Below are 71,474 nucleotides of genomic sequence, written 5' to 3' on the forward strand. Positions count from 1 at the left end.
TCTCTCTCTCTCTCTGTGTGTGTGTGTGTGTGTGTGTGTGTGTGTGTGTGTACATAAACACGCCCATAGTGGTGTTCGTGTGGAGCTCAGAGAACAACTTCAAGCTTCAGTCTTTGTCTTCTTGTTTACGACAGGGTCAGGCTACCTGGTCCATGAGCTTCCAGAGGTCTCATTTCTTCACCTTTTGTCATAGAAGCACTACGATTGCACGTGCACCCCACCCCACATGGGTTCTGAAGATCAAACGCATGACCTCTTATTGTGCAGTGAGCACTTGACCATCTGTTTTAGTTACTTTTCTGTTGCCATGATAAAAAATACTATGACTGAGGCAACCTATAAAAGAAACGATTTAATCTGGGGCTTTTGGTACCACAGGGTTAGGGTATATGGGGAGCATGGCAGGTGGCAGACAGGCACGGTGCTGGAGCAGTAGTTGAGTAGCATGTAGTTCCTACTACCCCACTTTAAGCTCCAGGTGGACAGAGCCCTGACCAGGCTCCCTCTAATCAATGGCTGAAAGACACACAATCCTTAACTTATTTTTAATGTGCTTTAGCTCAGTGGCCAGGCTCTTCCAAGCCTCTCTATGTCAACGACGGGGTACTGGGTGTACCTGGAAGAGAATGGGGGACAAGAGACACGAAGAAGGACGCCAAGACAAGAGTCTGTTCAAGGCGACAATTTTATTTTTCTCCAAGGCTGAATTTATACCATAAGAGGGGCAAGGGGGGAAGTAAGAAACACTTAGCAGGCCAAGGACACAATATTCGTGTGGTCAGGGAATAGGCTGATGTTGACAGGATGTCAGAAAGGTCACAGGTTTGTCATATCTATTAGTCAGCAGGATGTTGGTTTTTCAGAAAGGTTATAGATCATCACATTGGGTGTCTTGACGTCAGATGTATTTCTCAGCAAGAGAACTTTATCATATTATTATGCATCTTGACCACCAGATTTGAATTAGTCTTCTGCAGCTGGCTGGGGATTTTCCATGAGACCAGTCATACTTAATTCTAACCATAATAATAACATCAATAATGGAGGGCTTCAAGGGCATCGCTCCCAACATCTCTAGGCTAGCCTGCCCTTCTTCTCACTCCCAGCTCAACACCTCTAACTCTGCTGACAGCTCAGTTGTTTAGTTACCTTTAGTCCTAGCTCAGCACCCTAAGTCTGTTCTCAGCTCAGTTGGGCCTCTAAGCTCTTGTCTGCCACCCCAGAGCCAGTTGAGGAAGTGGCCAATGACCACTCCACCCTAGATCTCAACCCCTTACAGCTGAGGGCTCATGTCTTGATCCATAAACATGAGCGAGGCCAAGGGAAAGCTGTTGTGGGCATTGGAAACCTCCAAGCCTGCCCCCAGTGACACGCCTCCTCCAGCAAGGTCACACCTTCTAATCCTTTCCAAACAGTTCCACCAAGCACTCAAACACAGGAGCCTTGGGGGCCATTCTCATTCTTGTTTTGAGACTGGACTCAAACTTTCTACCCTCCTTCCTCTGGGGAGAAAGTGCTGGTATTACAGTATGTACCATTGTGTCCTGCTCACAAGTGTCATAGTTTTATATTTTATATGGTTTCCTCCAGAATGCAGGTCTAAAATAATTAAGAATAACATGTAGCATTTCTTGCCATTTTCAAAATTCGCTTGTGTATTGTATTGCCTCTGCCATAATTTGTTTTTATATTTCAATCCTTTAAAATGTGCAGTATAGGGGCTGAAGAGATAGATGGCTCAGTTGTTAAGAGCGTTGACTGCTCTTTCAATGGATCCAAGTTTGATTCCCAGCACCCACATGGCAGCTTAAAAAGTCTGTAACTCCAGTTCCAAGGGATATGATGTTCTCCTCTGACGTCTGTGGGTACCAGGCACATACATGGTGCAGAGACGTGCAGGTAGGTAAAACTTCCATATACATTAGATGAAAAAATAAAAATAAAAAATGAATGTAGTATTCATTGGTGTCAATGTGCCATTATGTTGTCAAATGTTGGATGGGTGTCATAAAAGAAGACAATGTGCACCACTGTCCTGCTTCCTGGATAATCTTCTCCCTAGATGTTTCCTTGTCAACGCTGAATCATGTCTGATGTGCCCACGATGTCATTTCTCATTCCCACATCTATTATGTTTGTCCCTATCTATGAATATTATGTCATATTTCAACCTTGATTTCTTTACATGCCATTGGGATGCTCCTTGCCTGCTGTTTATCTACTGTGTGATAAATACTGCCAGGCCTTACTGTTGTTTTCAGTCTTTAGTTGATAGATTTTTCTATCCTTAGAGACTTTAGAATATAGAGAACATATAGAGTAATTATTAAGGTCAGATGATAATGGGAGAAGTGTTTCACAGTGGTAAGAATTATGAATGCCTTGTTTCTGAGAACCTCCTACCTGTACTCATAGTAGTTAAATTTGAAGAATATAAGTTTGATGAAAAGTTAAGTCTGCCTGCCTGCCTGCCTCTCTCTCTCTCTCTCTCTCTCTCTCTCTCTCTCTCTCTCTCTCTCTCTCTCTCTCTGACAAGATCTTATTTAGCCCAGGGTGGCCTTCAACTCCATACATTGCTGAAGATGACCTCCAACTTTTGATCCCCCTGCCTCCACCCTGAATAACAGGCATGCAATTTTCAGTTAGCAGGCTACTGCATCTGATTTATTTGATGGCAAGGATCAAATCTAGGGCTTCATGCATTCCAGGCAAACATTTTACTAACTGAACCACAGCCCCAGCCTCAAAGGCTTACATTTCAGAGACAATGTTTTATAGATAAACTCCATTGTTAACTACTTGTGCAGAAAGAAATCCAGTCGGCTGCTTGCTTTCCTGCTTTTCTTGTTATACTTGACACAAACACTAGCAGCCAATCCATCTCCTAGCTCAGTACTCTTTGCCTCCCGTCCCACCCATTTTCTGAAAAATTGTAGCCAACTGTTTAGTTTGTTATTTTTTCATTTATTCCTCTCTTATCTGATTCTGAAATTAATTTAAAAAGATCTGAGTCTCAGAACAGCAAAACAGAGTAGGTAGCATTTTATCTGAGAACCTACATGTACATAATATACAAAATGTTTAATTTAATAACATGGTAATGATTACACAATTAATTAATAAACAGTGGATATTGTTAATAGCAGGACAATAATAATAATGAGCATTTTGTATTATACAGGTATATCATTAATTGCTAATTTCTTATTTGTGATTACATAATTTGTTCTGTGAATTGCTTGATAATGATTCATAATAAAATTTTTGTAGATTTCAATTGAACATTTGGTAATACCTTTTGCATACAGCACACAGAGCATTCTATCAAAGGTGTAGGAAATACTAAATTACCAAGTGCATGACTAACAGTAGGCCTTTGATTTTTATTTTAATTATATATTTGCCAGCTAGTAGGATGGTTTGGCAGGTAAAGAAGTTTTCCATGCAAGCCGGACAACATGAGATTGATACCAGAACCCAGGCATAGATAGAAAGAGAGACTAGACTGGATTCTACAAAGTTCCCCTCTGACCCCCACACATGCACCATGGCACACACCATGCCCTATCATGCACACACACACACACACACACACACACACACACAGAGTTTTGAAATACATACTTACCTGTCAATATAAGTAAGGACTAGAAAAGCAGTTTCTTAGCTGGGCATAGTGGCATGCGTTTTTAATTCCAGAACTCAGGAGGCAGAGGCAAGTGGATCTCTGTGAGTTTGAGGTCAGCCTTATCTACATATTAAATTCTAGGTCAGCCCAGGCTACATAGTTAGATCCTGTCACTAAAAATAAAAACAAACTTCTTGTCCAGAATTCATTTTTTAGGTGCTATTATATCTTCTGTTGGTTTTGACTATGGATGGTTTTCCTTTGCATAGAAGCACAACAAAATACACGAAACTACATGCTTTTAATCCTAGCACTCAGAAGGCAGAGGCAGGTGAATCTCTGTGAGTTCAAGAGTGCTTGCTCTACATAGCAAGTTCAAACCATCCAGGAATGCATAGTGATACCCAGTCTCAAAATAACCAAAAGCTGGAGCTGGAGAGATGGCTCAGTGGTTAAAAGCTCTGGCTGCTCTTCCAGAGGTAATGAGTTTGATTCCCAGCAACCACATGGTGGCTCACAACCATCTACAATGGAGTCTGATGCCCTCTTGTGGCATGTGGGTGTCCATGTAGACAGCATACTCACATTAAACAAACAAACAAATCTTTTAAAAACCAAGCAAAAACAAAACGAAAATCACTAACTCTCTTAAGAACAAGCCTCTTCGGGCTGGAGAGATGGCTCAGCCGTTAAAGGCTAGGCTCACAACCAAAAATATAAGAACAAGCCACTTCATTGCCTTCTGCCAGGAAGTTATAAAAAAAACACACAGAACTCATATTTCCAATAAGCAAAGTATAATAATAGACAAAAATTCTCAGAATGATAGTGAGTTATGTCCTATTACATGAGAAACACTAAGGCATTGTCCAACTAGACTGACACACCTGGCTTCCCCAGACCCAGTTACACCTAGATTTAACTTTAATTAATTAATTGTGTGTGTGTGTGTGTGTGTGTGTGTGTGTGTGTGTGTGTGTGCAGGTGCCCATGCATGCGTGTGTTGTGACTGTCTGTCTATGCATCACATACATGCAGTACCCTCAGAGGCCAGAAGAGGTCATTGGATGTTGTAGCAAATATTTATTAAAATGGAGCAAGGGCCCCAAGCGCCACACCAGGCTACCTCCTGTTACTCTCCATCTCTGGTGGTCTCTCCAGCTAGCATCCGTCTAGTTCCCAAGGTGGGTTGCTGTCACACCAGTCACATACGGAAACCACCTGTCTCGTGGCTCTCTTGTTGAGAACTCTGCTCACGTTCCCAGCATCTGCCCCCTGTGGTTATTGTCACAATTCCCGGTATCCCAGTAAAATCAAAACTCTAGAAGCTTGTAATTTATCAATCATGTTTATATCAATAAATTCTCACCCCACAAAACGTCCATACAATAAACTCAGAGCCAATTGATAATGATGTAAACTGCCCACCTAGATAAGACAAATTGTCCTGTAAGAATCCTTCCCTTATGAAATATTCATTTTTACCTGTGGCCATTTAAAGCCACGTAGATCTGGGTCATCCTCTGCCTCCATCTTGATCCTTCCTCCTCCTCCTCTCTCTCCTCTCTCTCCTCTCTCTCCTCTCTCCAAAACTCTGTGCCCACCTTACCTTTTCACTGCCCAGTCACAGGCCTCGCCTTACCTTGTGCCTGCCCCCACCTGCATATAGACAACAATCCACCATTGGAGCCCCTGGAACTGGAGTTTCAGATGGTGCGAGCCAGCATGTGGGTGCTGAGAATCAAGTCCTGGTCCTCTGAAGAACAGCCTGTGCTCTTAACCCCTCAGCCACCTCTCCAGCCCAACAGATACACCTTTGCTTCCCATCTTCCCTCGCAGGAAGAAACTTCCATTATGACCTTTGTGGAACTGAATCTGGTGTGATTCACTCGTACTGTGGGAAGAAAGATAGGAGGGAGGTACGATATGCAATTCTCCTTCTGCAGAAAGGCTGCCTGTGTTAGCAAGTAAGAGAAGGATTTGAGATTTTCTCACTTGAGCCATGTAGGAGGAAAGGGATACACGAGACATCTCTTCAATGTTAAAAGGCATTGACCTTGTACAGAGTGTGGAAGAGAATGGAGCCCAGGCAAAATCCTAAAAGAAACTAAAAAGGCTTCCTAAAATGAGTAAGATAGTGGATGAGCCAGCAGGATTCCTAAATAAACTTGAAGTTGGTGGGAAGAGGGAGTGTCTCACACTGCTATGTGATGTATACTTGGGAAAATGTGAACAACTCTCTATTCACCCCAACAGGGAATCAATGACAAAGCAAGGTAAGAGTACTACCAAAGTCCAACTTGAACCAATGAGTTTCACTGGGGTTATAGGATATGGGGGTGGGGGGAGATCCTACAGGAGCAGAAATGACTCAAAGGTAGATGCATTATCAAAAGTGCATTCCAACAGCTCCTGGAATTCATTGCTCAACTTGCAGGCAGCTAGAGAGGTTGGAGAGTTTTTTTTCTGGTAGCTCGGCTTGATTTAGCCTCTTCTGGGAAGCTGGTCTGAGAGTGTCTTTTAATAATTACCCACTGTTTATATAAGGTTTAGGAGGGAAGGGCCTAGTGAATCTGTTCAGTTTCAGGGACTTCCTGAAGCTACTGATTTGTTTATTTCCTGAGTCTTAAGGGGCTTCCCACTGGTTAAAAAATCCTGAGGGTCTCAAAGTGTGCACTCTCAGTACCTGCTCCTCCTACTGGCTTATTTAACTAGAACCCTTGTCCCTATGGCAAGAAGTCCACAGCCAGGAACAGTTTTGGTCTGGTCAGATAATTCCTCACATCCTCCCAAGAATAGGTAGACACTCAAGAGTTGCATCCTGAATAGGCCCAGTATCAGAGTTGATATTAACTGGGTTTAGCAATATCTATGTGTGTGCTTTGGCGTTTCCTCCAGATGATGGCAGGGGTTAGGGAGGCTAGAATTAGGCGGGCAGGTGTTCTGAGAAAGGGACAGGGTGCCCAGGTGACAGGAGGATATGTCTCTCCTTCCTTTGCTTCCCTGCCACCATGGTGGTGTCCCCTCCCTGTCAGTGTCTTTCTTGGATCCTAGAACTTGAAGTTTCCTAGTAAACCTAGTTGCACTGGTATTAAAAAGAGAAGGGGAGGCCTTCCTTTGATCTCAGCGTTCTGTGGTAGAACTCACAGACATGAATAGAACGGATGAGAAACCAGTATCCACGTCATCTGATTCATTGTCTGAGCTTTGTTTCAGCCCAGCAGACAGCACCCCAGGAGTGGGTGTCCCCGGAAGCTATGGGACCTGCTTTGGGTCTAGTTGGCCTTGAAGGTGAGTCCGCTCCACCTGCAAATCTTCCAACCTTGGAGTTTCCTGCCGAGAGTCCCTTTCCGAGGAACTGCTGAATTAACCTAACTTTGGACGCACGGACACCAGGAATCCCAGGAAGCATCTGCACTGGTCTAAACTGCTGCTGATATTGCTGCCGCGCAGCACGCGTCCCCGTGCGCCCAGCGCCACCTTCCGGACATCGCTGGTTACTTCGTCCCTGGCAAAGGTGAGAAACAAAAAAGGAACCGTTGGCAGCCTGGCTTGATCCCTGGGAGACACCTCTAAAGAGGGTAGGGTATTAGATGATGACCTGAGGAGCCAAGCCCCAGCTAGGAGTCCAGGCTGGATTCCCAAGGCGCCTTTCTAGTACCTCACCTGGTCACAGGGCGCAGGTTTTCCCGGGAGCCTGCTTTAGGAGACTCCAAGCAAAGTGCCCTCCTACATCCAGTCAACCTGCCTTGCAGTGGAACGTGTGCTTCCAGCTGGACTGCATAGACCGGTTCTCTGCAAGTAGAGAGACTATAAGCTTGGTATTTGAAACAAATGTAATACTTGCCGGCACAAAGAGGAAACACAGTTTTATGCGTCCACATTTACCCCTTTTCCCACGAGAGAATAGTGTGCCAATATTCTGTCGGTGACACTTTTTTTTTAAAGATAAAGAGAACGCTTTACTAATATTATTCAACCAAGCTATGCTGCCTCATTGCCCATGCGAGCTATTGGGAGAGATGGGCTAGTTACGGGATAGACGTCTCTGAAAGTCTAGAGTGACTTATATGCAGGGATGGGACCTGAACAGAGGCAGTGGGGAAGGTCAGCTGGTAGAGGCGAGGAAAGAGGAGATAGACCCAGGGAACCAGGCAGCACTCCATGGCTTGAACCATGGTGCTCCTCACTGGGAAAAGACAGGTTCCTTGTTTCTTGGCTTTTTTGGTTTTGGTTTTGAGATGACCTCACCCTATAGTCGAGGCTGACTTGGCATCATGTAGCTTAGGCTGGCCTTGAATCTGTGGTGATCCTCCTTGTTGGCATTTAGTCTAGGCTCCACCCACAGTTACCTGGCGATAGCCAGGTGTACCTGGTTCACTATAAAAGGGGCTGCTTGTTCCCTCCTCTCTTTCTTGCTCTGTCCTCTTGGCCCTTACCCCCTGCATCCCATTCCCTTTTCCCTCTCTCCCGTGCTCATGGCTGGCTTCCACTCTTCTCTCTCTCTCTCTCTCTCTCTCTCTCTCTCTCTCTCTCTCTCTCTCTCTCTCTCTCTCTCTCTCTCTCTCTCCTCCCAACTCTCTCTGCCTTTCTCTGTCTCTACTCCCTCAACTCTCCTTCCCATGCCCTAAATAAACTCTATTCTATACTATACCGCTGCTGTATGGCTAGTCCCTCTGGGGGAGGGGATACCTCAGCATGGACCCGCAGAGGCACCCCCTTCCCCCACACCATACCAAGCCACCACCAAACATATCTCTGGTTTCTTATCTTTTTATAAAACACAACACTCCTGCCTCGGTCTCCCAAATGCTTTACCAAGCAATCTTTTCACTACATCTTTTTCCACAGGATGTAGCAGCTTCAGTAGAGGGGAAGAACTGATAGGAAGTAGAGGTTTGGCAGGCTACATACAAAGGAGAGAACTGAAGGAAGTTCTCAGGAGTGCACAGAGGTAGGCCTGCAGGAAAGGTTGGATACCCTTGTGGGCTACGTAGAGGGTCTTGGCCAGAACTGTCTGGAAGCCTAAGGAGGCACCTTGTGGGGTGTGTATCCTGAGTGACTTTAAGATCAGCCTTTGCTGACTTTTGACTAGAGAAGCGGAAAAGTATCCACCTGAGTGTCTGGAAGCAGCAACCCCCCATCCCCCATCCCCTTCAAGCTCAGCCAGAAAGCATTTGCCTATTTGCCTACAAGAAAATCCAGAGCAGTCATGAGACACCTAGGTAAGGGGGTGACTCCAAGGGGCTTTGTGGGAGCAGAAGTCTACGACTACAAGTACGTAGCCTTTAGATTGGTGTTACCTGGGGATACACACTGGCCAACATAGGTACACAAGAACCATGGGAAGGTTAGTGTTTGTTATCAATATGGTAAGATCTAGACTCACCTGGGGGATGGGCCCCCGAGCGTGCCTGGAGAGGGGGCATTTTGATGGTTGAGTAAGGTGGAAAGACCTATGAAGTGTGGATAGTACCCTTATGTGGCAAGGAACCTCCCCACAACTGTCAGAAGTGAAGAGAGGCTGCTGACCACTAGGAAGCATGAACTGGGCACTCTCTGCTTCTTAACTACTGATGCAAAGTGACCAGCTCCCTCAAGCTTGGCCTTGATGAGCTCCCTACCATGATGGACTGTAACCTGAAATGGTGAGCCAAATAAATAAATAAATAAATAAATAAATAAATAAATAAATAAACAAACAAACAAATGTATGTGCTGGCTGTTATATTTGTTTTTGTTTTTTATTTTTTGTATTGTTTCGTTTTGTATTTTCAACTTGACATAGGCTGGAGTCGTTTGGGAAGAGAAAGGCTCAGCTGAGGAATTGTCTTCATCAGTTAAGTCTGTGGGCAAGTCCGTGGGGCATTTTGTTGATTGATGATTGATGATTGGTGTGGGAGAGCTCAGCCACTGCTGGCAGTGCCATCCCTGGGCAGGAGGCTCTGGGTGGGATAAAAACCTAAACCGAGCAAGGCAGTAAGCAGAGCTCCTCTGGCCCTTGCTTCATTCAGTTCCTGCTCCAGTTTCCCTCAGTGACAGACTGTAGCATGTAAGTCAAATAGTCCCTTACTCCCCAGATGCACTTGGTCATGATTATCACAGCAACAGAGCAGCCAACCAGAACACAGGCGTGGTAGACTGTCTTTCCTTGGACTATAAGCCAGGCCACACCCTTCATTTCTTGGCTCTCTTTTCGCCAAATATATGGACATAGTAACAACAGAAGCAACAAATACAGCACCAGACACTTTTTTAATAACCCAAGTCTCAGAGTTGACTCTGCCAAGTTGAATGTCTGCAAAGACTGAGGCCTGGGTGTCCACAGTCCACATAGTCCAAGAATGGAGTCATATGAGAATTCTGAGTACTTGTGAGGAAATTCCAACACAAGTCTTGTGACCTCAGTTTCTTCAAAAACATGAAATTGTTCTTGGAATGTGCTTGTGTTCCTTCCGGATATAGTGGGTAGGAGCGAGTTTACTTCCGATTACTTGTTACAGCTGGCTATTGGACTTATTTGCCTCTAGGGGAAAACGTGGTTTTTGCCTCACGTGACTTCCTCGTGTAGCTTGTCCACCACATGTGTGGTCTTCTGCAGGCTGCTTACTCACCACTTGAAGCTTGTTCTTCTGATTGTATGATCTACTCATGGGACCCTACTTACCCCTCAGAGTATAAATTGTCTGATGCTCTGAATAAACCTGGCTACCGTGTGAGACTTTAGTCCACCTCATTTATTGGCTCTCTAGGTCCTATTGCCTCTAAGTAGAAAACAACTCGGAGTGACGATATCTTGTTTCTTAGGCCTGGGAAGACCCAAGTAGGAATGAATTCTGTGTAAAATCTACAAGAAATCAAAGCTGGACAAATGGCAGGCATTCATGAAGTGCCCCCAGGGGATGGTCTGTGAGAATAAATTTGGAGTTGCCATCCTTGTAGCAGGGAGATCAGGCTGAGCATCTTGCTGGAGGTCAGCCTGATGCACTCCCTGGTCCCTCAACACTTGGTAGCTCAAGGAAAAGTCAAGTGTGCAGCTTCTGTGCCACTGGAAGGTTCTGGCATGAGAGGTGTTGGAACTGGGTTGGCGAAGGGAAGATAGAGGACCTGAGCACAGGAGCCTAGGTCTTAAATGTTTCTGAGAACTCAGAAGCACGGTACTGGGTAAAACCCAGAGTCACTGGGGAGGAGACCAGGAAAGAAAGGGTCAGAGAGCGCAGAGAGAGACAGCGTCAGAGCACCAAGACTCCTGTCTGCAATGTCTCAGGAGCAGTCACTGTTGGGTAATGAACCCCATTGGAGGGATGCTGGGATTATCTCAGAATCAGGCAGAGTTGCAAAGTTGAGCTGGGCCTTAGGATTGAATCAAAATGTGGCTGTGATATCAGGAGCCAAGATAGTGGAGTACAGGACCAAGGAGGGGGGTACAGGAACTGTCCAGATGGATAAACAGATGTGCAGATGGGATTTAACTGTACTGTGTCCACAGCTGTGGCTGAGCGGAGTCCAAGGGGCGGTTGAGAGTTCTGTTTCTCCTTCTGTTGATGCACAAGCCAGTTGGTCAGTTGGTTGTAGCCTTTGCCGTTACAGCACTCGGTGTCCTCCTCTTTATGAGGTCTGGCAAGAGCACTGCGTCCTTCTTTGGTTTGGCATATGCAGTAAGTTCACTGGCCTGGTCTTTCGAATTTGATTTCAAGATGCACGTGAGTTAATATTTTTCCCTCCACAGCACAGAGGTCAGAAGGGAACTTGCGGAAGCAGCTCTCAACTTTTACCACATGGATTCCAGGGATCAAACTCAGGTGATCAGGCTTAGTGACAAAAACCTACTTAGTCATCTATTGGAGAAATATTTGCCCTTTGGGGAGGGCTGGACGATGTCCAGCTCAAATAAGACCACAATGACAAACCAAAGTTCAGTTTCACCAGAGCTCATGAGTTTATTACAGAGCACTGGGTGAGGGATTATGGGCAGGGGTATAGGTGCCCTTAAAACAGTCACCCTAGAAAGTCTGCACTAGCAGGTGCAATGGCTTCCCTGTGGCTGCACAGATGGAGCCCCCTCCTCTAGCCCTTCCCTGAGATTCTCCCAAGGCCAAGTACAATTAGGGCAGAATTGTATATAACTGCTTTGAAAGTTGGCTAAATACCCAGGTGACCCTTCCACCTACTCCATAATCTTTTTGAGTCTTTCTTAAACTTAAAAAAGCCATTCCCTTACAGACACTGCACCTAATGAGATTAGCTAGACACATCTACTCAGCTCTGTGGAATAGGCACACAGAAGTTCCTCCATGATGCTGCTTCTCCAACTAAAAGCCCAGACCACCAACCCCAGCTGTCTGTCTGTCTGTCTGTATTTTATTCTCTCACATCCCTTAGCCAGCTTAGTCCTTGAAGCCATCTAAGACTTGGCAAACTGGTACAAATGGGAAACTAGCTGGGAAAGAAAGATGGTTGTGAGGCGAGTGACGAGTACTTGCCTGTGACTTTATTCCTGACGTTTCCAGGCCATGTTTGCCCTTGGTCAGTGGGATGTGGTACCCGTGGGACTGCTCTCTAGCTGCAGACCAGTGGAGGGAGCAGACTGTGCTGCATCTGTTTAACGTAGCTATCTTTTATAAGGTCAATTTTTAAAAGCCTAGAAAGTTTGTTTACTTATTGTTGTGTATATTAATGTTTTGCCTGCATGTACTTCTGTGTACCATGTTAGTGCTGCCCAAGGAGGCCAGGAGAGGCCATCTTAGCCTTGGGGACTAGAGTTACAGACAGTTGTGAGTCATTATGTGTGTGCTGAAAGCTGAACCCAGGTCCTCTGGAAGAGCAGCAAGGGCTCTTACCTACAGAGCCTCTGCTCCAGCCCTTAAGAATCATGGAGTGATACCTTAAGACTCAAACACATTGTACATTTGTACAACATTGCTTACATCTTTATTCTATAATCTATTATGTCTTCCTTAAACTTAAAAACTCAATACATACAGGAACACTCAAGCACACGCACACACAGAGGCCTAGGCCTGTACAGGGTCAGGATTGTCAGGTCCCTTGTCTACCACCTCTGCACCTCAACCTACTGGAAGATATCCCCGGATTCAGGGACAGCAACATTTACGGAGGTGTCTTGTCCTAGCAGGACAAAATGTTCTTCTAAGATCTTTGATGGAGGATGAACCTGAGGGCTATTTTAGACGTTTTTAAAAAAAGTTTTGTCCCAGTACTGAAGAGCAAACGATGATTCCATGGGTGCTCAGTAAGAACTTTACCACCAGTTCTTTCCCCAGCACCCTGCCCCGTTTAATTGGGATGGAGTTTCTTGCAATCTAGCTCAGCTGGCCTTGAATTTGATATCCTCCTGCCTCAGCCTTTTGAGTGCTGGCATTACAGCCTAGCTGAGTTTGTTTTATAAGTAGGAGTACATTCTAATCCAGTGATAGGAAGTACAGTGCCTACACAGTCCCATTACAAAGCCACATTGCTAAGTATTAGGTACTCTATACACTGATGTAAGCATGTTTCTATATGATCCACAGCCCATAGGTTTGTTTACACAGCATCAGTGCAAACACATGAAGACTGTGTCACGATACAAGCTTGCAACTGGTGTGATGTCACTGGGTCAATGGAATTTTTCAACTCCATTACCTTGCAGGACCCCCAGTGCATATGCACTCAATCTTTGACTAAAGCCTCATCTTTCCTCAGAAGCTTATGTTTTGAGACAGGTTCTGTCGTTGGGACCTGGAGCTTCACAATTAGCCAAGGCAGGCTGGTTAGCAAGCCCAGGGACCTGCAGGTATGCTCCATGCACTCTGGTGCCTCTCTCTCTCTCTCTCTCTCTCTCTCTCTCTCTCTCTCTCTCTCTCTCTCTCTCGTCATCTGGTCATATCACATCTGCAATTAGGAAGCATAGGATGATGCTTCTGCAGAACTAGGTTTCTTATGTGGTCCACTCATCCTATCTCCAGAAAATGTCTTTCCTACAGTCAGGATGGATCTTTCCACATCAGTTGACTGCATCATGATAATCCCTCACAAGCAGGCCCAGGACTAAACCTAAAATACATAACCCCACAGGTGTGCCCAGAGTCTAGCCCCTTAGGTGACTTTCTACCCTGTCACTAACTAGCCACTGGTGTTGGTTACACTAACAACCACACTAAGCAAACACTATGGTGCAGCCTCTCATGGAGGATTTTGCTTTTAATTTGTGACTGAACCCAAGACTTTATTTTTTTTATTAAAAACAAAAACCTTAATTTTTATTTCATACGTGCATACAGTATATTGGACCTATTCACCCTCCCCTTCTCCCCCTCACTCCTCGAAGATGTATCCCATCACCCCATATCCGTTGACTCCTGACTTTTTTGCTTGCTTGTCTGTCGATAGGTAGCTTTGCTGGACTTGGAAAGTAGACCAGGCTGGCTTCAAGTTCACAGAGTTCCATATGCCTCTGTCTCGTAAGTGCCGAGATTAAAGCCCTGTACCACCATACCTAACCCTGCCCTTCTGAAAAGTCATCCGCCAGTTGGGCTTAGTGGCACAGGCCTTAAATCTCAGGACTCAGGATATAGAGGCAGGCTGATAGGTCTCTGAGTTTGAGACCAGCCTGGCTTACATAGTGAGTTCTAGGACAGCTAGAGCTACATAGTGAGACCCTGTCTCAAATAAATAGATATAGATAGATAGATAGACAGACAGACAATCACCCATATCCATCTTGTGCTGCCCATATACTCACGAGTGTGGGGTCAGGCAGTGAAGTATAGTCATCCAGGGCCATATCCTTAAAGAGAAGTGAATTTCCTCACCTCAGAAAACATAAATTGTCCTCTGTAGCCAGGGTGGGAGCTTGTGAACCCCTCTTCCCTTTGTGTGGGAAGCCGACTGGCTTGGTCTTGCACAGGTTTTGTGCAGGCAACCACAGCTGCAGGCTTTGAGAGTGCGGCAATCCTGCTAGGTCCAGAGAACACAGCTTCATCCCTGATCTCAATTTCTGCAGCTTAGAGTCTTCCTTTCTTGACAGCCTGAGCCTAGTAGGATTGCAGGTTTTCACCCAGTAACTCAAAATCTAAATGGTACGAATTGAACATAATTCAAACAATTCAGAAAGCAAATGTATACAAATATTTATTGCAGTGTTGCTTATCATAAAACTTTGAAAATTTCAAACTATCACAAGCAATTGATTAAATAAAATATGATAAATTTAAATATTAAGGAATAACCATGGAATCACTCTTAAGATGCAGATATTTCCTAAGAAAGAAGTGTCCTCAATTTTTTTGTTAAGAAAAAATGCTCATGAAATAAGTGTACCACTCTTTAAAAAGAAGACATTTTAAATTTCCTAAATCTGTTTATATGAAGAAAATGCTCAACTAAGGTATGATGGGATTTGAAGGAGACACTTTGCAACATTTGGGAGGCCGAGACGGGAGGCAGAGACGGGAGGCAGAGATGGGAGGCAGAGACGGGAGGCAGAGACGGGAGGCCTATGATATCATTATTGGGACCCAGCCTCAATAATGATGATGAAGATGAGGAGGAGGACAACGGTGGTGGCGGTGGCGATGATAATTTGGTTTGTGTGTGTGCTATGTGGATGTGGATGGGGTGTCCATAGGCCATGGCAAGGGTTAGGAAGACAGAGGACAAGTCTGTGTGTTGGTCTCTCCTTCCACATTTACATGGGTCTGGGGCGTCCATGCTTGTTCGGCAGGTGTTCTACCTGCTGAGCCATCTTGACGGCTGTTTTCTTTAGACGAGCCCATGGATTACTAGTGAACTAAACACGTTTTTAAAATATATCAAAGTTTCTAGAAGACCTAAATTGCCAAGTTAAAAGACTGATAGTGTATGATTAACAAAACATTCTAACAGATTTTTTTTTTTCTTTCAGAGCTGGGGACCGAACCCAGGGCCTTGCGCTCCCTAGGCAAGCGCTCTACCGCTGAGCTAAATCCCCAACCCCTCTAACAGATTTTTAAAAAATGATTTGAGATAGGTCTCACTATGTAACTCTGGCTAACTCACTAAGGTAACAGATTTTTTTTTGAAGCAAAGAACATAATTTAAAACATTGTATTAGAAAGAATTATATGCTAGGAATATACATAGTTTTTAAAATAAAATATAAGCCTATAATTGAGAGAGTAATGAAAGCTATTCTGGTGTGAATGAATATAAATAAATGGAGAGAAGCAGAAAGATTCAAGGTGCAGTGTTTACCGCTGTCGTTGGCGGTGTGAAACAGCAAGAGTGGGCTCTAAAAATGAGGCCAACTAAAATCTCATGCAATAGGAAACTTTATTCAGAGCATCAGACAATTTATACTCTGAGGGTTAAGAATTCTGACTTGAGTACTTTGTATAATCCCGAGGACACACGTGGCCACACATGTTTCCATAGGGGGACATGAGTAACAAATGAGTAAGCTCACTCCTATCCTCTAACCCTGGGAGGAACACGAAAGCACATTCCAGACCAATCCACGTGGGCAAGAAACTGGGGTCGCAAGACTGTTGTTTTCTTGGAGTTTTCTCACAAGTGCTCAGAATTCTCACATTTTTGGACTGTGTTCTGACAGTGAGGTAAAAAGGAAGCCTTGATGTTCCTGCAGGACATGCTGAGCATGGAATGATGACTTCTACTTTCCCCCAAACCTCTGGTAGGGACCGAATGAGCCACAGGACACTGTGGGAACCATCCAAAACATTCAGTGTCCACAGTTACTGGGGTGCCCTGGGCATGAGAACTCTCCTTTCTTCCGGTGATGTCAAAGCAAAGAGCAAAATAATTACCTTGACTCTTGACCTGATTCAACTTTTATAATCCACTCAGTAGTGGGGGCCCAGAGTGTTGAAAACTGTATTCCCATATTTTTGTAAGCAGAGTTTCTCTTACATTATTGTCAACATACTCACAGAACAGCTCTTTATCAGGTTTTGAGGGGTTTTTTTTTAGAAAAAAAATTTAAACAGGGTCTTCTGAATCCCTGACTGGCCTGGAACTTGCAGCAATCCTCCTGCTTCTGCCCTGTGAGTGCTGGGATTGTAGGTGTGCACACTCTGGCTGCCTTTCCAAGGTGTTAGACTTTACTAATCCTAGCCCCAGTGTGAATTCCAGGATCAAAAGGACCAGCTGTGAATTCCTAAGTCAAAGATTCAGCTACTCACCTGGAGGGGCCCCCATCATAAGCTGTCTGGGGCTTGATAATAATTCAGTGACAGAGGTCTTCACGGTTTAGGACGGTCTAGGATAACTATGTATATTGTTTATGAACTCTGTTCAGACAACTTCAATGCTCTGTGTTCAGCTCTTTTAAAATATTGGCAGCTAGAACTATTTTTCTACAATAATAACCACAACTTAGACTCTACAGACAAAATTATGGGCAATCTCACGTGGTCTCACCTGCAGGTTTGGCTGAGGAAAACTCCCAAGGGAGAACTGACAATTAATTGTTCTAGTTTTTCGTATTGAAGGAAGGGAAAGATTGTTATTGGACCAAAGATTCAAGTTAGAAGAGGAATGACCACTAATTAGGGATAACATGCTCTGAAATCAAGCAGTCTATGCACCTCACTGCCACAGCCCATCACTGACAGCTTTGAGACCTTGAAGTCCAGCCCGCCACTGACAGGCAGCATTTAGCACAGCAACTCCTAATGCTGTCATTGACATGTTTTCTTGTGAATCACAATTCAGTAGACAAAAGAATAAAACGAGTTGGATGCTGCCACTATATTATTGTAAACCCTTACAATGTCTGTGAAACATGCACTTTCTCTACAGCCAATGAGTAGGCAAAGTCAGCAAACGAGGAATCACAAAGGAGAACCAAGTCATCCGGGAAACAGAATTAGGGATGGAGGCAGGTAATTCGTGTGCCTAGAAGTTTAGACAAAGAATGAATTCTTCCTTAATATCTGTTTTGTGTAATATTTTTATCCCAATGTACAAATACGTGTGGGGGATTAGAAATAATTCATTTTTAACTGCACTCCCTGGCTGGTTTTTTTTTCTTCCTAGTTCAGTGTAGTTTTTATTTTTTGGTATGTATGGGGACTTGCATGTGCATCTTAAATCTGGCAATCCTCCGTGCAGGTTTCTGAGCATCTGTTGTGAGTCACCTGCTGTGATATCCAAGCCCAGAGATCACAGCAGCAAGTTTAGGGTCTGCAACTCATATATCAGAAGATGAAGCCCTGTGTTCTCTCCACTGGTGGCCCCTCTTCACAGCGTTGGGGTTCCACAAGTTCCCTTTTCCCATCTGTTTTCAGTACTCTAGGGTAGTAGCTGTTTCTGTGGTGCCCGGTTGTAATCCCCAAACACACAAACCCAACATTGTAATCCTCAGGGATGAAATTTGGAACGATACGAATCCACAAAGTCTAGAATTCTCAAAATTACATTTTCTAAAGATTAAAATTCTGAAAGCTGAAATCCCGAGAGCCAAAGTGTAATTCCCATTAAAATAAACCGCTCTGTAAGAGGAATGCTAGGCAGTTGCACTGTGTCAGGTGGAACAAATGCCCGAAAACCTAGTAAAGAATTAGCCTGGATGTCGGTGAGGAAATTTAACAGGTGCTTTAACAAGGAAACATAGGCCCTCTGATCTATCTGAGTCAGAGGCTGGGAACTAAAGACCTGGGAAAGGCACCAACAGGAGATATTTTCAACAGAAAACACAGCCAAACCCTCACAGATGGAGAATAAATCCCCCCCCCCGCACCCCAGCACATCCTATTGGCTGAGTTCACGCAGGCCAAATAAGAGGGGAGACCAATGAAGGAGCTCAGAGATCAGCCTTCTGAGCTGCCGAGAAAGGCAGAGACTACTTTTTACTTTTTAATGGAGAGTATTGACAATAAAATAAAACCTAGCCCGTCCGAGTTTACACAAGCGTTACTGATGACACAGCTGTAGCTTAACCACTCTTGTGACACAGGCCATCTAGCTGTTTAGGTCTCAGTAGAGCACAGTAAGATTCCAGACACAGGAGCACCCTAATTCTACAGGAGGACTTTTGAACTGGTGGGCACCAGTGTTCATCATCCTGGCAAGTGTGGAACTTTGCATGGAGATACTGCATCTGCCCGCCCGCCCCCCCTTCCCCGTCAGCGATTCAGTGTTGGCAGGCTTTGGGATTACAAGTCTTTCCTGGACATATTCTTGATCCACCATATTGGAAACAGTCAATACAGAACGCTTAAAATATATTCAGCTGGCAAGACTACTCATCACCCAAGCCAGGTACCTGGCCAAGAAGGTTATATCCTTGGATTCCAAGAAAACAAGAGGGTGGCTGCAGACAAAAAAACCAAACAAGCCATTTGTTCAGCGAATTCAGAAATACTTACGCCTCTGCCTAAGGGAGGACGGGACAACCAACTTCCAGGACTCAGTTTGAGTGGCTGCTCCGACCCTGCCTATAATCCTCCATGTCCTTTCCATGTTTCTCAGCCGTGGAGTGTCTGTGTTCCACAGCAGCGGCTGAATCGATGCCACAGTTTGCGTGACCCACCCAGCTGGCTGCTTTTTGAGCGTCATTGTCAGCTCTGCCATCTCCATCCACCCCTGTACTTTCCTCCTCCTTCTTGCTTTCCGCCGTAAAGCATAAACACAGTCCAAGCTTTTCCTGGGCTCTGCTGGGGAGGACCTCTTCTGTCCTATTCATCAGGCAGCCTTTCAGCCCAGGTTGTTCTGGTGATGGCGTCCTAATTGTGATCCTCCCTACTCTTCGTTTCCTGGCCCCCCAAGTACACGTGCTACCTCATTACAATCAGGAAGTGTCCAAACCCCTCAGCACCGAGACAAGGCTGCAGGTGGTACACAACCTTCAGTTCATAGCCCAGTGGCACCCAGCTGACGGCACTGTTTGGTGGAAATCCAAACTGGGGGCTAGGGACAATAAACAGAGTATGGCACACCTGACGCCACTGCCCTACTTCATACTCTCTCCCACGTCAACCCTAGCTCCCAGCTTTCTTCTTCCACTAAGAAGGGCCCCTAGGATGGGAAAAGGAAGGTATAATAAATACCAGAAAGTGTTCATGGCTCCTAAAAGACGGTGTTTTGTACACAGAGAGAGGACACCTGTAGGCTATCATTTTAGAAGCTTCTAAACCCTCTAGAGCTTGCCCTCAGTCACTGCCTGCTCCACCTCCAAGACCTTGTAGGCCTTTTAACGGAGGGGAAATTAATCATTTAAAAATAAACAAAAGCATGCATTTAGAGGTACATTCCCTCCCCCCTTTGGCCTCAAGTGTCAGTGTGGAACTGTGTGATCTTGTGTTCATTTAAAACTTTAGCATTTTGTTCAAAGTTCTAGCTAGCTTTACCTGTCAACTTGACATAGCCTAGAATGCTCTCTAGGACTACCTGAGTTTGTCTCTTCCCCAACCAGATGTTATGGGGTGACCCTTCCACATTCTAAAGAGCTGAGCCAGTACTGTGTTCCTGTCAGTACTACCCAGGCTTCAGGGCCAAGATGGATGTCCATGGTAAGATAGGAGCTGTGAATTCATGCCTGAGGGGCTTATTGGATCAGTCAAGTGAATAAGTGACTGGCTTGTGGAGCCTTTTGGATTCCCACACCTCTCACGTCACGGCCCCTGTGGAACCAACAGAAGAGAAGTTACTCCTTGCTCACTGCCCAGCATACCTGTTCTACACTCACCTCAATAGCATCTTTACGAAGCTGATGAATTGCGCCTTCCCGTCCTACAGGGGTCTTACTCCGTTCAGTCCCCATGCCTGTGGCACTAAATCAGAGGGGCAGGCTACATCCTGTCCTCCTCTGTCCTGATGTTAGAAATAAATTTGAGGTTGAAAAGGAAAAGACCACCACACCAACTATTGTGTCTAGATAACACAAACTTATGCTTATCAAGAGGGGTGTGCTCAGAAGGTTAAAAATGAATCAAATTTCCTTGTCCTAAACACAAGTGTTATAGTACTTAATGGGAAATAGTCACATTTGATTATTTCTTGCACTAAGAAGTTGGAAGAAACTTTCTCGGGGATGGGTAGGTTTAGAAGCCTGGTGACAAGGGCTTGGGCAATTAATATTTGTTGGGTATCTTAGACAAGGAATTTACCCAGAGGTCTTTTTTTGTTTTTTTTTTAGGATGGTTTTGCTTTGTGGGCCGTGGAAGAATTATAACCTCCCTATCATTTCAAAGTTGGAGTGCCTTCCCCTGTGTCTCTTTCCCATCATTCCTTCCTTACTAAGTGGACAAGGCTCAGAGCAGCAATTTAAAGTGCAGGTGGGAGTGAGAATGGTGAGGGGAGTCTGAAGCTGACAATAGAGATCGTGGATTGGACATGAAGCAATGGGTTTGGGACCCAAAGGCCAGGTACGGTTAGTGTGAGATTTAGGGAGAGGCTTTGAGAATACGAGATATAGAATATGTGGAAGAAGAGTTAGAAGACTCGGAAACAGACTGGCAGGGGTCTGGCTAAGCTTAGGAGAAGAGATTTGAACGGAAATGCGGATCAGCTGATGACCTGAGACAGCGCAAGACAGCAGCGCCCCCGCAGGGCAGGCCTCGGGGTGGGCGGGGCATCCCGGGGGCGGGGCCGGGTGACAGTTACATAACTAACCTGTGCAAGCGGCCGCGGAGCGGTTCGGGCGGCGGGGGCGGGGCCGGGGTGGTGCCAGGCTGCAGCGGGCCGGGCAAGATGGCTGCCGTAGAGGCCGAGACAGGGTTGCTGACCCTGGAGTCGCTGCCCACCGACCCTCTGCTTCTCATCTTATCCTTCGTGGACTACAGGGACCTAATCAAGTAATGGGGCGGTGCTCTCGGCAGGGGTGGGAACGTGGAAGGAGGCAGGGAGGGAGGCCCGGGTCGCCGACTGGACCAGGGCTCCCTCCGCAGCAGGGTGACTGCAGGGCGGCCGTTATCCCGCAGAACACCCCGGAGGGCTGAAGGAGACTGGGAGGTGGGGTCTGGGCATCCAGGCCTTACTCCTGCCCAGGTCTAGACCCCCGGGAACTTAGCGCCCTCTTCCTCAAGCCTCAGCTAGGCCGATTGCGGAAGAGAGGTGGCTTTCTGGTGCTGCACCCCGCGGACCCTCACTGGCCCTTTGGGGCCTGGTCTAGCGCTGTGGAAAGGCCACTGTCTCGGCCCACGCGCATCCCTGTCGGGCCTAGGTCCAGGATGACCAGAGCCCTCGTGGACAGGTAGAACGCGCGCGAGGAGGCCTTCAACCTTCTGGCTCTCTGATGCCATCGTGATCGCGGGCAGCGTGCACTTTGATTTGTGTCTGCGACTTTTTTGGCTGTCAGTTTTCCTTTTTTTCTGGTGGGTGGTTGGATTTTGTGTTTTGTCACCGACTTCCGGTGAGGCCTTTACAGGTGACTGCAGTCACCTCAGGGTTTCCCAGATGACAAACGTTTACTCCAAAAATAAACACTAGGAATTCGAGAATTCTTCCAGAAGTCAGGACTGTTTTAAGATGGAGGGACAAATGTCCCTGCTGTGCTCCCCTCTCTTGTCACCCTCACCCTGTGTCAGAATTGTTTACATTCTTGACAGCATGGCCTGGGTTTCTTGTTCTCCGCTGTATATTTGTAGAGGATGCAAAATGGCCCTCTCATGTGGGGAAGACACATTTTTGTTTTTTGATTGATTACTGGATCCTGGGAATTTGATGATTGTGTCCTTTGTTTTAGGGGCCTTTAAGAGGTGCAGGTTTCTTGGAGTTACAGGTAGCTGTTGGTTGGACTAGCTAAGTGGTCGCAGAGGTATTTTCTGGGTTTTCTGTTGTGGCCTCTACTCATACCTGTTAAAACACACAGCCCCTCCCCCCCATTCAGCCTGTACTAACGCAGAGAAAGTTTTTCTGTGGGAAAGGCCGGCCAGCTCAAATGTATTTCATCTGAAATATTTTATTGCTATAACTTCTTATTTAGACAGCCTTCTTTCTTTGATTGCTTGCTGCCAGAGTTATCTTTTAAAGACCAATTTAGCTGTCATTCTTCTTAAAAGCCTGTGATAGCTGTGTTTACACACTGGACCTTGAACTTCTGCAGTATTTAAGGCTCTTATCCGTTAGCTTATTATCTGAGGCCTGTCAGGCTGTCTCCTCCACTATCACATTTACACAGTTCATCAGATGGCACACCACACGCTTGCACATGGCTGTGTATGCTCCGATCCTTGCCCAGAATACTTCGCTCTCCCTCTATCTTCTTCAACTACAGAGTTTGTAGTAACTGTGTGCTGCTAGAGTGTAAGGATTGTTTATTTTTTTATTCATTTGTTCAGGTTTGTTGTTTTATTTATTTATTTATTTATTTATTTATTTATTTATTTATTTTTGCGTGCCTGCCATGTGCCAGTTAAATGTAGGATTACAATAGTGAATTAGAGAGTCATGGTCTTTTTTATGTAGCTTGACTACTATAGACAAGATGGAAAGTCAAACAAGTGTGTAATTACAAGAGGGGCCAAATATTGGGAAGGTGTGTGTATATTTCCCTAGGGAGGAGTGTGGAAGACAAGATGACCAACTCACAGTTGAAGGCATGACGTGTGGCAGAGTGCAGTTCTGTCCTGGTGAAGGGGACACTGTTGCGAGGCTGATGGGTCTGTTAACAATAGTGTGGCCTGTTCAACTAGAAAGACTAGAAAGCTGGTCTTGCTTAAGGTGGTAATGACTAATAGGCAGCTGCATGGAGTGTGGCTGGTGAGATCATGTAGCCTCTTGTAAGAACAGACTTGGAGTTCAAAGCTTTAGGTAATAATGAGAATTTTAAGCTGAGGTGACATGACCCCTCAGTCAATGTCTGTGGAAGTGAGTGGAGTTGAATCCTATTTTGTCTACAGACTCATCCAACATACTGCAGTTTCTTTCTTGCCCATTATAGTCTGTCCAACTTCGCCAAGTATCCAGCCTGTCGCCAAGCTCTAACGGGTTTAGTGCATATTTGCTCAACTGTGTTCAGTTGAACTGTATCAGTCTACTGGGAGTTTAATTTGACTCTGAGATAGTATGTTGCTTTCTCCTTATTACCCACAGGGTAATTATACTAACTTACACATTAGGTAGATTTTAAAAGATACTGCGTTGCAGTTTTATGGGTAGTAAGTAGAAATAAGAGGGACAAAAGGAATTTAAATTTAACATTTAACAATTACTATTTTAATCTTTGATTTTTATTTTTCCCCTTTTATACTAACTGAATCTGGTTACTGCCAGTTGTTGCTATGTTAGTCGAAGACTTAGCCAGCTATCAACTCATGATCCACTGTGGAGAAGACATTGCAAAAAATACTGGCTGATAACTGAGTAAGTATTCTGTGAACATTCCTTCCTTTGTGGACAGGGTGTAGTTTTTTAAGAGTAAATTTTCATTGTTGGAGACGGGGGCAGTGCAGGACTGGGGCAGTCCTTCTGCTTCAGCCTCTCTTGCTGGGATTGCAAGTGTGAACTACCACACTTGGAACTAGAGCAGTGGTTCTCAACTTTCCTCATACATTCACCCTTTAATGCAGTTCCTCATGTTGTGAACCCCAACCATAAAGTTATTTTTATTGTTACGTCATAACTGTAATTTTGCTACTGTTATGAATCATAAGGTAAATTTCTGATATGCAGGATGGTCTTAGGTGACCCCTGTGAAAGGGTCATTCAACCCTCAGAGGGTTCATGACCCATAGATTGAGAACTGCTGCCTAGAGTAATTTTTAATTGATATACAATACTTGCTTATGTTTATGGGATAAAGTATAATTTGGTGGACATATACAGTTTATAATAAGAAGGCTAATTTGCATTTTCATCTCCTTAAGTATTATTCATTGTATTTGGAGCTTTCTGAAACCTTGCTTTTAGTTCCTTATGACATGCTATAAAACATACAGTATATGTTAGTGAAGTGTAGCCATTGCATACTGATGCTTCCCCTTCATTAACTCTGTTTCCAGTGATGCTCTGAGCCCCTTGTCCTTCCCCCTTTCCAGCTTCTAATGCAGAATATGTAGTCTTGAATCCTGACCTTGGCCTACTATAATGCTAGTATGTACTAGTTTTCCTTTCCAACCCTAGTTTCTGTTTCTGAATCCAGTCTAAGTTACCACATTGCCAGAATAAAAACATAGATGACAGCAAGATTTAGGAGATGTGGAAGGAAAGGCAAGAGTACCTAATGTGCTTTTTCAATTATGGGAAGCCAGGGGCAACTTTTTAAAGCTGAAGATCCTAGTTTTCCCAAGGGAAAACTTAATAACAGCTGTCAAGAATTGGGAGGAGGAAAAAGGAGGAAGGGGAGTTTGAGGTGTTGATAAGTACTCAATCTTTCGCTTTGGGGCATCACCTGCTGTATATAAAATTTGTAAATCAAGGACCAGAGGTATAAGAGGATAGAAATATAGAAACAGTTTCCATGAGTAACCTTTAAAATCACAGCCCAGTTTTTACAGTGCTGGGGACTGTACTCAGGACCTCACATGCTAGGCAAGCACTCCCCAGTTGACCTACACCCGGCCTTGTTGATAAAGCTGCGTGTATTTATAGTAAGACTATATATTAATAAAAAGGTGCTTTATTCCTCCTTAAGCCCCCTCCTCGAAAACAAACAAACACAATGTACACCTGGAGTCCAGTGTGGTGATACACACCTAGTCTACGCTGGAGGACAGTGGTCGTAGATCCTGAGTTTGAGCTAACCTGAGTTATGTACACTGTTTGAAAAGAAGCAAAATACTCTGCATTGATTTATCCTTTCCTTCACATCGTATCTAAACCTTTGATTCTACATGGTAGTGCCCATCCCAAAGCCCAGCCAGCATTAGGAGTCCTCCTGGGACTCAGGCTTTCCCTGCGTTCACATGTTCACTAGCCTTTCCTCCTGGCTAGTCTCCACTGCCTTCACCTGGTCACTGCAGCTTGCTTCAGGTTATTGCCCCTCGAGGGCTTCTTCAGAGCTTTCCTATGTCTTCTGTAGTGTTCCTAGTGTTCCCCCTTAAATCTGCCCCTCCAACCCCCAAACACAGCCTTCTAAACTCTCCCCGTTCAGTTTCCCCTTAAGCCCTTCAGTTCTCTAAGCCCACTTGACTGAACTTTCAAGTACCTTCTGTGGTTGCTTGTCCTCCATTAAGTTTACATTTTATTCTCTAAAGGCTCATGATTAGACTACTTTTTGAAGGGGAAAATAGCGTGCATTTTTTTAATGTCCTCAGTGTCCAAGTGAACACTCAAGAAATGTTTGTATAATTCAGGCAATGGAAGATGTTAGATCACGTATTTGTTTGGTTATTTCTCTTGGGCTGATCAGTGGAGATGTGCTAGAGCAATATTATGCCATTAGGTTCTAAATATCCTCAAAACTGGGACACTGCATGTGCCTGCCTTTTGTGTAGTTATAATTGAAGCCAGGTTCAATTGAAGCTCACACCTATGACCTCAGCACTTGGTAGGTAAAGGGCGGGGGGAAGTATAGTTCATGCCAGCCAGAGCTACCTAAGTTTGTTTTCAACTGATACATATTTAGGTTAAAATTTGTACTGATAAGTATATCATATATTTTGTTAAGAACTGGAAAACTTGGGGTTGGGGATTTAGCTCAGCTGTAGAGCGCTTGCCTAGCAAGCGCAAGGCCCTGGGTTCGGTCCCCAGCTCCGAAAAAAAAGAAAAGAAAGAAAGAAAAAAAAACTGGAAAACTTGAAAAAAAATTAAGCAGAAAGTAAGAAAATAAATGACCAATCACCCTACCATGACAGTAGTAACTATTAAATCTTGTTGACGTATCACTTCTTGCTATCTCGTTCTCTTTGTAGCTAAAAAATAAGTTAAAATAGAAAGGCAGAGTTACCACAAACTCCCAGTAAAAGTGTGTTGGTAAATATCAAAAATACATGCTAAGCCAGGTCTGTGGTACACATTTTTAATTCTACTGCTTGATAGCTAGAAGCACGAGGATCAGAAGTTCAAGGCCATCCTTACCTACATCATAGTTAAGGCCAGCTTGTGCTCCATACGACCCTAACTCAAAAGGCAAAGGAAAAGAAAAAAGATATGTTAATATCATTTCAAAAGATTTTTTTAATCTTTTTTTTTTTTAAATCTAGGGAAGAGAAAGCCCGGAAGAATCAGTGCTGGAAATCGCTCTTCATAGCTACTTACTCAGATGTAGGAAGATACATCAACCATTATGCTGCTATTAAAAAGGCCTGGGATGACCTCAAGAAGTACTTGGAGCCTAGGTGTCCTCGGATGGTTTTATCTCTGAAAGGTACTGGGAATACAGGGTCCCCTATCCACATTTTAGTTAGTAAAGAAAGAGAAGTTTAAATAACTTCGGATCCGCTGTGTACCTGACTAATTCAACATCTTCTAGGTCACCATTACACTTCACTAGCCAACGAAGTACAATGCTGGTATTGTTAAGATCTGCTCTCCTTTGATTGGTCCAAGAACCCATGTGGTTATTAGAATAAAAAACTGAACTACTTTATCATTATATTTATTTTATATAAAAACAATGCTGATTGCTTGAGAATAACCACTATGATTTATTTTTATTCTTTGCAATGATGAGGATTGAGCCCAGGGCCTCATGCATTTTAGGCAAGTATTCAACAATGGAACTATACCCCCAGTCCTAAAAATGATTATTGTTGTTATTAATATTGTTGTTGTTATGTGTGTATTTTTGTGGTATTCTTGTGTGTATATATACTCACATGGATGTATTCACATCCCTGTGTGGAAGTTAGAGGATATCACATGTCTTTCTGGATTGTCCTCCACTTTATTAATGAGGTCGGGCTTTTTCCTGAGTTCGCTGGTCGAGCTGTTTCAGCTAGCCACTTTCCCCCAGGTATCCCTCCCTGTCTCTACTTCACACAAGCTGGATTACAGGTAGGTCGCTTCACATGCTCAGCTCTTATGTGGTTTCTGGGGAGCCAAACTCCAGTCGTCATGCTTATGTGACAAGTGCTTTATCCACTGAGTCATCTCTCCAGCCCAAGATTATTCTTTAATTGAAAGCCTGTATCAGCACCTTTTCTTGCTGGTGTCTATCAAATGTTAGGAAAGCACTGACTCTTTAAGCATGTAAGAATAGCAGCAGAGTGAGAAAACCTTTTTGTTTGGTATTTACAAAGTAGTAAAACAGATTTGAACTGAGGTTGATTTGACCCCAGGATCCATGCTCTGGTATATTATCTAATTATGGCTGGAAATATTAACAAGTTATTTCCATGTGATTTGATAATACCCACAAAGATACACTTATTACTGCTTGTGTGCTTTCCGCCTGAAGTTCCAGACTTGCTCACTAGGTGGAGCCGTGCACATGCTGGCTTTGGGAGCTGGAGCTGGGATCTGTTCTCCCTGACTCTCATTAGAGCCTGTCTTTCTGAAATAGCGTTCCCTTTCTCTTCAGCTTCCCACTGTAATGTCTCATGAAAATGTCACTTTCAGACAAACCACGATGCCATGATGCATTTATTAGAAGGCAGAATACATGGTTTTAGTGGATGGAATAGGATGGAATCCTGGGAGTCCCCCATTAATACCACCATAGCTTATCCTCCAAGAGGAAATGAGTGATAACAGTCACCTAGCACAGGGCAGCTGCTTCAAGAGGACAGACATCATCTGAAAACAAGCCTGCAGTGGTGATGTGTATGTGTGTGTGTGTGTGTGTGTGTGTGTGTGTGTGTGTGTGGGTGTGAGAGAGAGAGAGAGAGAGAGAGAGAGAAAGATAAGAGAGAGAGAAAGTGTGTGTTTGCATCTGTTTGACCTTGTTCTCCAAAACAATGAGCTAATGCCACCCACCTGAGAGAAGTGCAGAAGGAGGGAAATGTCATGTGTATATTTATTTATAAAGTGCCTTACTGCTTTCGATAAATACTCACCTACTCTCTTCTCCTTTCACCTACTCAGAAAGGAAGCTATGACAATTTATCAGAAGCCAAGACTAGAGTTTAGTTCTGTTGCTTACTAGTCCTCAAACAGGCCACCTAAATTCTCTTTGTATCTTTTCTTCAATGTGAAGTGAAGGTACTAGTAATTAGTCAGGGTTTGGTAAATTAATTGCTAAGAGGGTAAATCCTTTTCATTGGAACCCAGCCACCCCCATTTGTTTCTGTATTGTCTGAGGCTGTTTTCCAAAAATAACAGCCTAACAGCAGGGTTAAACACAAGTCTCTGTCACAGAAACCATAGGTCAGTCCTACGATCTTAAAATATTTACTGTTTTTTCCTTTAAAGAACTCCCACCTCACTTCTAAGCCAATATACAAGGAAATATGATTTGAAAACATACAACTAACAGCCTCAGGATGTTCCACAAACACCATCCTGTCTTTGCCTATCTGCTGCTAAGTTTCCTTTTTAACCTGACACCTATATAACCTTAAAGCTGAGTGAGGACGGTGGCTCCTGAGGTCAGCAGCCACGTGCTTAACTTAGTGTGGAATTCATAAGCCTGAAATTCCTAGTATCCCCAGCACTGTAAATATTCCCAGTTAACCTTAATCCAAAACTCCTGGCAAGCCCTGAGAACTGGCACCTAGGAGTGGAGCGAAGTGGCCGAGGAATCTGACCGCTTAGATACAGAACAGACACAGGAGCTAGGAATACCAAAGGACAAAAGAAAAAGCAGCTACAAGTCTGTCCAAAAGAACAACCATACCGCACTCTCACACTCCAAATGCCCTAATATGGAGTGACAGTTTAAAGAGACCGCAGATATTCAAAACACAATGGGCTCAGTCCTCTCCCAGCAACCACAACTGAAGAAAAGATTATTCTGCCAAAGTGAGGCCCCCTAGTCAATTCCTGACTTCACCGTTTACTTTTTGATGGTGCACTTGGTCTTGTATGCCCTACGGGTAGTACTATCCCTACAAAAAGACAGTTGTTATCTTCCTTACAGGGTTTTTGGAAACTAAATCAGTGGTATGAAACACTTACTTTCATGTCTACCTTTGTACTTAGTAGCAGTTATTATAAACTGTTAGCTATTTTACTTATCACCACTGCAGGCTTGTTTTCAGATGATGTCTGTCCTCTTGAAGCAGCTGCCCTGTGCTAGGTGACTGTTATCACTCATTTCCTCTTGGAGGATAAGCTATGGTGGTATTAATGGGGGACTCCCAGGGTTCCATCCTATTCCATCCACTAAAACCATGTATTCTGCCTTCTAATAAATGCATCATGGCATCGTGGTTTGTCTGAAAGTGACATTTTCATGAGACATTACAATGGGAAGCTGAAGAGAAAGGGAACGCTATTTCAGAAAGACAGGCTCTAATGAGAGTCAGGGAGAACAGATCCCAGCTCCAGTTTCACAAAGCCTCTTCAAGGCTTGAGGCTTTCTGGTTTGGTAAATTGTTAATTTTATTAATTTCTTGATTTTTAATTTACTATGATTCCTGCTGACTTAGGCCATAGATTTTTTTTCTACCTTTTTTTTTTAAATTAGACTCTCTAGTATATTTAGGGATATAAATTTCTCTCTAATCAGATTAGTTTGTCTTAAATGCTTTTAAAATTAATTTTATGTGTATATCATATACATTTCATGTATGCATACATGTAGAAGCCAGAGGCAATGTTGGGTGTCTTCTTAACTGCTTTCCATCTCTTCTGGCTTCCCAGGCACTACACATATATGCAGGCAAGACACTTAGACTCATAACAATAGAAATTTTTTTTTTTTTTTCGGAGCTGGGGACCGAACCCAGGGCCTTGCACTTGCTAGGCAAGCGTTCTACCACTGAGCTAAATCCTCAACCTCAGAATATTTTTTTTCTTTAAAAGTTATGTTATTTCTTCTCAGCCAGAACTGGAAATGACCCAACTGTTCCAATATTTTTGGAGATTGGGTCTTTCAGTAGACCTGAAGCCCACAGATTGGGCTAGACTGGTGGCTGGCAAACCTCAAGCCTTTCCCTGTCTGCCTCCCAAGTATTATTATAGGTGTTATCAGCACATCCCACTTTTTACCTGCGCACTAGGGTTCTTAGGGTCTCATGCTTACGCAGGAAGCCCTTTACCAACTGAGCCGTCTCTTCAGATGATATATTTTAAAATTACATTTTATTTAGAGTGTGTATTTAGATTTAGAGATCCATCATATATTCCGTGACACTTGTTCAGAGGCCAGCTTTCAGGAATCAGTTCTCTTCTTCCACCTGTGGGTCCCAGGGTTGGTAGTAAGCACTGTTAGCCTCTGGGCCACCTCACCTGATTTTTGTTGTTTTATTTTGTTCGTTTGCTTGCTTGCTTCTTTGTTTTGGTTTTTGACACAGGGTTTCTCTATATAGCCCTGGCTATCCTAGAACTGGCTCTAGACCAGTCTGACCTTGAACTCACAGAGATCTACCTGCCTCTGTGTCCCAAGTGCCAGGACTAAAGATGTGCACTGCTGCCACCACTCACTTCCCATTATTTGTTTATTTTTTTTTAAAAGACTTAAGGGCTGGGGAGATGGCTCAGCAGTTAAGATCAAGGGCTGCTCTTCTAGAGGCCCTGAGTTCAATTCCCAGCACCCACATGGTGACTTACAACTATCTTCAATGGGATAGGATGTCCTCTTCTGGTGTGTCTGAAGGCAGTGACAGTGTACTCATATAAATAAAATAAATCTTAAGAAAAAAAGGTCTAAAAATATATTTTATGTGTGTGGGCATTTTATCTACATGTGCATCTGTGCAACATATGCTGTGCCTATTGTCCTTGGAGACCATAAAAGGGCATCGGATTCCTTGGAAAAGAAGTTACAGATGGCTATGAGCCATCCTCCATGTGGACTCTGGGAATTGAACCCAGGTCCTCTGCGAGAGGAGCCAATGCTAGTGACCACTGAGCCATCTCTCTAGCCTTTTTTTGTGTCTCTATTAGTTACCGAAAAACTTGGTGAAATTTCCTACTGGGCAGGGTTCTGAAGTCGCTCACCAAGATTCTCAGCCTTTGGTATGCATTCACGTACAATTATTTCTCCTTAAATGTTGGCAGAGATATAACAAATCATTTTGATTTCTGTTATTTAATGTATTATAATTACTTGAAATAAAAATTATAGTTAAGTTCCCAAATGAATTGAACCTGAACTCATTAATTAAAAAGAAAAGTATCTTGAATGGCCCTAACTTAACCAAGTAAATTCTTAAAAGGCCCTGGACCTTTCAGAAGGTGGAGAGATCCATCGTGTGCTTTTTCACTGACTGAATAAGCAAACAGGCTGATGTGTTGAGGAGAAGGCTACAGAGTGAGGAGTGTCAGGGGCTTCTAGGCACTCAGGGCCTCACTGAAAAAACTGCAGTTGCTGAATTTTGCAAATACTCAAGTGACCTTGTAAGAGGCTCTGAAGCAACAGATAGGTAAGATGAGCTATCAGCCTAGTTGACACCATGGTTCCAACATCGTCATCTAAACACAGAGAGGGTCCAGTTGTACTAGAACTTCCGACCTGTAGAAACAAATAACAAGTTGCTGGCTTGGTTTCCTGGGGAGTGGGCTCAGTGTACTCCACCCCCTCTCAGCTAAGCCTAGAGTATAGGGGCCAGGTATGCACTGTTGTGGGAGAGGTGCTTCAGCAGGAGCCTTGCCTGGGCTGTCCTAGCCTCACAATTACTTGCAAAATGGGCAAAAAATCAGTATGTTTTAAGCTGCATGCAGCAGTGAAGAATAATCCACTGCTTGTAAATCCGTTCTTTTGCTGTCTTATCTCTGACATTAAAGAATATATATGTTTGGGACTGTAGTTGGTACTTCACTGTTTAGCCTGCTGTCTCTCTTCAGTGTAATTTTATGAGGGAAAGATGTCTGTGTGTGCTGTGATAATTAAGCCTTTCACTATTTAAACCTTTCACTATTTAAACCTTTCACTATTGTCTTTATGAGAGTTCTCTATTAGTTTTAATAAAGCTATTTGACTTAAACTCTATCTCATGGGATCCGAGTGAAGCTGTCCTAGTTTTTCTCTCTGTGTCTACATTAAGATGGATATCTTGGGTAGAATTCTTTTTTATTTCTTTGGTGCTAAAATTGAAACTAAGGCCTAACACATTCTGAGCTCTCCCTCTGCACCACATTCTTTAGGCCTTGTTCTTTACCTGGCCTGTCTCTCACTGGATGACTTGGCTTATTGATATTTTAACTTATTCCCTAATATATTGAACTTGGCCGTGTCATTTAAATATGGTCACTCTCTATTTTTATGTTTTTAATCTATGTTTAATTCCTTTTCTTTCCCTTCATATTTCTCTTTTAGTGTTCACAATGTAGATTAAAAATACGCATCTTTTTGACTTATTGAAGTCTAATGGAATTTAGTATGTTACCACTTTCTGGACAGTGAAGAAGCTTTAGTTCTGATCACGTCCCTCCCTGTTTTATGGAAGGGTATTTGGGCTCCAGCTCAGGTCCCTATGCACGTTAGCCCATCACTGAGCCCATCAGAGCTCCTAGTGTTAAGTTTTTGTGACTTTAATTTTTAGCATATATCCTGCCCCGGAAACCCGTGGCTAGGATCACAGCTCTCGTCACCATGCCTGCGCCTTTGCCTGCTCTTCAGTCAGCTCCTCTCTTTATTATTGAGGCTCAGATCTTCTGAGTGACTGCAAAGCACTGCTTAGGTCTTGGGGTAATAGTTTTTTCTTCTGGAGGTTTCCTTGCTTCCCCTTCAAGTCCTCAATGCGTTGTTCCCCTTAATCTTGCTTAGGGTTGGTGACCTTGGAAAGCCTGGACTCCTAGTGTGTGAGGACTGGCTGTTTCCAGCTCACTTTCCCCATAGGCTTTCTGTAACCTGGCCAAAACCATGTGTGTGTGTGTTTGAACAAGTGCTTTTCTCTTTGAGGATTCTGAATCCTACTTTTTTGATTCATCCGCCCTATTATTACCCAAAGCTAAACTCGGCTTCTTGCTTTAGAATTGGCAGTTACCTAAAAACAAGGTGATTTCAAATGCCTACATTGGGGCTGGAGAAACAACTGACTGCTCTTCCAGAGGTCCTGATTTCAAATCACAGCAACCACATGGTGGCTCACAGCCATCTGTAATGGGATCCAATGCCCTCTTCTGGTGTGTGTGAAGATGGCTACAGTGTACTTGTATATAATAAATAATCTTTTTCAAATTACATTAGCTCTTGCGTTTTTGTTTGACTGTTTTGTTTCTGTTTTTCCTTTTTCGAGTTCACTCCTAGCAGTGTGCCACCACGTCTGGCTAGTTTGTGAAGTGTGTTAGTGGTGGTGGTGGTGGCTGGTTGTTTTACATTTTTTCTTTATGTCTTCATTAGTCTTTCTGCCATAATCATTGAGTAGTGAGAGGTTTGGTCCAAGGACCTGAGGGGCAGTTGTTTGGAAGAGCATCACTTCTCTTGATAATTGTAGGTTTTTCTGTTTGTGACAGCTAGAATGCAGGCCGTGTTTCAAGTGTGCAATCGAGACAGCTTAGTGACTTCTCACAGCATGAACCTACATCTATCTGATACCTCCATTTCCCTTAAAGGATCACATTGAAACTCTAGAGTGACATCACTGAGAGAACTTTCAGAGCAGTTTTTAAACAAAGTACGCATGTATTAGATTTGGAAAAGCAAGACAGGAGATTTTTGTTATAATGTAATAAATTAATTGTTCATCTCATTGGTGCCTCTTTCCAGTTCTTTGTGCCAGTATTTTCCATGTTGAGAGGGAACTAACCACCTTGTTTAGTGTTTAAAATTAATTTCCAATTCATGGCCTGGTATTTTGACAGTGTATTTTAAAGAGAATTCACTTGCCATAAGATTGTTTCTTTGCTGAGAGCTGACCTACTATATTGCAGTCTGATTGTGCGTGCACACCCCTCCTTTGCTGTGTATTTGCAGAGGGTGCGCGTGAGGAAGACCTGGATGCAGTAGAAGCTCAGATCGGTTGCAAGCTCCCCGATGACTATCGCTGCTCATACCGGATCCACAATGGGCAGAAGTTAGTGGTTCCAGGGTAAGGCGTTTGATGGTTTAGAAATTTTCAGAAGTGGGTATTACTTTCTAGAATGTAAATATATTTTACTCATAGTTTGTCTTAGCTATCTTTACTAAACATGTATAAGGAATGTATGTTTATGTGCTACACACAAACACACACACACAAGTATATAGAGGAGGAAATTTCTTCTTTTTCCTTATAGCAGTTCATTAGATATTATATTATCTATAGATTAGGTTCAAGTTTACCTAAATAAATGTGTCTTATAAAAGCATTTTTCCTGCCAGTGCATTTTTATGATTAGATCTGATTGGAGAAGACAGCTGTGGGACACAGGAGGGATGTGTGTGTGTGTGTGTGTGTGTGTGTGTGTGTGTGAGAGAGAGAGAGAGAGAGTATATTTGACTAAACTGCTCGATGTGATGTGTTTACCCTGTTAGAAGCTAGGTAAAATGTTTTAGGAACTTGATGCAAGTTCTGTCTACTGTACGAGTAAAAAGCATGATTTGTTCAGAGCTGTGTACACCAAACTAAGGAAGGTAGAGTTTTGTCATAATCAAGAACATCCTGTAACTGAATGGCTTTTTATAAACTTTGTAAGTTGTATTCATTATAGTCTTTTTGTTTGGGGTTCTTTGTTGTTTCTTGTTTCTTCGTAAAAGATTGTATAGTAACCATCAAATTTATACAGTTTTTAAAGCTATAAACTTTGAATGTGTCTGTTCCTTTTGTACTTTTATGGAATTAAACTATTTCAAAGATACCGTGTTTATAAAATACCAAGAATGCAAAGAGAGCACCGCATTGCTGGTGCTGGAACTGCTGTTGCACTGTGTGTGTAGTGGAGCTGGCCCATGCTACTTTGTGGGTTCTTCTTTTTCCTGTCCTTTATCCCCTTGGTTTCTCCCCCCTAACACTGGGTAGGAGAGAAAGAAGGATAAAGGACACAGGGAGGGAGGGGAGGGAGGGAGGAGGAGAGAGAGAGAGAGAGAGAGAGAGGAGAGAGAGAGAGAGAGAGAGAGATTGAGATTGAGATTGATTTAAGAATCTAATTTCTTTCCCAATCGTTGCTCCCAGTTTCCAGCCCAGCCCCTTTCAGCTGTTTCTCCCAACAGTCTCTTCTCCCAGCTTTCCCAACATGAGCAGCTCCAAGACTGTAACAACTGTTCTAGCCTGTCTGCTCAGCTTCTTCTCCTGGCTCAACTGACTCTTAATGTTTTCAGCACCAACTCTTCTCTCACTCTACCACCCCCCCACACCCCCACCCCCGCTCCCTGGTTTTTTATATCCTATCCTGTTTCCAGAAATCCAAGAGGCAACTAACATTGAAGGTCATAGGATCAAGCAGTTCTAACAGCCAAGAATTTTTAAAGGGCCAGTTGACTAGCAACTGGGGATCCTTTAAAGGGCCAGGCACACAAGAGAAATAACACTATAGTGAAGACTTAGGGGAAGTTGTTAATGATTTCAAATCTGGGTTGAGTGTGTCCTGGGATTCTCTGATGAGATCCTACTGAAAATACAAAGTATAGTACTCAGAATACTAAGTATCAGGGATGGTTCATAAACAGGCAAGTTAAGGGGGCTGAAGAGATGGCTCAGTGGTTAAGAGTGAATGCTGCTCTTGCAGAGGTCCCAGGTTCCCAAAACCCTCACAACGGCCTGAAATTACAACTCCAGGGACTACCAATGCCTCTGGCACCTGTTCTTATTCTCTCTCTCTCTCTCTCTCTCTCTCTCTCTCTCTCTCTCACACACACACACACACACACAGAGAGAGAGAGAGAGAGAGAGAGAGAGAGAGAGAGAACAAAATAATCAAAATAAAAAGTTACTTATCTATCTTACCTATCCATACATCCCAAGACATCAGACTTGGAGAGGACTCTTTACCAGTGACCAGTATTTCTGTTTTCATAAGATAAGCTAAAAGTTGATTCAAGATAAAATGTCAGAAAATGTATCCCTTTTTTCATTAAATTAGCTATTAATATATGTGTATGTATTATGAGTATACATAAATAGCAAATCACAGAAGTACTGGCAGTTCAGTATATAGTAGTAGACATAGTCTTACTGTGCAGTTTGCATTGGCCTCGACCTCATTATTCTCCTTTCTCAGTCTTCTGAACAGCTGGGATTTTTAGGTATTTGCTATTTGATTATTATGTGTGGTGTGTGTGTGTGTGTCTGTGGTGGTGTGGTGTGTGTGTGTATGTATGGGTGTGTATGTGTGTGTGTGTATGTGTGTGTGTGTGTGTGTGTGTGTGTGGGGGGTGGGGGGTGGGGGGTGGTGTGTTTGTGGGTGTGTGTGGTTTGTGTGTGTGTGTGTGTGTGTCTGTGGTGTGTGTTTGTGGTGTGTGTGGTTTGTGTGTGTGTTGTAAAACAGGGTTAGTATAGCCCTAGCTGACCAAGATCCACTATAGCCCTATTTGCACTCATCTTTCTACCTTAATCTTTCTAAGTTTAACCCCACCACACCAAGTTCCTTACAAACAGTGAAATTATATATCTTCTAAGAAGGCTGGTATTTATACTTTTAGACATTTAATTTTAAAATCTAAATCAGAATTTTTCTTATTAACCGAGTGAATTTGATATATAGAAATGTTAGTGGTTTTGATATTCTTGGTTTAGAATTTGTATGCTAACCAGTGCTTAAAAAGTTACCGGTGTGTGGCTGGGCATGGTGACACACAATTCTAATGCTGATAATGATAATCTCAGTTCTCTGGAGGCTGAGGCGGGAGGATTACCTCAAGTTTAAGGCCAACGTATAGCAAGTACCAAGCTGACCAAGACTCCATAGCAAGACCCTGATTTTGTGTGTATGTTCGTCTGTTTTAAACAAAAGGAAAAATAAGTTTGTCAGTATGAAATTATTTGTCAGAAAGATGAAACATAGTTCTGTGGCACTGTTGTTTCTGTAGCTCTGCTTCTCATGGTTTTGCGTCTGTATCCTCAGGTTGCTGGGAAGCATGGCACTGTCAAATCACTACCGCTCTGAAGATTTATTAGACGTTGACACTGCTGCCGGAGGATTCCAGCAGAGACAGGGACTGAAATACTGTCTCCCTTTAACCTTTTGCATACATACTGGCTTGAGTCAGTACATAGCCGTGGAAGCCGCAGAGGGCCGAAATAAAAACGAAGTGTTCTACCAGTGCCCAGTGAGTAGGAAGTGTATTTGACTATGGCTTTAGTATGTATTCTGATGATAATATAAATGTATGCATTGGCTACTTTCAGGGATATAAAATAGGCTAGAGCATCATATATTTTATTAACCAGAGAACTAATATCTTCACATGGCGATATGGAATACCGAAAGGAAGGTTTGCCAGTAGACAAATAGTACAAGCCATGGCATGCTTAGATGGAAGGTGGTTATTCATTTAAGGCATTTTAAGTATAAGAAAAAACTGAGGAACTTATTGTCAAAGTCCTTGACTGTAATATGTAAAATTAGGTTTTGAACATCCTAAAGTTGCTTAGGTCTCTCAACTCTGAACTCAACGCCCTTTCTTGTAGGATGACAAGCTGTTCGTCTTCTCACTTCTACTTGCTCATGTGTTCTCAAAGAATAGTTTTATGACTTCTCTTATTAGAAATAGACTATGTTTTCATCTCATGGAGAGGTGCCTTCAAACATTTTATATAGTAAGCCTGAGGATAAAAATTACAATAGTAGGAACTGACAAGCATTGCTAACATTTCTTCTCAAGAAGAGACAAAAGTACTCTACCTGTCCCCGCAGGGCACAGTGACAAACCGAGTCATGCGCCCACCAAAGTTCACCAATCTGCCATAGGTGAGGGCTACTCAGAGGCATGCAGGTCCCCTCCACCAATCGGCTGCATCTCAAAAGCTTTACCCAGCAGCCCTGAGGACTTCCCCATAGCTGTGTAGATGGAGACCCTGCCCTAGTCTTCCTACCTCTGTAAATGCCAGGTGGTAGGGAGCAGGTAAGAACCGTGTGCCCTCCTGGGCTCCTGTGTGGAGATGGGATGTAAACTCTCCACAGGAAAGCTGGGATGATCTTTTGAGGGGGGAGGGGCTGCAGCTGAACTCTCCAGGATGGTGGTTGCTTGGCTTAGAAGACAGTTACTCATAACAGCAATATTTGAGTATTGATTAGAACACTCAATTTTTGTCTGTTTTGCTTGTTCCCTGAGATCTAGTAAGGAATAAGAATAAATGTATTTATATTGTTTTTTTCCACATAGGATCAAATGGCTCGGAATCCTGCTGCTATTGACATGTTTATCATAGGTAAGAGAAATATAGAAAAGTCACTTTCCCTTCTTCCTATTGGCTTAGAAAGGAATATGAATTGGGACAACTGTGACTACTTTTAACAGCTGGCCATTTTATGCTTGTGTTTAATATTCCCTGGTTTATGACGTTCAGTGTCTGCTCTCTCGTTGGGGCAGCCCTTGTGCTTTCTTTGTATTTTGTTTAGAAAAAAATCCATATTCTGTACAGACTTAAGTTTTTAATGTTCTTTAGGGAAGTAAGGTGCAGAATTGTTCGGTGTCATAGTTGCACTTTCAGGCAACAGGACACCCTGATAGAGAGCAACTTGGGAGGGAAGGCATTTATTTCAGCTTGCCGGTCACAGTCTGTCCCTGAGGGAAGTCAAGACAGAGCTCACGCAGGAGGCTGAAGTTGAAACCGTGACTATCACTTGGGGGAACCCTTGAGTTTGTATGGAAGTGCAGCTCACCTTTTGTTCTTGATCCGGTCTCATCCTGCTGAGATGTGCCTGGTGTGTGCAGGGCCCCAGTTTAAATCCTCCGCACTAAGTAGAGAAGTAGCTCTTTATCTTCTGATTGGAACCTTGAGCAGAGGGTGAGTGTCCGGCTTTTCATCCTGTGCTGTGGTCGGGTGGGTCTGTGACGGATCTCGCAGTATCTGAAGAGGTCTCGTGTCCGAGTGCTGAGGAAGCGTTACATTCAGGCCTGGGTTTGAACTCTGCTGGTGCACCTCAGTGACGTCTCTAAGTTAGGCAGCGTCAGGACGCCATGCTTGGGCCGGCTGCCTTCAGGGCATCTTGGTAGAGCTTATTTTCAGAGCGGCCATCACAGCCTTAGCCCAGCAGTGTTGATTAATTAATTAATCAACTAAGTTTAATGAAGGGATTTCTGGTCAATAAGGAAATTGCTCTTGGGCTCTGAGTTTCTTTCTCTCATTTTCATTTTTTTTTTCTGCTTTGAGACAAAATAAACCATCATTGCAACAAATACTAAAGTCTGATAATTAAAAACATAATTAGTGGTAAATTGAACATCTGATACTCAGTAAAGACCTGGATTGATTGAATCCAGGTTACAAAGAAATTCCGTGAACAAATTAACTCAATACTATATATGTGCTAGGTATTTAGCTGTACAATCAAAAAATGATGTGGTTTAATAGTTATGTTGTATTACCTAGAATTTTTAGCTTGGTTCATCTAAATACTCGTCAGAATTATTTAAGTATACCATGGACAGATAGAAATAAGTAATTGTTTTCTGCTTTGAGTTGGTCGCTGAGCATGGAGGACCACTGTGCAGCTGAGACTGTAGAGATGAGCATTTGACCACTTGGTATTAACCTGACGCTGAGAATTTTACAGTGTCGTCTCTGGAGGACCTCTAGGCTGAGCCTGGCTCGTGGCAGTATTTTGAGTATATATCAGGATGTGTTTAAGATGAATCCTGATCATTGCAAATAGGAGCCTGATAACTTGTCTTAATGCTTTTTTCCTAGATGTAACTATTTCCTTTGTTCTATATGAAACTAATAGATAAATATTTTTATCACTGTACCAAAACCAATTAATTTGAGTATAAATCAAACAAAAAACAACATAGGTGGAAATAGCTGTAGCATTCCCTAACAAGAGTTAGATAGGGACTGGGGATGGTGCTGGTAGGGAACACAAAGGAAACAATGTAGACTGAATTGAGAACAGGAGGACTGGAGAGATGGCTCATTTGGGCAAGCACGAGGATCTGAGTTCAAGTCCCGGTACCCATGTAAAAGCTTGGTGTAGCTTTTGCCCACCATGGGCTTGTGCCTATGCCTATAATCTCAGCATTTTATGGGGCAGATACAGGAGGCTTGCTGGGGCTTGCTTGATGCCAGCTTAGCTCCACATATAAAGGAAGGCCCTGTCTCAAGGGATAGGTGGAGAGTGACGGAGCAGGAATGGGATGTCTCAGCCTCTGCATGAGCGTATGAACAAGTGCACACAGATGCACATGATTGAGCATACGCCACAGTTGTAATAAATTAGAATTAGAATCGGGAAAAGAAACTTGTCTAATAGAATACTAGCAGAATTATACCTATAAATAATTGTAGTTTTGGTATCATACCTTAAACACAATGAATTATAATTGTTTGCTTCCTCTGTTGATTTTTCCCCTGTACTCATTCTTCCCCTTCTTTGTTTATAGGTGCTACTTTTACTGACTGGTTTACATCCTATGTCAACAATGTTGTATCAGGTGGCTTCCCTATCATCAGAGACCAGATTTTCAGGTATTTCAGTTGGGGCTTTTGCGATTGAAACAACTGTAGGTCAGAAAAAGCAAACTATTGCAAGTTTCTATCGTGAGATGAGGTTCACCATGGAAGGTGAAGCAATGAACTTCACTGTCCTGTATCTCTGTCTTATTCTCACATCAGAGACATAACATGCAAGCATTTAATCAACTAGTATTTCTTGTCTTGAAAAATTAAAAGAGCTAAATGTAATTTAGTAGCTTGATAGTAGCTACATAATTTCTCTTTGCAAAGCAATAAAGTTAATAGGTTTATTATGAATAGCAAGTAAATAACTCCTGGCAAACATTATCTGTAACTGGATGTTGTATTAGAGGTGATTATAGGCAACACTAGTTCATAGTAGCCTTCATGGCAGAAACAGTAGGCTAAGTATAAGTCGTAAGAGACTCAATGTTTGCATTCTTACTTATTTTTATAGTCCATGGCCACCCTTTAATAGTATAGTCAGTTTCAAAAATCTCCTCAAGTTTTTATAGCACTGAAAATCCAGAGACACCCTAGTTGGTTTCTAAATTGATTACTGATCCATGGTTTGCGTCACTGACCATGGATCTTTGATTACTGTCTATACTGAACCAGAGACCCCAAGGTTTCCCACTATAAAGTTCAAGATCCATAGGATTGTATCAAACAGGACTGAAAGTTATAAATATAGGTAAGGTATTGTATTTATGTCTTTAAACCTTGTAAGAATTGAAGCTAGTTGATTTAAACTTGGTTAATTTTCTTCTTTGCTAGATATATTCATGACCCAGAGTGTGTAGCAACAACTGGAGATATTACAGTCTCAGTGTCCACATCGTTTCTGCCAGAACTCAGCTCTGTGCACCCACCACACTATTTCTTCACATACCGAATCAGGTGAGAGCTCTAAGTGGGACTGTGTCTCCTCAGTGTGTTTCCATGACAGAACTCTGAAGGAAGCCTTTAGCCCATGGCCACTTGGCTCTCTCATTTCTGGGCCCAGGTGTGATTAGGCAGCATACCCTAGAAGTGTAGACTAATGTCACAGAGCAAAGCTGTTCACTTTAAGGTGGCCAGGAAGCAGAGAAAGAAGAACCAAACAAATCTTCAACACGTGAGCATTTGGGGACCATTTTATATCTGAATCATAAGACCCCACTTCCAGTTAAAGTGCCAGTATCCTATGGCTGGTGGCTCTTTTCCATTTGGACATGATCTGTGAAATGAACTTTATAGGTTTTGTTTTTATTTTGTTTTATGGTCCTGTGAATCAAACTAAGAGCCTTGTCCATGTTTGGCAAGTATTCTTATCACTGAGCTACACGCCCAGCTATGAAATGCATTTAAGGGTTATTTTTATTTATTTTTTTAAATTGTATTTATTTAACTAAAATAAATAAAATAAAACAAAACAACAACAAAAAACAGCCAGGCAGTGGTGACATACTCCTTTAATCCCAGAATTGAGGAGGCAGAGAGTGGCAAGTGGATCTCTGGGAGTTTGAGGCCAGCCTGGTCTGGTCTAGAGAATGAGTTTCTAAGACAGCCAAACTGTATAGAGAAACCCTGTCTGAAAAAAACAAAACAAATAAACACAAATTATATTTTTTAGCGTGTGATTGCATATGTGTGGGTACATAGGTATGCAGAAGCCTGAGATTGACATCCGTCTTCCTCTGTCACCATCTACCTTAGTTTTTGAAGCAGGTCTTGCAGTTAATCTAGAGCTTGCCAATAGATCTAGATCAGCTATCTACCTTGTTTTGGGGAACCTGTCTTCTTGAGTATGGGGTTTATAGGCAGGCAGCCATGCCCACCCAATATTTAGTAGGTTCTGGGGCTCCAAACATCAGTCCTTATGTGTTTGTGCCCACTGAACCACCTCCCTAGCTCTTAAGTACACTTAAATGTTTTCAGTTGCATTTTTAATTTATTGTGTATGCATGTGTGGGTAGTACCCTTCAGGAGTTGGTTCTCTCCTGTCATGTGGATCCTGGGGACGGTACTCAGCTTGTTAGGTTTGGCAAGAAAGGCCCTTATCCACTGAGCCGCCTTACCATCCTGCTAAGGCACACTTTGAAAAATAGTTTCTTGCTGAACCTTACAGAAAAGTTAATAAAATTTCAACAATACAGTATTCACAAGGAGTTTGACAGGTTATGGGATTTTTGTTTTGTTTTGTTTTTTTGCATGTGTCCTGAGTATAAATTATTGTTTCAGATACTACAGGAACTAAACTACTAGGTTGGAATTATCAAAGCTCTATTTTAGAATTGTAATGTAATCTAGAAGTTATTCCATTGCCAAACAGAAAACCATGCATTTAAAATTTCATGTGTCCTATTTATATTCAATTTTGAAGTGTAATAAATACTTATGGAGTGTTTCATATATGTCATACATAGTATTGAATGTTCAATTTGATTAAATATAAAAACAAATGCTTCAATTCACTGTAGTTAGAAATATTCTGTGCTTAGGCAGAAAGATAACCTATTGCTCCAACCATAGTTTAGATATTTGTTTTATTTCGATCTTGCTTAAAATTAAGACTTGTTTAAAATAGAAATACCTTCCTGTCCTTACAGGGTCCTTAGCATGAAAATAGAGACAGATTACTAGAGAAAGAGAAAATGTTAGCCTCGAGAAACAAATTGAAGACTGAATAATGGATGCATAAATTAAGGGAAAGCATCTTCATGGGAGGGGGTGGAATTAGCCTAATTAAAGCAGCGTCGGTGAGAACTTATGGCTAACATGGACTTTGGGTTAGATTTATTAATTTTCCCTGGAAGCCTTTCGTAGTGCTAACTCAGATGCTGTAGTTACTTAAACAGAAAAACAAAACAAGTCTGCCCTGCTCTTTCTCCAGGATTGAAATGTCAAGGGACGCTCTTCCTGAGAAGGCCTGTCAGTTGGACAGTCGCTACTGGAGGATAACAAATGCTAAAGGGGATGTGGAGGAAGTCCAGGGACCTGGAGTAGTTGGTATGTCATCCAAGATTTACATTTCTTGGTCAATTGTTTCAAAGAAAGTTTAGGCTGTTTATAAGTTATAAATGTAATTTGTGGATGTCATTAGCCTATTATTTTAGTCCCTGAAATGTCATTTTTTCTGAAACCATAACAAACAGTTATTTAGGGATTAATTTCCCTTTTTGTGGACCATTGTTCCCTGATTGTTATTCTTGTGTTCTTAATTTTTTTCGCCCCACCCCATTCTTAATTTTTTAATTGTAATTATTATGTTCTGTGAATTAGGAGGCACAAGATAGTAAGAATATAAATTTTATATTGGTAGTCTTTATCAATTATAGAATATTGAAATAATAGCACAGATTTAATTTTCCTTTGTTATTATTGATGCTGCTTTTCCAGAAGACACAAGTTAAGTCTAGCACCCATATTAGCTGGCTCAAAACCACCTGTATTCATGTACATACACACAAACACACAAACACACAAACACACAATAAAAACATACATTTTTATTACTTTTACTTATGTTTTTTTTTTCTTTTTCTTTTTTTTCGGAGCTGGGGACCGAATCCAGGGCCTTGCGCTTGCTAGGCAAGCGCTCTATCACTGAGCTAAATCCCCAACCCCTTTATTTATTTATTTATTTTGTAAAGATTTATTTATTCTACACAAATACACTGTAGCTGTCTTCAGACACCAGAAGAGGGCATCAGATCCCATTACAGATGGTTGTGAGCCACTATGTGGTTGCTGGGATTTGAACTCAGGACCTCTGGAAGAGCAGTCAGTGCTCTTAACCACTGAGCCATCTCTCTAGCTATGTATTTATTTTTGAACTCAGGGTTTAACTGTAGCTTTGCTTACCTGGAAATGTTTATGTAGACCAGGCTGGACTTGAACTCACAGAGATCTACCTGCATCTCTGAGTGCTGGGATTAAAGGTATGGATCACCACCTCTGGCTGAAATATAAAATATATCTCAAAAAAGAGAGGATCTAGTGCTAAGGAATTGTATTTAAAATGTTGTAAGTTTTGTTATTTGATTACCGATGTGAGGACCTTCCTCTGTAACTGATATTTATCCAGACTGAACATGAGGGATGCATTTCAGAACCTTATGTTTTAGTCTCTTGCTGCTATAGGAATTAATACTACCTTTACCTTTGTTTGAGTACTGTCTCAAAGTGTCTGTGACACTTTTATTTGTGTTTTAAAGATTATGTCAATTTCGGGAAAAAAGTGTCCCTCTTAAATTTTGTTTATTAGATATTCCCCACCTGCTACCTTGTAGAGAATTTGGGGAATAAAAAATGTTGAGGGTTGGGGATTTAGCTCAGTGGTAGAGAAGTCCCTGGGTTCAGTCCCCAGCTCTGAAAAAAAGAAAAGAAAAAAATGTTGAGAGCTGGTGAGGTCGCAGCAGACAAAGGCAGGTGCCACCGAAGCTGAGTCCCCTTCCCTGGGACCCACGTGATTGAAGGGAGACAGTGCCCTCCTTACATGTGCAGAAAGTCCCAGCCCCCAACATCTGACTCAAAAGTAACCCTCATGATGCCACCACATCAGCACTTTGCTGTAATCCTCTTAGAGCTTTGTTTTCTCCTAACTGTGCAATTTACTTTCAAACTACTTACATAGCATCTGGAGAATTATTTACTAAAAGGAAGAAGTGAATTTTATATTTTGGTTTATTGTTACTGTTTCCTCTGCAGGTGAATTTCCCATTATTAGCCCAGGTCGGATATACGAATACACCAGCTGCACCACATTTTCTACAACATCAGGCTATATGGAAGGGTATTATACCTTCCATTTTCTGTACTTTAAGGACAAGGTCTTTAATGTTGCCATCCCACGATTCCATATGGCATGCCCAACATTCAGGGTGTCTATAGCCCGATTGGTAAGTTAAATTTTTTTCTAGTGCTAGATTTATGACTTTGTAGAATTATTCTAAAGACCATCTTTGTTTAGGTAGATAATGATGTCCCCCTCCAAAAATGTAGACGTTTTGAGGAAGTATCTTAGGTATTAGTATCTGAAGGGAGATGAACAATGTGTTCATTTTCATCCTTCCTACTGTTACCCATTTTGCAGATTAATCTTCTTTTTCACGGTTCCCAATAGTAGCTATGTGGCCTGAACGTATTAGAAGACGTGAAGGGCCAATGAGACCACTTAAAATCCACTCGTGTCATTAAGAGTTGGAAAACAGTTTCCTACAGTGTTTTTGCTAAGACTCCCAACTTAATAAAATAAACTAGTATCCTACAGAGAAATTTCATAGAGGATTTATTGGGTAGGAATATACTTCTCTGATTGTTTTTCAAGTCAACCAGGCATCTTTTACAAATCTCATTCTTAAGGTTACTTGGTGATAGGTACAACAGTAACCCTACTTTATGGGCTGTAGAGTGATTGCAGTGTGTGGAGTACTATGTTACATTTGAGGATTATATATTCAGAATGCACCTCAGTTGTAGATATGGTACGCTTAGAAAATGCCCTCCCAGCTGCTGGAATGGGTAGGTTTGAGATAATTCTAGAAAAGTGGACTAACCTTCCTGAAAGAGGACCCATTCTCAACTCTGGTTTGAAAGATTAGCATGAAGAGCCATTGTGCACTGTATGCAATGTGGTGAAAAGGACCTGTACTGGCCCACGTTTGTGATAAAGTTGTTTCCAGCATGGAGAACTTGCTACTCCCTGGAATAGACTTCCTTTTTCTTTCTTGGGTGAAGGGGATGAGAGGAAAGCTTGAGATAGGGTATCATTATGTAGCCCAGGCTGGCCTCAAACTCACTGTTTTCTTGCCTCAGCCTCCCAAGTGCTAGATGTGTGCACCATGCCTACACCAGACCAGACTTCCATTCTTGGCCTACACCAGACCAGACTTCCATTCTTGGTTAGCCCAGAACCTATCTGAGCGTGGTACCATCCTATCCTTAAGTGGTGATATTCATCAGTGAAGCTGTCTGGAACTGGAGTTTGCTTTATGGGGAAATTTTAAAATACGGACTTAATTTCTTTAATACGTATATTTTCTATTCTTTCTTGTTTCAGTTTTATGCCTTTCATAAAATTTGTTTATTTCATCTAAATGTTGAATTTATTAGCATAAAGTTATTCACAATATCCGTTGATATCCTTTTTATGACTACAAGAGCTGTAGTCAGATAACCTTCTTTTATTCCTAATATTGGTGATTTATATCTTTTTTTAGCCACAACATTTCTATTGATCATTGAAAAGGAACAACACTTCGTTTTGATGGATTTTCTGTAGTTTCTCTTTTCTATTTCACGCTTGGTGCACTTGTTTTTATTTCTCTTCTGCTTACCTTGGGTTTCATTCGCTTTTCCTGTAGCTTTTAAAGGTAGAAGTTTAATTATCGATTGTAGACCTTTCCTGTTTCTAAGCCCTGTTTTAGCTGTTATTGTACAAATTCTGATGTTATATTTTGGTTAATATTTAGTTCAAAATACGCTCAGATTTTCCTTGTAACTGATTTAAGACTGCATAGAAATATGTTAATTTTCAAGTGTTTGGAAGATTTTAGTTATCTTTTGCTTATTGATTTCTAATATTGTGGTTAGAGAACTTATTTTGTATTGCTAATATTTTTTAATGTTTTATGACCCCAAATTATGTGAAGAATTTCTATATCTTGGTCAATGATCTTTGTGTCTTTGAAAAGAATGTATACTCTACCATGTGAGAATTTATTCTATAATGACAGGCCACACTGGCTGGCTGTTTGCCAGTGTGTGTCAAGTCATCTGTATTTTTATTGCTCTTTCTTTAAACTTTTGTTATTTCAACCATTGAAGAGACTATTGTTGAAATCTTTAATGGCTTTGCCCACTGCTTACTTATTCTTGTCACATTTGCCTCATGCATTTTGAAGTTATGTACTTGTGTGCCAGTGCTTAGATTGTTGTCTGTTTACGGCAGTGGTTCTTTGACTCTTATTCGTCTCTAATAACATTCCTTGTCCTAGCTTAAGAGCATTGAGGCATGTGTGGGCAGGCAGTCGAATTGGGTCAGTTGATCCTTTTGTTGCTTGTCTTTAATATTTGTTTCAGTGGATGTAAAGTATGGGTTTAAAGACAGTGGTTCTCAAGCCTTTGGGCCTCACCACCTCCTTAGATGTATAAACACCATTGATGCCTAAGAACCTGTTTACACAGTCATTGTCAGTATTTACCATATTGGAAATGAAAACAGGACAGTTATAATAGTATCAGTTCCTTTTAAAATTAAAATAAATAAACCCTTTACATGTTCAACCCTCTCAACTGTATTTATTTATTTAAAGCTTTTGTTTCTGCTCAACTATAAGAAAAAGTATTTGACTTGTTTTACAGAAAGTGTTTTTTCAAAGATGGAGAGTCATTAGAAAAAATGAGAATTGTGACTTAATCAACATAAAAAAGACAGTAGGGCTGTATTTATTGACCTTTCTTATTTCTGTTATCTTCCTTGATATGGAAGTTGAATTTTGTTTTGCATTTTTGTCCCCCACCAGTCTGATTAATTGCTAGGCTTCATAATTTTTTTTTATACTTGGCACTGTAAATGGCTTCTCTGCTTAGTTTAATGATGTCCCTGTGTAGTTACTTACTGTGCTTGACTGAGGCACTAGGAACATTCTGGATGCTTCTTTATGTCCCTCCTCCTCTCTTGTCTGCTATTCCTATAGTACACTATCATCTGAATATTTCTCTTTCTAATCACAGTTGATTCCTTTAACAGTTCTTGTTTTCTTAATATAATAATCATACTACCTGATAATCATGTTTTAGGATTTCCAAAGGCTTCCCCATCCCTCCTTTTGTACCTCCTGCAAAATTTTGAAGTCTTCAGTCCTTAGATTTAAAAAAAAATCTGAAGTTAAAAATAATGAAATAACATAAGTCACATTTGTGTATATTTTCTGATTGTTATTGTGTGTTATAATAAATCCTAAATGACACAATTCTTTTCTCCTACATTTTCATTTGCTCTCTCAACAAGTGAGTACTGTAGCAAACAATATAATCAAAAGCCTTGGATTTCATACTCTCTTTGGAAGGAAAGAACTAATATGTGCTCTTGGGTCAAGTATCAAATGTGGTAGAAAAAAATAGGTGCTAAAGGGAGTATCCTGTCGGGCTCTGTTCTAAAGATGTGTCAGGAAAGGTCTTGGTAATATCTAAGTAGAAATATGGAAGGAAGGAAGGAAGGAAGGAAGGAAGGAAGGAAGGAAGGAAGGAAGGAAGGAAGGAAGGAAGGAAGCCATGTGGATTTGTGGAATAATATTCAGCCAAGAAGTACTTGGTATGAGGGTTCTTAGGGAACTGTGAGCTTAGTGTGATCGCAGGAGGCTCGAGTACAGAGAACAAGGGAGAGCAGTTATAAATGAGGTCTGAATAGCCACTCTCAGTACATGAGAGCCTGTTATAAAAAAGAGGGGCCAGAGTAGTGCTAATGATATTAATGCAGTAAAAGCCATGGTGGGGGGGACTTTTGTTGACACCATGCACTAAATTTCTCAGTACTGAGATGGCCAGCTGAGCCCTGACTCTTCATTGAGTCTTCAGATGTGTGTTAGAGAAGATTAGCAGCCAAATTATAGCCACAACTCGATTGGGGATGCCTGCTTAAGCAGAATGGCATTCCAAGAGATGGTCTGACACTGCATGCTCCTCGCCTCTCCTGTCCTAGAGCCTTCACAGCTCCCTTTTCCTACAGTCTTGAGTGGTCTTAGGAATGCATCTCTCTAGGGACTCGGCAAAGTGACACTCGGCTGAGGCTGAGTTAGAAAAGGCAGTCTGCCTTTAGGCCTGGAACATGTGCCTTTGGTGTTCTGGGACCTAGTGTGAGAAGTCCAGTTCCCATGAAGCAGCCATAGAAAGCCTGTAGAGATTTAACCACAAGGTGGAAGGAAGTGCCCACTCCAGGCTCCAGATATTTGGATCATCCCAGTCCAGGTACCAGACATGTGAGTGAAGAAGCCCTTGAGGTGAAGCTTGGTTCCAGTCATCATTCAGCTGTATCACCATGAGAGACTTGAAGCCAGAAGTATTCCACTGAGTGCTTCCCAGATATCCAACCACGGGAGCCAAGAGCAGACAATTGACTGTTGTTGTTACGAGCAACTGGAAAAATAAAATATTTCTTTTTCAAAAGTACAGGCTACTGATGTTTAAATTAAAATGATGTGTCTTTGGAACTCAATAAAAAACCTTTCAGGAACTATGCATAAAAATTACCATTAGAGATCATATCTGATTAATATTTTCACATCTCTGTGTCCATAAGCAGATAGACTTATAAAGAATTAATAAACCACATTACTATAAGTTCATTAAAACTTTATTGTGGGTTACTAGTATGCCTGCCTCTGTATATGAATTACCAACTGCTATGTAAAGAACCATCACTGTCTTAGTGAAATGTGTTTACCTTTAAAACCATGTTGAGCATTTCTTAGCACGATGCATCATGCACCATGAGATTGTGCTGTTAGCTCTGTGAAAACTTGTGCCTAGCATGTCTAGTTACTTGTGTTCTAGGCCATAGAATTATTATAAGAACTGATGGACATTTTTCTCATCAGAAGATTTTCTCTTTTAAGGAAATGGGTCCTGATGAATATGAAGAGATGGAGGAGGAAGCTGAGGAGGAAGAGGAAGAGGAAAACGATGACTCAGCAGACATGGATGAATCCGATGAATCAGATGAGGATGAGAATGAATCAGATGAGGGTGAAGGGGAGGAGAGAAGGAGGAGGGTCTTTGATGTTCCCATCCGCAGACGCCGCTGCTCGCGTCTTTTTTAGCTGCTGCTGAAGGAAGCTCTGGAATGACACTATTCTGTTAAATAGATTTGTCAATAATGTAAATAATTGTGCTCAGCGTATAGCAGGAAACTAGCACGGAATGTTCCAGACCTAGGCTCTACACGACACTACATTAGGAGTTGGATCGCTTTGCTTTGTTTTGTGGTTGTAGGTAGCAGAAGAAAAGGAAATTGTTTTCTCTCCCAGAGTCCATGGGAGAGCAATTCTATAGCTGAAGAACAGATGTTCCTTTGTTTAAAAATATTTTCTACTTAAAAACAAAACACAGAGGTGAAGGGAAAATTGTTTTGGGTGAGGATTTTATATGTAGCAGAAATACCCACACCAGGGTAGAAGAGACTATGACTGACTGTGAAAAGACCCCTTCTGTTGTTTAGAAACTAACAAAATTTGTAATTAGCTTCATCCATTTCATGGTTGTTAATAGTTTATACTCATGGGGAACTAAATGACTAACTTGAATAGGAATAGTTTGCCCTTTCTTAGACAATCTGTCCTTGAATTAGTCTTTGTCACACAGACCTTGAGTTGCAGTTTTCATCATTACTTTTAAAATCTTCAACATAACTTTGGACTTTAAAAGTTAGAGTTCTCACGCTATGACCTTTCTCACATCATTTACAGATTCATCATTTTAAATGTGGTTTGTAAAAGTACGTAGAGTGTTGTTAAAGATTCTTCACAATGTCTCATGTAGTCTAAATTTGTAAATATGCTTTCTGTTCTGTTTCCTTATACATTTGTCTAACTTTGTGGTAAGTGATCTGAATTTTATGTTAGGGTTAGGATATTTTCGTGAAACATGGATTTTTTTGTAATTATATAATTGAGAGTTTGGAATGAAATCCTTCAAGTGTCAAAAACTCCTATTTTAAAAAGTTTTGTGTAAGTGCCTATTTCCCATAGACTGCTGAGCTTTGTTCTTAAGCTAGAAGATGGCAGTGCTACTTGCTGGCCTACAGCCAGAGGACAGCAGGTCCATTCAGAGTTGACTGCTGGCTTTGATTATGCTCTTTTGCTCTCCATCAATATTCCTGTAAAACAGTTCAGTCGTGGAGAAAATTTAGGAAGAAAGCGTCATGTTCAAGACTAAGTGCCTGCTCTCAGGGACTATGAGCAAACTTGCCCTTTTATGAAGACAGATCAGAATATTCCAAGTCATTTTCCTACTTACCTTTCATAGGAGAGTATACTCACATGGTGTTTCAACAACAGAAGCCAGCAGCAGCCTCATCTTCTGTATACCACATCTGTTGAATGTATCGTTTTTTCTCCTGTGCTTGATTAAACCTCATGTTGTTTGTTTGTTATGGCCCCACAGCATACGGAATCACTGCTAAGGTTGAGAGTAAGTTGTCATCAAGTGATCCATCCAGAAATGAAATTAAAATGAAGGACTTTGAAGCAAGGGGGGGTGGGGATCACTGATGGCTACTGCTTATTAAGTCAGCTGCTCTACCACAGCTAGACCCTCAAAGAACAAGAGCAGATGGGACATAAATTGTTGGAACATCTGCTTCATTGACGGCAATACGAATATTTCAAGAAAGGTCAATATCAGATCTGGAGGCCCTTATAATCACCTGACTTGACACAAATGTGCCTTCTACATCATGATGTCCACTGCCAAAGCAGGGTTTGCCTATAAGAGTGAAAGAGAAGACTAGACCTGACTAGGATGTCGGGGTTACTGAGAGCTCTGGGTGGTCTAAAGTGAATAATCGTTAGGAAATTTGAAAGTAAGTGGTAAGCCTGCAAACTTGTGGGTGAAGAATGCTAACTTTAAAAGGTAGAAACTGGGTGTGCAGAGTGGTTACTTGCCAACGCAAACCCTCCTCTATTCCATCTAGGTTTGTATAAAATACATTCTGTGTGGTTTGCAAGGTGATAAAAGAGCTTGTCACTACAATCACCTAATGACTCATTTCTTAAAATCTAATCCCATTGTTAAGTGAGAACATGACTATTATCAGACTGCCAAATACTATCAGGCTACCCTTCTTAAAAATAGTCAACTGTCTTAATTTAGGCTGCTATAACAAAATACCTTTGATTAAAATATACAGTAGAAAGTACAGCCAGGCCATGGTGGTACACACCTCCAATCCCATTTGAAAGGCAGATTGAGGCAGAAGAATTACAGTGAGTTTGAGACCAGCCTAGCCTACCGAGTAAAATTCTGTCTTTAAAAAAAGAAATGTAGCTGTACAAGTGGAGATGTCATTAACAACAGTCAACCTAATGCCCCCTGTTTTCATAAAGATGCTTTGTGGATTAATCAGTATAATGCGCAGGAAGGGACGGGATGTAGAAGACAAACATTCAGACCCGAGTGTCAACCCACTTTAAAAGGACTTTCCCAATACATCAGTAGTTAAGAAACTATGACAAAGGGGTTGGGGATTTAGCTCAGTGGTAGAGCGCTTGCCTAGCAAGCACAAGGCCCTGGGTTCGGTCCCCGGCTCCAAAAAAAGAACCAAAAAAAAAAAAAAAAAAAAGAAACTATGACAAAGCTAGCCCCACACTTCCTTGCCTTTCCTTGTATCCCTTTTTCTAGTGTACTGATGATGGCCCAACTGTGCCTGCCTGTCTGTCTGTCACAGTGCTTCAAGGTTGCTTAGCCTCCCTTCAAAGTTTGCCTTTTGATATATTCAACAGACTTTTGTTTTATTTTCTGGGAGAGAGAACAATAATAGGCCAAAGAAAATCCATCTAAGCCCAGCTTGATGGCCCAACAAATTTATCAGGATTACTAATGGGAACATGAAGGATGGACAGCTGCAACTGAGGAACAACATAGCAGCCCAGGGGAGGGCTCAAAGCATCTGGTGTTCCTGGGAAACTCGAGGTAGCTGCATGTTTGAAGAGTCTCCTCTAGCAAGTTTGTACTTATAACCACTGGAAGAGATGTTCAGTCATAAACCAGAGTCTTGAATCTTCTGAGGAGTTTCATGAGCCTCCCTACTGCCTTCAGGAGGCTGCTTCTACAAATAGGAATTAGCTGTACAGTAAACCTCCACATCACACTAAGGTGTGGTTAGTGAATAAGCCTTTGTAAACTACATTGCAAAAATTCTTACTCATAAACGTTTTTAGTGCGTATGGGAGTTTTGCTCTCTAAGTCTGTGCACCACTTGTGTGCCTAATGCCCCTGGAGGTCACAAAAGTTTATTGGATGCCCTGGGTTCTGAGAATTGAAATGGAATCATCTGGAACTGCAGTCAGTGCTGTTAACTGCTGAGCCATCCCTCTAGCCCCACAATAAATGGAATTTAACCATGGACATCAATGTTGCCCCAACCAGACTCTAGTGGAACAAAGTCCACTTCCAGCTCACAGGCCTCTTGAGAATGCATCCTTTCACATATTTGAACCTCAGGATGAGACATTCCTAAATTAACCGCTTAAATGGTTTGGTTCTTAGTAAAAACTCAGAGGTGACTAGTTCAGGACTGATGTGGCATGATGTCATCAATGTTCTAGATCCAGATGTGTTCCAAATTTTTTCCATTTTAAACACAATGAATACACACACACACACACACACATCCCAGACTGGCCCTAAAGTTCTGATCTTACCTCTATCTCACACATGCCGAGATTACAGCTGTATGGTACATGACTGGCTAAACTTTACTCCTAAAGGTCCCTTTATAGTCTCAAATTGGCAACCTGTCATATGTATTCAGAGAAGAATGATGAAAGCTAAGCAAAAGATGTTAAGGAAGTAAATAAACTCCGTCTCTAACAATAACATGGAGAAGGGGCCTGGCATGCAAATCTAGGGCAGTAGCAACGGGAGCAGAATGAACTGTGGGTGAAGTTGCAATGCCTAAATGGTAAGTAGGCCTGGTTTGTTAGTAAATATGAGGAAGTAGAAGAAAAAGTTATTTCCAGGCTTTTGCCTGTATGAAAACTTAAATGGCAGGAGAACTGTCATTGGAGATGAGATTTGTACACTCCTGAGTTCAGGGACAAGAGATGCCCAGAAGTAGGCCTACATGTGACTATGAAGGTGTGGTTGGATGTGCAAGGGAGTACATGTAAAGGACAACCACTTAGTCTAACCCAGGTGTCTTAGTTAGGGATACCGTGCTGTGATGAGACACCATGACCAAAACCAAGCTGGGAAGGAAAGGGTTTATTTTCATTTGGCTTACACATCAATATCATTGACAGAAGTCAGGACAGAAACTCAGAACAGGACCTGACAGAGAGGCCATGAAGAGGTGCTGCCTCCTGGCTTGCTCTCCCACTCCCACCCAGCTTGTTCCGACTGCTATCCTATAGAGCTCAGGACCGCCCAACATGGGCTGGGCCTTCCCTCATCAGTCACTGATGAAGAGAATTCTCTACAGGTTTGCCTGCAGCCCAGTGTCATGGAGGCATTTTCCCAATCGGGCTTCCTTCCTCTCACATGACTCTAGCCTGTGTCAAGTTAACATAAAATTAGCCAGCACAGCAGCACTCAGTTTAGGGAGGTAAGGGGAAGACTCTCAAAAAGAAGTCAAGAGACTGGTAGCAAAATACCTGGGGCTTTAGAACTTACGAACATCGAGTTCTAAAAAGAGAATAGATCATAGGAGATACACAAGTCAATGTATACAAAATGATAAAGGGCCAGTAAACCATCAGTAGTATTTATAACCAGGTCATAAATGCATGGGGCAGCACTCTCTGGGGCAACAACGGTAGGAGTTACAGTGCAATTGCAGAGGTGGTAATAGGCTGAGGGAACCTTATTTCCAGTGCAGAGTCCCTGTCCCATTATTGATTTTAGGGTCAGTTTTCCTCTATCTGGTTGCTGCCACCTACATCTGTAGTCTGTGAATAGTCTCCAGGGACAGCTATTCCTTCTTAGCAGTGGGACTGAGCATTTAAGCATAACCAACAATCCTGTGTTAAGTCCAGGTGAGAGGAGTTAAGAACCTGGAAAACGGCTTCTAATAGTTGCAGGGGTGACTCTGACTCTGGTGATGAAGTGGGCAATGCAGGAGGTGGAACGGATTTAGGGAGCGGTTGGTTAGATGAAATGAGACCTCGATGGGGTGGAAGGGTGGTGGGTCCTGAATGATGGTGGGCAGAGGCAGAGGTTTGTGTGTGTGTGGGGGGTGGTGGTTTGGCCTTCCTAATAACTTGATGGGATCATGGGTCTCACAAAGCTACGTTGGAGCAGTTGAACTGTAAGTAACAGTCTGATTGGCCTTCTTGCCAGCTGCCGTAAATTTTATGAAAAGGTTGTTGCTTGTGGGTACCCAGATAGTAAGGGGGGGGGCTCAAAACAAGGTCTGCAAGTCTCTCTCCTAGGAGGCTGGGTATCCTTTCTTATGCAGGAACGGTCCCCAAGTGACTGTGTATCCTCAAACCAGGTTACAGTGAGATGAGGTCATCTTTGATGGGGGGCTTCCAGGTCTTCCTCCCAGTAGATTTCCATGCCCATGTGGTACAGAAACTGTGGACCTCTGCGTTTGGTTCGCTGGCTCCGATCCCAAGGATGCCCTGGGCAGACATACAAGGCCTGAGACTGTGTGTTCTTTTGGGGCCGGGGTGAGTTGCAATCGTAACCAGGAAAGGGCATTTGATCTGAGAGGTCCCATTCCTCACCCACTGGGTCACAAAGGTCTACATGAAGGTCATGGATCTAGGTGCCTGGAGTAGCCAAGTAGGAGGTAGAGTTGGCAATCTTATCGGTTGCAGCATTAACTAACTGCCAGGTTAGATTCAGGGGCTAGTGGGGGCTGGTGGCTATGTAGCAAAGTGTAAGCAGCAAGCCAGCAGGATCAGGAGTGCTGGGGTTGCAGTTTGGGGGTAGACAGGGTGTGAGGTGACCTGGGAGTCTCCAATGGAACCTCAACTGCTGGGTCGTCTCCCTCCTGGCAGGCTTAATGTGGAAGTGGTGTATCAGTGTCCTGATCTCGTCTGTAGGTGTGGTCAGGATCATGGTGTGAGGTCCTTTCCAGCGAAGTTCCAGAGTCTTGTGGTTTCATGTCTTAATCCAGACTCCATCACCTGGTTCAAAGCACTGGGGGTTAGGGGGAGGAGCAGATTCATAAACCAGTGGATGGCAAGCCAGAGTTGCTTCTGGACCCTATGGAGGGCATCCAAGGATCTTAAAAACTTATGTTGTCCCTATTAAGCTAAGATACCAGACTGGAGGTTAGTCAGCATGGGAGAAGGCCTCCCACATAGGATCTCAAAAGGGGCGAGACCTAAAGTATAGCAGATGTTCCTAGCCTTTTATAGGGCATAAGGTAGGAGTCAGTTTCAAGGGTTAATTTGGTCAAGGCCTCCTTCAGGGTAGGATCATCCATCCTCTCTACTTGCCCTGAACTCTGGGGTCTGTATGCACAATGTAATTTCCAATTGGTTCTGAGAACCTGAGTTTTCAGAGGTTTAGTTACCTGAGATGAATGCTGGTCCATTGTCACACCCAAGCAGGGTAGGCAAACCAGACCCAGATATGATGTCTTCCAGGAGCTCCTTTACCGCTATGTTGGCCGTCTCCTTTGTAGGGCAGGCTTCTGCCCACCCTGAAAAGTTATCTATAAAAACTAGCATGTGTTCCTGGTTTTGTTTCTGTATAATCTATTTCCCAATTAGACCCTGGTTGTTGACCGGATTCTCCTTGATTGGGGCCTGAGAGGTGGGACAGTGAGATCACCTGATCAAGTGTCCTAAGTCAAACATTTTGTACCTTGCTCCTCAAAGCAATTCCTTCAGCCTTCAGTGACCAGGTGTGAAGCTTGATGAATCTGATGGGTGAGGGGCTTAGCAAACTCCTTAGGTAGGATGGTGCAGCCTTCAAACTCCAGCCGGGCTGGAGGATGGCTCAGAGGTTGCACTGCTCTTCCAGAGGTCCTGAGTTCAATTCCCAGCAACCACATGGTGGCTCACAACCATCTGTAATGGGATCTGATGCCTCTTCTGGTGTATCTGAAGACAGCTACAGTGTACTTGTATATGATAAATAAATAAAGTCAGCAGCCATATATCTCTTCTGTAAACTCCTTGGCATTTTGCCTGATCTGGTTTGTCTTCAGGGAGTATATTCAGGGATGGCTGGGAGTGCAGAGGGAGGCAAAGCTACCAGGATGTTGGCAGTGGAAGCTTGGGGCTTGGGTGGCCTCCCTGTGACTATCAGCTAGCCTGTTCCCTTGGGCTATTTATGATGTTCCTTTTTGATGCCTGGGGCAATGAATCATGGCCACTTTGAGGGGAAACCATAATGTCTCCAATAAAGCAAGTATTTCTTCCTTATTTTTGATGTTTTTTCCTTCAGTAGTCAATAATCCCTTCTCTTGGTATACGGATCCATGGACATGAGCCGTAACAAAGGCATATGAGGTCAGTGTAGATGTTAGCTACGGCCCCTCTTGCCAGTTTTAAGGCCTAGGTTAGATCCTTTAGTTCAGCTTTCTGGGCTGAAGTTCCCAGTGCCAAAACAGCTGCCCGAATAACAGAGTCCAAGAACATTACCACCGCCCCTGCAGACCTGATTCCACTCTGGATAACGCTGCTCCCATCCATGAAGTAGGTACGTTCAGCACCTGGACAGGGCATGTCAGTCAAGTCAGAACTACAGATGGGTCAGGTAGCAAGGTGGCTGGTTTAGGGCAGATGATGGGTTATGTCTTATGCAAAGACGGTTCAAACGTAGAGCCTGAAGGTGTGCCAGTGTTGGGTTTTTGAGGGTCCCCTCAATAGTATGGGAGGTGGTGATAAGTTCTTATCCCATGGCTATTTTGTCAGCATCCTTAACTAGCAGGGCAGTGGCAGCTATGATCCAGAGGCAGGCCACAGGATCCAGCCTCTTGGATAAATAAGCCACAGGTCTTTTCCATGGTCCCAAAGCTTGGGTGAACACTCCCTTTACTATTCCCTTTCTCTCATCCACATACAGGTGGAAAGCTGTGTGATTGTCTGGGAGGGCCAAGGCCAGCGCCTCCCATGAGGCTCTTCTTAGAGTCTTAAAAGCCATGTCCCCCTCAGAAGTCCGTCCTGTTTTATCTTCTTGGCCTCTGATGGCTTCTTAGAGTGGTTTGGCTAACTTGGATCACAGAGTTCACTCTGGATCCCAGGTAGATCCCAGAAATGTCCATGCTTGCCTTTGGGTTGATGGAACTAGGATGCTAAGGATGGTTTGCTTCTAGACATCTGATAGCATGCATTGGCCCCCCATTAGGTGCCCCAGATGGGTGACCGCAAGTTGACAAAAAGCTGGGCTTTCTTAGCAGACAGTGGGTAGCCAAGTTGGTTCAGCTCCTGTAGCAGGTCTGGCGTGACCTGCTGGCATAGCTCCAGGTCAGCCCCTCCCCCCAAATCACGATGTCATCTATATACTGGAGCACAGTTATCTGGGGGTGGGCAGCACTCACCCGAGTCCTCATGCAGTGCCTCGTCAAAGATGATGAGTGAGTTCTTGAATCCTTGAGGTGGGCATGCCCAAGTCAGTTGTCCATTGAAGCCTCTTCAAGTTTTGCCATTCAAAGGCAAAGAGAGACTGGCTTTTGGGCACTGGAGCCAAACTGAAGAAGGCGTCCTTCAGGTCCAGCACATCCTTCAGGTCCAGCTCAGTGCACAGTGTGTGCTCCTGCTCCGGACGGAGGCTGCTCAGCAGGGTGTACAGGTTTGGGATGTGGGATGGACGTCTTCCTCCCTCTTATTTACCTCTCTTAAGTCCTGCACAGGCTAATAGTCATTTGAATGGGGCTTCTTGACCAAAAAGAGGGGAGTGTTCCATGCTGTTTGGAATCAGAAGCCCTGCTTCCCAGAGCCGGTTAATGTGAGGGGTGGTCCCTGTTCTGGCTTCTCTGGGCATTGGATATTGCCTGACTTGGGCTGGGTAGCTGAGTCCCATTGGAATTTTTTCTGTCCAGACCTTGGGAACTTCTTCCAGAAACCCCTGGAGTAACAGGCTAGGAGATGGGGCTGGTTGAGGGAACATTTTGTATTCCTCTTCTAGGGCCAAGGTCAGAACATGGCTTCCACTCCCTCTGGACCCACATGGATTTGGGCTCCCATTTTGGCGAGGAGGTCTCTTCCCCGGAGGGGTCTGGGCATCCAGGGATGACCATAAATGAGTTTTACCCATCACACTTCCAAGCCCACCTTCTTCAGGTCCACCTATCCATGGATAGGGCTTAGTGGCAGTTGCCCCTTGTTTTTCAATTTGACAATGGCCTGAGTGGTTGTCTCAAAACAGTGCTTCTGTGTCCAGCACAAAGTCTATGGGCTTCTCCTCCACCGTCAGGGTCACCCAGGGCTCATGGAGGGAGGTTGAGCCTGACACCCTCAGTCATCTAATTCTTCTAATTCCAGAACCTTTGGGCCCTCTCTGATGCTTCTTAGGGCACTCATGCTTCCAATGGACTTTTCCCTTGCAATAGGCACATCGGCCCCTCTCTATGGAGGACAGGTTTTTCCTTCAGTGGGGGCTGGCTGACCTTTGCCCCTTCTGCTAGCTAGGTTTTTCAGCTCTCTCTCATCAGGACAGCCACGGCTCCTGGCAGCGAGTAGTACTTTCACCAGTCCTCTGGTCTGTCAGTCTTTGGGGGTTTCTTGGTGGTTGAAAACCTTCTCGGCTATGGCTACTCACTCCCTCAGGTATTGAACTAAAATGTCCAGGTACTGAAGCTTCCAAAAAGATGTCAAGGGCAGGTTGGTTAGCAAATGCCATGTTTATAGCTGACTGGTGCTCTCTGGCTTCTGGGTCAAAAGGAGTGTAGGTCCTGTAGGCTTCAAAAAATCTTTCTAGATGTTCCCTGGGGCTCTCATTCTTTCCCTGAATCATCGGGCTCACCTTAGATAAGTTTGCGGGCCACCTGGCAGCCTCTCAGAGGCCTCCATCAGAATCTGGCTGTAGACCTGGAGCCTCTCCCTACCTTCGGCAGTGTTAAAATCCCAGTCTGGTCAGGGCAAAGAAAAGGCTGAGTCAATATCAGCCTGGACTTGAGCCCATTTGCTCCCGGCACCAATTTCCAGGCAGCTCCCATGATCCTCTCTCTTCCCTCTGTCATGAAGAGGACCTGGAGCAGCTGCTGACAGTCATGCCTACTGGGCAAATGAGTCAGCATGATTGAGTCTAGAAGACCTGTGAGAGCTGATGATCTTTCTGGAAATGGGGGGGAGGGTGGTCTGCAACTTCGATTATAAAGATCATTGACGGCAAATGACACATATGTCATGAACTCTCTCCCCTGAGCATTTAGGGGGAACCAAAGCCCAGATGGGTAAGGCTGTAATAGAGTGGACCCTCTGGGCAGTGTAGGCCTGACTATGAGGTGGACTCCAGGTGGAGTCAGGAGAGTCAAGGGACTCAGGGGATGCTCCTCCCTCTGCCTGTGTAGGCTGGGCAGGGGCAGGGGCAGGGCATCAGGAGCAGGAACATAAGGAGGGGGACAGAGATCCTCCTCAGGAGCAGAAGGGAGAAGCAAGGCAGGGGGCTGAGGCTGAACCTCCTTTAGAGGAAGAAGGGCAGGGAGCATCTAGGCTGGGGACAAAAAATGCCTCATCCAAACAGGGGTCTTCTCGACCAGGTATCACCACATGGTGATATATAGAACTTGGTTTGGGTGGCCCCTGGGCTCAAAAACTATAGCCATCTCTCCTCGGGCCATCCTACTTTATAGGTGGGCCATTTGTTCCTGCAAAAGATGGTTAGTTTGTGGGAACTAACAGTCAGACAGAGTCTTCTAGACTAGGCAAAAGTCCTTAAAGTGTTCCAGGACCAAGCCCAGTGGGGTGCTCCGTGTCTGTCCCATCCTGAAATCAAAGAAAAATTTGTATGAGGCAAGAACCACAAAAGCACAAATATGTTTAGGGCGTCCTACCTGGTGATCCCCCATTCTTCCCATTGGTTCTGGTCTACAGGCGTGCTTCTATGGCTCAGACTCTGTAATTGTTGATAGGTTAGGGACAGAGTGGATGTCCCAACCTCCTTTGTCATTTAGGATAGGGCAGATACAGACACACTACCTGGGAGGGAAAACGGGCTATGTAGGGAGGATAGATACTATGGGGAAAACAAAAACAAACAAAACAATAAACCTACCAGGAAATGCTTCTGAGGACAGAAAGACTTTAAAACAAAACAAAACAAAAACAAAATCACCACCAGCATAAACCTGGATCACTGCTTCCTCTCTTCCTGGGTCATTGCTTCCTTTCTCCTTCATGCTTCCTTTTCCAACTCGGCACAAAACAGGTCTTTCAGGGCCGATGCTAAGAGTATTTCTTGTTCCTCTAGGAGACCAGCCTCTCAGTTTTTTGTTTGTTTGCTTGTTTTTAATTATTATTCCCCTGTTGCTTCCTTCCTGGATGTGAGTCTTTCTGAATGATAAAGGCAACCTCCTATCACATCTTCACTTGAAGGTCTAAGCGGCAGTTCTGGTCCCTGACCAGCCCACAAAAGGTCTCAAATGCACAACAGGATTTTGTCCTGATTCCAAACAAAATACATGGCATCTGTGCCTGAAGAATTTAGAGGTTGTCAGAACCTGAGAACAGGAGCAAGTCACTGCTGTATGGCCCTGGAAAGATATCCACGATGTCTATCAAGAGATAGCTCTGGGCACTAAGCAAATACAGGACACAAAAACATTTTGGAAAGTTTTTTTTTTTTTTTTTTTTTTTTTTTTTTTTTTTTTTTAGAAAGGGAGAATCAGGAGCCTTTTAGGGTGCCCTAGTTAGGGGTAAGGAATCAGAGGGAAACGCAAGCCTTTTCTGTTCCCTAGGTTTCCAGAGAGTCTGGTCCTGGCGACCAAGCGCTCTCTGATAGAGGGAATGGCAGTGACCCAGAATAGGCGGAGGGAGGGCGTGGTCATCAGTTCTTGGGAGTGGCCAATGGAGTTTGGTAGCGGTGCAGACAGCAGTCGGAGCCCGAAAGCAGGCGCAGGCAAGTAGAAGAGCCTCTAGCACAGATCTAGCTGACTGCGAGGTTGCAGGTAAGCCAGGGCGTGGAGTTGGCTGCAGCGGAGCCTGCAGTGTGAGGTAGGGGTGCTTCGGGAGCGCATGCGTCCAGGGCTGGGGGTGCGGTAAGGTGTCCTTGCTCCTTTTTCCTCGGGAGGCCTCTACCCGGCTTGTACCCCCGCCAGCCTTTTTTATTATAGTGATATCGTGCCGCAGCCCACACTCTTTCTTCTCAGCGATCTTGGAGCTCGGCATTCCCTGGGCGCCTGTCTCCAGGGAAGCTCCGGCGTCTCCGAGAATGAGGTCTCCCGGGGACCGAAGTTCACTCACTCACTGCGGTTCTTCTTGCGGAGGTCCAAATCTGTAACTGCTCTAGAGAATATTTTGGTGCATGGGCCTGGCCTTCGTTTTGTCAGAGGGCGGACTTTGAAAAGAATCGTAGGCAGCTAGGGCCTTTTGTTTTGGTTCGTAGGTAGTCGAAAGCAAGCTATTAAATCTTGTTTTCTCATCAGCAAAGGGAAAGACCTTATTTCGCAGGGTGGCGGTGAGCACTAAGGTAGCCCGCCGTTAGTCTCCCGGAATGTGGAAAACAGCTGATGTTCCGGAGACCCTCCTCAGGGCACCTTTTCTCCAGAGGGGACACACCGAGTGACCACGTCAGAACGACAATCGTGGGAGCTCACAACATTTGCTGTTAACATTCTGGGGAGACTAAGGAGGAGTTACCTCATTATGCCCTAAACATGCTGAAAATGTTTGGCATGTACTTCGCTTATACCGTCCGTTTCACTGGGCAGGGTGAAAGAAGGAGAAAAAAACAAAACAAAAACAAAAAAAACCCCAAAAAACCGTCCGTTTCACTGGGCAGGGTGAAAGAAGGAGAAAAAACAAAAAAAAAAACAAAATAAAAAAAAAACAAAAAAAAAAACCAACAACAACAACCAACCAGCCAACCAAAAATCAAATGAACTTTAGGGTGGGAATTCCAAGATGAGCCAGGGACTTGGGGTCTTGGAATAAGTTAGGAGAGGGAGGCCATTGTAGGTGAAGCAGCAGATCTGTGAGAGATTTCAAGAGCTCTGAGGTGCTTATCCAAGCCACCAGGTGACTGGGAGGGGCCTTTCCATTGTGATGGTATTTTGCTTTGTCTCTAGCTGCTGATGTAATTACTGCTTTGAACTAAGGAAATGGATTTTGGGTGTCTTATATGTTAGTTACAGCATGTTCAAGCTCGTAGGGGCATACAAGCAGACCCCCAGACTGCTAACACCGGGGTATATTAAGGTACTTTGTACCCAGACCTTGATAAGTAAAAGCAAGATACATCCAAAGTGATTTTGTGACTACCCTGTTGTCTTGGGACAGGTAATTCCATCTTTCTGGACCTTTCCAAACCTCCTGTAGGATGATAATGTGGCAGCTTTATTTCTTATGACATCCTCAGCCTTAAAGTACATCAGCCCCAAGCTCCCTGAAGTAGCAACCCAGGGTCAAAAGTGTCGACGAATCCCATGGAAACTGCTCGTGTTAAAGTCCTCCATCTGGCTGGGGTGTGGCTCAGTGGTAGTGGTGCATGGCTCTCTGGCCTCCATGCTTCATACATAAGAGTAAGAGAAAGAGGGGGCGGGGAGGGAGGGAGAATGCCATGCAGTTTTTTTTTGTGTTTTGTGGGGCTTTTATTAGCTGCATTTATTTTGCAATTATTTGGAATTACAATCTCCACTTACGTTCACAGTTCTGAGCTCAATGAAATCTATGCTTGGATACTGTCCAACCATTTTCCAGTACCGAGGTTGCTGGTTACAGCAAGTGTGGGGGGTTTTGTTCTGCTTTTTTTGGTTGGATTAGGGTTTAACTTTATTAATCAAATGGATCTAAAATTCTCGGGTTCACATGACCTTCCCACCTCAGCCACCCAAATATTGAGGACAATAGGTATATGCCACCATGCTTGGCTTTATGTAAGTTTTTATTGCTGCCAAGTGATAAGCAAACCAATCGGCTTACAACACATGTTGTCTTACAGTTCTTTCATCTCACCAGAGTCTGACCATGGTCCACAGAACTGAGCTAAAAGTGAGACATCAGCCAAGTCCCTTCCCGGGGGCCTTGAGCGTGCCTGTCCTTCTGGTTCCAGTGTTGGCAGAATGAAGCCTTTGTGAGGGGAGACCCCATATCTGATCTCCTCGAGAAGCGCCTGTCACTGAGCACTCCTAGAGGCTATGAGTGGCCAATAGAGCTCTTCTTGCTCTCAAAGTTAGCAATATTGTTCCTGTCTCCTATCTCTGCTTCTGTTTCCTGGTGTCTGACAACACAACACAGAACGGTTCTACTCCCTTCTTCTCCCTTCTGAGCACTCTGTGATCACACTGGGACAGTAGAGTCATCCACAATAATGTATATAACCTTAGCGTCATTTCAAGCCACCACTAGAGCTGGCCTGTGGTCACAGGTTTTAGACTTAGGGTCTGGGTTTGTGGAAAAGAGATGTTACTTTGCCTGCCTGCAGCGTCTGCCTTGGAACTAGCTCTCCTGGGCTCTCCGTTGCTTAAGTACCAGAAGAGATTACAGTTACCTTATTTTATTGTTGTAAGGATCACATTGGAATGTCAGGAATGCTAACACTAGCGTTGGGCTGTAGTATTTGCCCCCTAAACAGAAGTTACCTAGCCATCAAGCTTTGTTTGGTAACAGGGTGCATCAAGTGGTATAATCACCTGGGCCCCTTTTAATTATTTAATTAACACTAACAGCTCACTTTACAGCCCAGCTGGGAGAGTCACTTTCAACCCTTGGCTAGCTCACTGCAACCCACTGGTTCTCAGTGTGGCCTCTAGGAACAGCTGCAGCACTAGGGTAGGGAACTGTGGACGATGCAGACCACTGTGCTGTGGTTTAGGCCTTCCCAGACTCTAGGGTGGAGTCCAGTGATCCTCCTCATCATGGTCAAGGAAATTGAGAACCAGTGTTCAAGCCCTCTTTTATATAGTCCAGCACACCACACATCTGCTAACAGTGGGCTCCTAAGGTCCTATCTTTGGGATGACTGGGAAGGGGTAGTGGCTGAGACTAAATCTACTTCACAATAGTAAGTATGCCCTCAGAAAATTCCATCGTAAATCACTGTGTAATATGTCAGGTGTTTTCCATCTGATTCTTTGGAATTTTTTTACAGGTCCACATAAGTAAATAAGTTAATGTATTTTTTAAAAACTTGGTATTTGGGAAGCTGGATTCTTCTTGCTTTTCTTAATGGACAACCGTATTACAGTCACGTTGCATTTCCTATCTACCAATATGACAAAAGTATTTGCTGCCCACAACATTACAGCATCGTAGTCAAGCTTGTTGTCCCCTTTGGCTTTCCCTTGGCTGGCAATGACTAAGTAATTTTCAGGTTGGATTTATTATAGAACGATTTTTTTTCATAGCAGTCTTTCGACTTTCTCTAAGTTTTAAAGTTACATTTACTTCATTATTTGTTGGTATTAATGTACCATGGAAACTTTGTGAAGATCAGAGGACAACTTGAGAAGTTGGGTCTCTTTTCCCACCATATGGACGCTGATTGAACACAGATAGTGAGACTTGGCAGCAAGCACCTTTAATCCGCCAAGCCATCTTGCAGGCCCTGCTTGTTTAGTTTTTAACTCTTACTGTCTCTTAAAGAAATCTTGTAGCATCTTTACTCTATGACTTCCACTGTCATGGAGAACAATTAGAGGAATTGCTTTCTCGTGAGCGCATTCTGCAGAATTCCTTCACGGGGCAAGGCAGGTGAGGGGCCGTGCTTAGAAAGTCCAGGATGCAGGGGTGCAGCTCAGTTGGTAGAATACTTACCTGGAAGATGCAACGTGCACCCCGCATTGACCCTAGAACCCTGCCTAGGAAATACGGAGACTGCCCTTCTCTCCCTTCCTCTGTAGCCCCTTCCCATGTTTTTAAAATGGTCCGTAGAACAGCACTGGTTCCTCCAGCCTTTCCTCTGGTTTCAACAGCTCTTATTAGTTTATTTACATGGGAAGAAATTCAGAGATGTAGTGCCCTGACTGAAATGTAATTTCCAGGTCGGGTCTGCGAATACAGAATTGTGTATTAATCTTCATGTTTGCTTCTTAAAGTGCCACTTGACGTATCCTAGTCTGGGTTGAAATTTTAAATTGTGTGTGCATGCATGTTTAGTGTGTTTATTTAATTGAACCCAGGGTCTCTGGTCTCAGGTTTCATGTATGATATGCCTGGCAAGCACTCTGCCACTGACAGATATATCCTCGGCCCTTCAATTTTTATTTTATTTTATTTTTTGTTTGGTTTTGGTGGCCATTGTTTAAAAAATCGAGCTACAGTCTTGCTAAGGTGCTCACATTGTCCTTGAACTCACTCTAGTCCAGGCAGGCTTTAAGGTAGTGATGATCTGGTCTAAGCGTCCCAAGCAGCTGAGATCACAGGCCTGTAGCAGCAGGCCCTGCTGAAGTCTTATGTATGTGTTCTAGTCCCATAGAAAATGATTATTAACCACTTTACAAATTAAGAACTGAAATAAACAATTTGGCTGTTCTGAGGTTATATAAATTGGAGACAAATTGATATTAAAATATAGTGTCACTTTTTAGGATTATGAGAAACTCATCCAGGCCTCATCTTTCCCAAATATGGGAGAATGATTAAATAACTCTATTCAGAACAGACATAGGAGTCTATTCATATCACACACACACACACATTAGATATAAACATGAAACATTCTTTACCTCAAGTAACCAGTTCAGAGACGTAGTATATTTTTTATATCCAATAAGGTAGGGTAAGAGAAAAATAAAAAGAAAGTGTATTTTCTACAACCTCAAATGCTGCTTCCCAATAGACTCCCCAACCTTGTTCTGTGGATTTTATTTGGAATGTATTTGGCCTGCGTCTGTATTTTCTTCCTTTTTTAGTCTTTCAAAGCAGGGTCTCATGATATGAGCCCTGGGCTGTCCTAAAACACTGTAGACCAGGATGACTTCAAACTCAGAGATCATTTGCATCTGCCTCCCAAGTGCTGAACTAAAGGCGTGCACCACCATGCCTGCCAAGAGCTGTTTCTAATAATTAAGGCTGTGCTCAAAGGAGAGAGACTTGCCACTCACTGTTGTCTTTGAAGACTGATCAGTGGTGTGTTCTTTGAGGAACTAAATGCTGGAACTGGAGCAGAACTGTTAGAGTAGTTCACAGGGACAGGCCCTATGTGGTAGGAACCGTTCTACTACAAGACTGCAGAAGAGCAAAGGGTTAGAGGAAGGACGGCCTTGCGCATTGATGTCAAAACAAAACCATGACTAGGTTTCCAAGAGGAGAATGCTTGTGTTCGGTGAGTTAGAGGTGGAGTGGCCGTTGGCTTGAAGCTGCATTGGAGACACCTTAAAATGTGGACAGTAACAGTTAAGCAAAATGACAATCCTCCATTCTTCCCAGTCCTTTACTTTTTGCCATCTCCCTCCCCAAGTGCATTCTACAATGAGCCAAGCATTGTTTTTATAATTAGAAACCACGGGGAACATGTCACATTACACATTTCCTTTTTACTAGCCATAGATCATCATCTATATTTTAGGAACTCCATTTCAGAATTCCCCAAGTAAAACACTCAATAAAAATCTTTGTACAGTTTAACTGTTGGGAAGATCAAGGAAGCACTGCCAATCCATCTAAACCAAGACTTGTCCAGAAGCTCAGCAACTCCCTTTTCTAAACATGCCTTGACTACTACTGCCGCCACGCCGCCCGCCACCGCCACCGCCGCCGCCGTTTTATTATTATAAAAAGATACTACTGGTAGACAGACAGACAGGTATAGGAAGCAAAGTAAGACTCTGAGGCCTACCTTAGGTTAGGCTCAGATCTTTTCTGCTCATCTGCTCCCTAAGGCGAGAGTGGCTGACCTCACACTTCTCACTAACACCACCTCTGCCTGCTTTCTTATTCTTGGGTACTGTGTGACTTCTTAGTTTCAGTGGTAATGCCAGCTCTTCCTCTTTTTCTTTTTCTTTAGCTTTCTTTAGCTACACAATGTCCCTTGTAGTACATATAACAGGTCCCATATTTACTGGATCAAGAGTGGAGGTCAGAGTTAGCACACAGCAAATAAGGGACCAGAACAACCTGAGAACTATTCAAGACTGTGTGTAGAGAACTAGACTTAGAAGCCCCATACTTGACTAGATCTCTGTTTCCGTCTTTCCAGTTCTTTCCACTGCACCTCGTCACAGTGCAATCTGGGGAAGGGGTTGCGTGTATCTCACAGTGTTATTTATGTTGGGTACCTTCCCATGGGAAGTTCACTGGTGCTAAAAGCTCCTGCTCACCTTCCCAGCGTCTTTGGAATGCAGAACTACCTTCCCTCTTCCCCTAATGCCAATGCCTGACCTAGCTGGTCCATACTTTTTGAGGCCCTCCTGTCTACTTGAGGACTTCTGGTCAAATCCCCCTCTCTCCGCTCCCTGCAGCAGTTTTTACACCCGAGCCCTGCCTAACTTGCGTCTGTAAATCGTTCATTGTACTCAGAATCCTCCCAGCATGAGTAACCAAGCAGGAAGCTGACAGCACACTGGGGGCATAGGTGTGACACCACTTGTAAGGAAAGGGCCAGGCCCTGTTTGTCCTTGAAGGACGTACACCCATGGTGGCTCAGCATGACTCAATGGACAATGCAGACATTACCTTCTTTAGTTGCTCTCTCTTCTCCTGACCGTGACCAGCAGACTTTCCTCAGAGGCACAAGGCTGACAGCACACCCAGAACTTCAAATCTCTTAAGACCAAAGGCGTAGGTACCTTAGCTTTCCCCACCACTGATTCCGTGTGTCTGCCAGACCTGAGCCTTGGCCTGTGGTCTAAGGAGAAGAACGTGTAGAGCCCCATGGTTTAAATGACTTGCCGCCTCCCTGTTTCAGAGTGCGTCCCAAGGTATACACTTCTTAAGTCTACTCCCAAGAGTTGGCACGTAGGAAGGTTTGAAACCTCCTGTGCCTTGGGTTTTGTTTTTGTTTTGTTGTTTTGTTCTGTTTGAGTGATAGGGAAGTCTCAGGCATGTCCATACTTGGCTTCTTGCCTGTTGCTCGTTGCCAGCCACCTTTTCATTTGTATAGTGAGGACCAAGGTTACCTAATAGCCGCTTTGTTCCCTAAGGTGGAGAGGCACTGAAACAAGACAGCAAAGCCTCCATCTCTATATGCACAGCCCTTTTGTGCACACATACGCCCCCCACCTTCTGGTGCCTTCCAGAGGTCTGCTTAGACTCTTTACTAGGCCTGACCGAGGGAAAGGGCACGGCTGCTCAACCAGTGGCTTAGGCAGGACTGTGGGAACTGAAGCTGAAGCTACAGTGTGAATCGGTTATCTCACATTTTCATCGACCAAACCACACTTATGGGGAGATAGTAGGTTCTCTTTTTACAGTACTGAGTATCAAGCCCAGGGCCTTATGCATGCAAAATAAATATCCCTGGCCCAGGGGAAGATAGATTTATTCCCCGTGTGACCGTGAACACTGGCTTCTACCGACTAAGTTTCTTAAGGGTCAGTAGTGGGTTAGGAGAAGTTCCTGCATGATGAAAGAATGAACATTTCTTTACTACCTGAGGCCTTGAAGCAAAAGAACTATTACAGCCCTACTAAGAACTGCCCTTAGTTTTTGCACCCTACCCCTGTGCACTTCCCAAGACCTCCTTGGATTCTAGCTGGTGGTTTTAGAAATACCTGGAAGGTATCTTTGGTCAGTGACAATTCTTATTCTTTCCAGATTTGGTGGACCAGCACAATGAGAGCTCAGAGGGGATTCACCTTACTCCTGCTTCTCCTGGCTGTCCTCTGTTCCACAGGTGAGTGACTCGGACCCTCTAAATTGCCCCTGGCCATGATGCTACTTTCTCTCGGGCCTCTGGTAGTCTGAGCTGTCCCACTGGCTTCCAGTCTCTCCCTTTCCTAGGTTCCAGTTCCTGCTTGCGTGTCAGTTCTGGGGTGCCCGCCTGAGCTAAATCAAGAGCTAACAAAAGTGTTTAATAGGGGTGGAGAGATTGTTTCTCTCTTGTCCCTCCATATACTTTGGGATTCCAGCAGATGCCATTCATCCTTAGAATGCTATACGAGTCCTTTCTAAAAGATCTCAGGTATGGGATATAAGGGAGACCCTGGGTGGGTTGTCCTTTTGGGTAAGAGTTTATTCAAGTTACTAATGCCATGGATGTACACACAGCAAGTAGCAAGGACTATGACGAGGAGGGTAAAGCGGAGGCACCTTCTTTATGGGTCTCAAAGGGCTAAGGTTCCGCAGCTTTCACAGTCTGCAGCTGGGCTGTGTCTAATGTGGAGGACATGGCTTTTTCCACTACCTGAGATCTCTGAACTTCCTTGAGGAAGTGATATGGAGCCTGCCATCCTGTTAAAATTGAGGCTCCTGGGTCTAGGAATTTATATAGAGGCTCCCAGTGAGGAACATGGTTATTTCCTTTTCAGAAGAAAGCTGCAGTGGCAGCAGTCTGGGCTAGATTCTAACACCTTTGGGCCCACTATGAGGTCAGCCCCGTGAGCTCTGTCCTTCCAGCCCACCCATTTTCCTGGGCTGCTAAGATCATGCTCACCATGGTGGCAGCAATGTCTAAATAAATTTAAGCTGCCC

The 71,474-nt window shown here is 43.4% G+C and overlaps 2 protein-coding genes and 1 non-coding gene across 5 annotated transcripts in view; all 3 read left to right on the top strand.

Moving 5' to 3' along the window:
- Positions 1-21,289: 21,289 nt before the first annotated feature.
- Fbxo3 (F-box protein 3) lies at positions 21,290-52,232 on the top strand. 3 transcript variants are annotated; one of them, XM_032903820.1, is made up of 11 exons: positions 21,290-21,423; positions 23,843-23,932; positions 26,713-26,876; positions 34,470-34,584; positions 37,535-37,739; positions 38,796-38,841; positions 41,016-41,100; positions 41,866-41,988; positions 43,964-44,079; positions 45,781-45,971; positions 50,688-52,232. In XM_032903820.1, the coding sequence occupies exons 1-11, from the start codon at positions 21,320-21,322 to the stop codon at positions 50,889-50,891; spliced, it is 1,443 nt and encodes a 480-aa protein (XP_032759711.1). In that variant the 5' UTR covers positions 21,290-21,319; the 3' UTR covers positions 50,892-52,232. The 3 variants fall into 3 exon arrangements, with proteins under 3 accessions (XP_032759711.1, XP_032759712.1, XP_032759713.1); XM_032903821.1 differs by lacking the exon at positions 50,688-52,232 and adding an exon at positions 47,292-50,238; XM_032903822.1 differs by lacking the exon at positions 50,688-52,232 and adding an exon at positions 46,888-47,285.
- Positions 32,091-32,229, top strand: LOC116902630. The gene has a single exon (XR_004388207.1).
- Positions 52,233-70,577: 18,345 nt separating the features above from the next.
- Positions 70,578-71,474, top strand: part of Cd59 (CD59 molecule (CD59 blood group)) — an 11,983-nt gene continuing 11,086 nt past the window's right edge. The window contains exon 1 of the mRNA XM_032903823.1: positions 70,578-70,677. Coding sequence (XP_032759714.1) covers positions 70,617-70,677 — 61 coding nt within the window. The 5' untranslated portion in view covers positions 70,578-70,616. The remainder of the gene's footprint in view (positions 70,678-71,474) is intronic.

The sequence above is a fragment of the Rattus rattus genome, chromosome 5 (genome assembly GCF_011064425.1).
Source record: "Rattus rattus isolate New Zealand chromosome 5, Rrattus_CSIRO_v1, whole genome shotgun sequence".
Classification (NCBI taxonomy): domain Eukaryota; kingdom Metazoa; phylum Chordata; class Mammalia; order Rodentia; family Muridae; genus Rattus; species Rattus rattus.

Excerpts from the sequence above, each read along its gene's own strand:
- Fbxo3 (XM_032903820.1), top strand. The coding sequence starts at position 21,320 with ATGGCTGCCGTAGAGGCCGAGACAGGGTTGCTGACCCTGGAGTCGCTG. Across the intron at positions 26,877-34,469 it reads GATGGTTTTATCTCTGAAAG|AGGGTGCGCGTGAGGAAGAC; the intron begins GTACTGGGAATA and ends GTGTATTTGCAG. Across the intron at positions 41,101-41,865 it reads ATCAGAGACCAGATTTTCAG|ATATATTCATGACCCAGAGT; the intron begins GTATTTCAGTTG and ends CTTCTTTGCTAG.